Raw genomic sequence first — 56,414 nt, forward strand, 5'->3', positions numbered from 1 at the left:
TCATCTCATCACACCTCCAGTAAGCATATCTAGCATATTAACCTTTCTGATTAGAGAAGAATGTATTAAATGAGTTGCAGCAAATATATTTTCAATTAGATTTACCAAACGGCAATTAAATTAAATAGTAAAAACTTTTGTTTGACAAGATTGTATGGAAGTGTAGTTTAAAGAGTAAAAAAGCCAAAAGTGTCAACAGAATCATCAAAAGCACGTAATTTATCTAAAACATCCAAAGATGTTTTTACATTTCAAAAATAGTTAATTCAACTATTTTCATTTATTTTATTACAATAGTTTATGATAAGCTCTTTGATTGTAGTTAAGGAACTTGTTTAAAGCACTGAAAGATTAGTTGTAGAACACTTACCAGAGGACGAGATGAAACGATGTTTTACTGTTTGTTTTGTGTAGTTGAGGTTACCAATACATAGTAGGGACCTTCAAATGTTCAGAAGAAGCCTTAAGCTGTGATGTGGTTATGATTTGTTTACTATATGACTCTCTGTGGTGCGCATGGACTTGAATGTAGAAGAATTTGAAGTTTCATGTTTAAGAATGTCCGTGTAGTATTTACGGCATAGCACCACCACATTGTTGGCTGCTTTGTCGGCCAGTACAAACACAAACCGCTTTGAAAATTCTTAAAGTTTATTTCGTATTTTGGAAATAGGCGTATTATGAACTATATTAATTTTCAAAATGTGATATTCTATTATCTACAACATTCTTACATTTATTTAGATAAGAATTAAGAGATATTTTTATCAGAATTTTCCCGTTTACACCAATTTTTATAATACAAGGAAGGATCATCTTTGGTGAACTGATGACACTGTTTTCAATCTACTTTAAATGGAGTACGATATTTTGGTCCTTTTTTCAAAAAGTTGTTAACTTCACTTTCCTGAACGACATTGATGTCCTTCGTAATGACATGACCATAAAGAACATATCTTAACTTCGATGTTTCACAGTGTCAAGTAATAGGCGTATTATTTTCTACATTGACTGATGTTACCGATTTTTAATTTAAAATTTAACTTCTGTTTTTTTTTGTATAGGTATAAAATAATAGGTGGTTCTGTGTCAAAATAAGAAGGTATAAAGTTTTGAACGGTAGAGTCCTTAAATATACTAAATAAGTTGATAAAATCAACTTATTTCCTAATATATTTAATTTTCAGAAAATGACAATTATGATCTTCAGTTTTGTTGATACGCGGGGACAGCCTTTGGTGGCAAAAAGCTGTAATTATACACGAATATTCATATAGTTGGCTGAAGAAAAAGATGGTGTCACACTCCTTGAAAATGTCATTTAATTTACTAATTGGTATTTGATCCAGTTTACATAATAATAGATGCGTACTATTGTTTTTAAGTATAGATTTGAGATTACCAAGCGTATAATTTATACGATGTTTATTTCGTTGATTTTGACTGATACGTTTGCAATGAGACCTATTATTTCGAAATCTTTTATCCATAACATTCATGACATCAATAGAATAATTTGTAGATATGTTTCATTGTCCAAGTATCTTGTCATTTAGACCGTATCTTGTCATTTAGACCCAGGGGATAAGCTGTTTGAAGTCGTTTAATAGCAGTTCTATAAAACGGGAAACTTCAAATTGTTTGTGCGATTGGCATTGTTGTTTCTGGATCGTCTGGAGCGGTTGAAAACTAATAAATTAATATTGTGGTTGATAAATTATTCCTTTGAACTTCTTAGGTTTGAGGCAGCGGTATAGTTAATTCAGTTTGTCACAGTCGATAATAAGCAGCATATATAAAGATCTCTAGCTCAGACGACAATATTGATATCAGAGGATTAGACTGCAAGTTTGGTGTTTGATGCGTTTATCATACAAGTGAGAACTTCAGTTAGCTATAAACCAGGTTTAATCAACTATTTTCCACTTAAGAAAATGCCTGTATCAAGTCAGGAATATGACAGTTATTGTACTTTTGCTTAAAGTGTTTAAGCATTTGATTTTGCCATTTAATTTGGGACTTTCTGTTTGAATATTCCTCGGAGTTCAGTATTTTTGTGATTTAATTTTTTACATAAAGTGAAAAACATCCAAACAAGAATGTTTTATATTCATTCCTGACCAGATTATTATTTTCATAAAAATTGAAGTAGTTTTGAAAATCCCAACGATCAGATTTCCTCATACTTGCAAATATCTTGGTAGCTATTTTTACTTGTGAAAATATCATTCGAGTTACATATAAAAGAGGGACGAAAGATACCAAAGGGACAGTCAAACTCATTAATCGAAAACAAACTGACAACGCCATGGCTAAAAAAGAAAAAGTCAAACAAACAACAGCACACACGACACAACATAGAAAACTAAAGAATAAACAACACAAATACCACCAAAAAACTAGGGGTGATATCAGGTGCTCCGGAAGGGTAATCAGATCATGCTCCACATGCGGCACCCGTCGTGTTGCTTATGTGATAACAAATCCGGTAAATAGTCTTATTCGGTAGGTCACATTCATGAAAAGGAAGGGGACTGTAGTTACGACCTAAGGAACATATCCGATATCATTTGTGAAACGGTTATACCATAACGGTCAACAGTTGCGTAATTTTTAATGAGCTTCGTTGTAACACGTATACATGCTTGTTGTAGAATTCCTTTGTAAATCATAACTAACAAATATAATATATACATGTATAAAAAATTTGCTGTGATATCCCTTTGTTGTATTGAAAATTAATAATACAGTGTGGAACCTTAGTGTCATTTTTGTAGCTTTAAGGTGTAATACCACGATTGATTTTCCCCTATTCGTCTTTGTTAAATTTGCACTTTTCAAAAACATGTGCAGAATTTATTTTTGTTTAAAAAAAAGAAATCCTTGACATGAGTAAAGTTTTATCCTGTCCAGTACTATAGAAAAAAATTCACATACATTTCATTACATATAAGACAATAACCATCACCGGAAGTTAACCAATAAAATTTCTCCCCTTATTTAACTTGTGTACAAGATTCAGTAACCATGTAGCCTCAAGTTTACAAAATATTCTATAGAAACCCCAAATAAAAAAAATATGGTGCTTTGAAATACCAAAGACATATGTTTATGACACAGAAATAATTTACTGCAATAAAATGTAGGATTAATTACCTACAACTGTCAAATTCAAGGGAATATTTTTTTTCGACCTATTTTCGTATACAACCGGATATGGCGTACCATGATTTTGGGCATTGTTAACAAGTACTCATTCAGAAAAATATCTGAAGTTTAAAAGAAAAGGGATTCAGAGTTTTGGTTTAGTTTTATTCTAGGAATAACTATACCGATTATGCGGTGTAACAAAGGGTTTTATGGACGAAGAATTTAAATAGATATATTTATTGTTGTCTGATCTATGGTCGAGTTGTTGTCGCCTGGACACATTCCACATTTCCTTTCCCAATTTTATTTTATTTTAGATATATACCAAATTGTGTTCAAGGGGAGCAAATGCCCTTTAATTTGGTATGCAGGTTTCCAAAATAGAGGGAAAATTAGAGGGAAAGTTGAGTCATCTTTTTAGACTTCAGTTAAATAATGACTTATGAAGTTATGTAGACTTACCTTCTAATTCTAAAAAAACACACACACTACTCAGAACTATGTCTAATTTACTTTGACTACTGATATGCAAACCTAAAAACAAACAGAAAAATATATCATAAAATAGTGATTGAAAGATTCATAACACTTTGAAAGGATAATTCACACGTGTTACACGGGAGCATGTTTGTTTACAAATAATAATGTCACGTGATCGCGCAGACCTCACATGTTGCATCGCCCTTAATATAATCCACTAATACATAACCCATTATCATGCAAACATGCAACGTGAATGTGATTGGTTATCAAATAATACAGAAATAATGCATGTACAGTTTATGAAGAAATTAGTTCATCAAATAGATGCGATTTTCACTTTTGACACGAATAGGTCGGGTTGACATTTCTGTCATCGGGGATAATATTGAGATAAATTGGATAAAACTGACCGTCAAAAAGGTCTCGAGAAGCACATAAGTAGAACCTTAACGTTAATAAGTAAAACTTACCAAAATTTCTTTAATTAATAAACTATATAACTGAAATTTCACAAAGATAACGGTAAAAAATTTTGATGATGGTGATGATGCTGGTTAAATTGGCGCGAAATAATATTCTTACTCCTATTGCTTTACGTAAAAAATGTATAGAATTGAATTTGACTAAAGTTGAGCATAAAAAAACGTGAATATGCAAAAGCCTGGTAATGTATTAATGATAAAGTGTGTATAAATTTCCGTAAACGAATTTACCCGTATACTTCACTAAGAATTACATTTGAGCGCAAGGAGATCTATTTGTGAATCGGTTTATATAACCCCGGTTGAACTCAGGATCGTATTAACGGAATTTTTTGCGTTGCTTTTAAATCATTGAGGCCATCTATTTTTATTACGGGTTTCCACATCTTTAAATCGGAATTATAGAAAAAATGGAATGTTGTTAGCAAAATCAAAACAGAAATGATGAACACTGCAATATTTTCAGCAAAACATAAATAGGATGGAGGATCTGTGTATTCACATTATTTGTAAAACTCTCAATATTCCTGTGAAGCGTGTGCTTTACATCGAGGCTTTCTATGCTTATCATCGACGCCACAGTACTTCAACCAATCAGACAACGTTTATTTGGGGCATTCGACCTATTTTAACTCAGATTTTGGAATTTTTTAATCGAAATTATAGAAAAATGGAACGTTGTAAGTACATATAAAATAGAAAAAGATGAATACTATTAGCTAAAGCAAGTTTGGATGGGGTTCTGTGTATTTACATTGTTTGTACAACTCTCCTTACTGATGCCAGATTTTGGAATTTCCGAGAATATTTTTATATATAGTATAGTAATAACATTTTATAAAAACATATCAAATATTCAAAAGTAGCCACATTAAAAAAAGGCTAACGTCTGGTAATAATGTCGATTAGATGGCCTTAATTTTTTTCACGTTTTGGTGTTTATGGTGCATATTTTCCTACATAAATTATTCATTTCCAACCTTTAATTGGTTCTGTGAGTTACCCTCCCAGTTACATTGGACAGTCGTGTAACAGTACAACTTAAGAACGAAATATAAAAATCATTTAAAAAATGCTTGACTCATTTATGTTTATTAAAAATGAAAGTAATTCACATCAAAAAGGTATATTTCCCTTCATCACAACTCCCATCTGCGACAATTTATTGTAATGGTTTATTTTTCATTCATAATGCTCAGTTTTGTCCAACTATTCAAAATAAAATTGAGAATGGAAATGGGGAATGTGTCAAAGAGACAACCAGACCATAGAACAGACGACAGCAGAAGGTCAACAACAGGTCTGCAATGCAGCGAGAAATTCCCGCAACCGGAGGCGTCATTCAGCTGGCCCCTAAACAAATATATATACTAGTTCAGTGATAATGAACGCCATACTAAACTCAAAATTGTACACAAGAAACTAAAATCAAACGTAATACAAGACTAGCAAAGGCCAGAGGCTCCTGACCTGGGACAGGCGCAAAAATGCGGCGGGATTAAACATGTGTATAAGATTTTAACCCTCCCTTATACCTCTAGCCAATGCATAAAAGTAAACGCATAACAATACGCACATTAAAATTCAGCTCAAGAGAAGCCCGAGTCTGATGTCAGAAGATGTAACCAAAGAAAATAAACAAAATGAAAATAATATATAAATAACATCAGACTACTAGCAGTTAACTGACATGCCAGCTCCAGACTTCAATTAAACTGATTGAAAGATTACGTCTTCATCATATGAATATCAGGCACAATCCTGCCCATGAGGGGTTTAGTATTATACCATCATAACATATATGAAAAGAACATAACCCGTGTCATGCCAACAACTGGTTTTTAAATAAATGTGTTTAGTTCCGATTCAAAAGTCTTCTTTACATTTTTAATATTTCAAATGAAAGATCGTTACTCTACAATTTGAATTTGAACTGACTTCCTTTTTTGTGTATATGCTTTTCAAATTTATTCACAAAATAAAATTATGTTATAAAACCTTTATTCAATATAAAACAATGATAAATCGTGAACACTGAACTAATAAACAATAGTAGGTGATAATTTGTAGATTATATGTTTGCACGAAATTGTTACACTGTAATCATTACCCTTATTTCTACGTGCGCGACTATTTTTTTTTTGTGTGTGCAAATGTTTGAACACCTTATATATATACATGCATTTAATTGCAGTTAAACTTCTTAATATGTTAAGGCTTTGAAAGTTTAAGACTAGTTATCATTAAATATAAGAGCATGTACACTTTGAGGGTATCTCAATATAACTTGTTTCGGTTTTAAAAGTAATTTTACTCTTTAACCACAAAATAACGTGAAAGAACTCGTGATGAATGAACTTGTTAATTTACCGTATCTAGCTATTTCATTTCGAATTAAGTAGTTCTGAATATATTAAATAAACTCATCATAAAAATCTGAATTGAAACTTTTATTTGCGCCAAACGCACGTTTCGTCCTCAAACTGTACTTACGGTGGCACGGTTGTATTTCCTGGTCCATAAGGGATAATGATAGCCTTTTTAGAATTTTCACCACTTTCTAACACTGCCAAAAAATCTACATTCACAATTAACTGAAGTACTTTCATTTTACTATTCAGAAATGAATATGAATGTGTATCATGACCGTTTACTTTTTTTGCTATTTTTAAAAATCTAAGTTCACTAGTGCTTTTAGTTCTTTTATCATGTAGTGAATACACAATTAAAAAAAATTCTCAAAAATTCATTTTCATCTGTTTGTAAAATTATTTCATATTTTTCTACACCTGTTTCATCCCTCAGTTTGGGAAAGTGTGTTCAGTTGATACTGTATTTTTTGTCCAATCACACTGTTCAGATGCATTGACTTAGGTAGGGTACACAAAAGAGCAACCTAAATTCTGGAATGCAAATACTACCGTGCCACCTTAAAAGCCATCTATTTATGATGCTGTTTTAAAAAATTAAACAAAAACCCATTTATCCATTCGTTTATCATTAATAGTTGCCTGAGTGGTCATATACTCAGGTCAATAAATGAGGTCGGCAGTTTGATTCCCGCACTTCATCGAATCATAATTGACGAGGATTGTTAGTTTAACCACAGGTCGTGGATCTCTTAGTGCATTCCCGTCCTCTTACAATAAAACTAGAAGCCACGAAATATAATATTGAAAGTGGCATTAAAAAAATATTAATCAAATGTGAGATATTGTGTAAATCCAGGCAAAAAATTCCAAAATCAAATGAAAACAAATATAGATATTATTTTTATTGATATGAAGACTGTTGTAATAATAATTTGGTTTTCTTATGGATTGAAATCTTATTCACCTCAAGTTTTTGGTGGGGACCGTGTTGCTTAGTCTCTTGATTTTATATGTTGTGGTTTGTATACTTACGTTTGTGTATTGGTCTTTTTCTTTTTTATTCATGACGTTGTTAGTTTATCACCGACTTCCGAGTTTGATTGACCCTTTGAAATCTTTCGCATTTCTTTTACAGCAATAGCATGGCAATGGTAAAACTTACTGAGCGGCAAAACCTTTCGGACCGATTTTTACAACTTAGCTAAAGCAAACATGTCAAACACCGCTTCATGCTAAAACATTTAGGTGACAATATATGAACAAAACCAAACAAAACTTAATGCAATCCCATGGATACAAATAAAGGCAACAGTCGATACCGCTGTTCAAAACTCATAAATCCATGGACAAAAAAAACAAAATCGGGGTAACAAACTAAATCTGAAGGAAACGCATTAAATATAAGAGGAGAACAACGACACAACATTAAAATGTAACACACACACAAACGGACTTAGCATTAGACAAAATCCTATGAGAATATAACAAATATGACATCAAAACCAAATACACGAATTTGGGATAGATAGGTACCGTGACACGCCTTATAGTAATGTGAATTCACACTCTACAATAAGAGAAAACAAAAGACACAACGGAAACACAACGTTTAAATGTAAAACATATAATATAAAAATGGCCATATTCCTGACTTGGTACAGGACATTTTTAAAGGAAAAATGGTGGGTTGAACCTGGTTTTGTGGCATGCCAAACCTCCTTATTTTATGGCCATGTGAAATATAACATTAAAATGACAACACAACAGTGCAGGACTACAATATAAATAAATAAGAGAACACAATTGACAAGGAAACACACGAATAATACCTAACAAAAGGCAACAAGTTTAAAAATTTTAATACGCCAGAAGTGCATTTTGTCCACACAAGACTTACTAGTGACGCCCAGATACAAAAGTTTGAAAGCCGAAACAAGTACAAAGTTGAACAGCATCGAGGACCAGGAACAGGAACCTTCATCCAGTGGTTGTGATTGGTTGCCATTTTCCAGATTTGTTTTTCGTTCATTGAAGTAGTATTTATCAATCAAATTGTATTCTTATTGGAACTATTCACATTAAACAATATTTGGACCGTCAAAGTTCACTAAACGGTTTGGTTTTGTTTTTTGCTGAAGGCCGTACGAGGATCTATAATTATATGTTTTATGGTCAATTGTTTCATTTGCATTTATATTCCAACTCCTTATTTTTCAATCATTTTGATTGTGACCGAGTTGGCTGAGTTCACACATAGAATACTGCATAAAACGTTTCTTGACAACTGAGTGGTCTAGCTAGCTATAACATCATGTTTAATCCACCATTTTCCTACATAAGGAAATGTCTGTGCCAAGCTAGGAATTAGGAGATAACTGTATTGTTTTTTAAGCTTCTTAAAATGATGTTTTACGAAGGCCAAGCTTAAAATACAATACAGTTATCTCCATTCTTATGCAGCATGTTAAAATAAATTATATTTTATTAATGTTTTGGCTTTAAATAACATTAATAAAAAAAAGTCCGCGAAACTGTTGCATCGGAAGGTACCAAGACCTTGCTGATAAATATTCACTATCAACTTATACAACGCAAATAATACACGATGGTCTTGATGTATAGATTCTGCGTACTAATGTTGTTTATCATCTTAACAACGTGTTTATAGTTCTTTCATTTGTCTTTATTCTATTATTAATATTACTTTTACTGTTGAATGGTTTTATGTGATATCCGTTTGACGTGGCTCGGTACTTGTACATCTCGTCAATGTGTTTGTATTATCTCTCAATTTTTGGTGTCGTGCTTTGTATATGCGACTTTTTGTATTTCTTTGGTTCTTATATCGTGACTCTGTACTTTAAAAGATCCCGTCAGTATGATATTGTTCTAGTTTATGTCATTATGATATATTTCTATTATGAATTACAAAATACGTTGACCCATAAACGTCAAAATCATTCAATCGCGTAGTAGAATTTACTATTTTTGGATTTATATAAATTCTATATATAACTTTGGGACTATTTTCAATCTCGGTCTATTTCTGAAATTTATTCTTACATACTTTTGATTTTTTAACCCTATATGCTAACATTGCCTATGTAAATTTTAGAATTGTTTGTATGTACATTGAACGACAAATTTATGTGACGTATACAATTTTCTGACGTCAGACACTCAAATCAATGAATGTGTTTGTAGATAGATGTTTTTGTTTTCTGTTAAATTGTTCATTTTAAAATTGTTATACGATGATGACTGATAGTGGAATTAACTATTTGTGGATTCTTATAAATTCTATATATATCTTTTGGACTATTTTCAATCTCGGTCTATTTTTTATATTTATTCTTACATACTTTTGATTTTTTAACCCTATATGCTAACATTGTTTGCATGCACATTGGACGACAAATTTATGTGACGTGTAAAATTTTCTGACGTCAGACACACAAATCAATGAGTGTGTTTTTGAAGATAGATGTTTTTGTGTTTTGTTGAATTGCCCCTTTTAAAATTGTTATACGATTATGACTGATGTACCCATATTTTGACTATTTATTTATTGTGTCTGTTTGGTTAACGCATCAATGTAAATATAACGGAATTTGATGAGACTGCCATCAAAGTGAGAAGGTTAGCGCTATAAAACCAGATTTAATACACCATTTTCTACATTTGAAAATGCCTGTACCAAGTCAGAAATATGACAGTACTTGCGCATTCGTTTTTGATCCGTTTTGTTATTTGAAATTGCCATGTGATTATGGACTTTCCAAATTGATTTTCCTGTAAGTTCAGTATTTTTGTGATTCTACTTTTTTTTAGCATCCAAACCATGAGACGTCATTTGTTTTCTCACGATGTTAAACATAAACACTAGGCGTATTTTTGCGTTTTGTACTCTTCAGAATGGTTTCAGTGTTGACAAAAAGAAGATTTAAAGACTCAAAACGTAATTTCTTGTTTATTTTGGGAAAAAATTAAATATTTAAAAAAAATCGTGGCTTCCTTAGGGACCGGTCAAAATTTATCTACACATAGGACCGGTGCAAAGTGCAGTAGGACAGATACTTTTTTTCCGGAATTGCTTTTGTTGGGACATCACTTTTTTCACAGATAATATCCATAGGATAACTTTTTCAAATCAACTTGGATTTTCATCAAACTATGCAGCTATCTTAGATATATATCAAGATATATATCAAGCTTACTGAATCCCATTTCATTTAGTTTTTTGTTGTATTGCTGTAAAATTTAAGAATTAAAGTAATCTTGGTAAAAAAAGCTAGGATTTGCAATTCGGACAAAATAGAGATAGTACACTTTAATTTTTTTAATAACTTTTTCAAATCAACTTGGATTTTCATCAAACTATGCAGCTATCTTAGATATATATTAAGCTTACTAAATCCCAGGTCATTTTGTTTTTTGTTGTATTGCTGTCAAATTCAAGAATTAAATTAATCTAGGTAAAAAAAAGCTAGAATTTGCAGTTCGAACAAAATAGAGATAGTACACTTTAATTTTTTTTTATAACTTTTTAAATTCAACTCAAACTATGCAGCTATCTTAGATATATATCAAGCTTACTGAATCCAATGTCATTTAGTTTTTTGTTGTTTTGCTGTAAAATTTAATTTCACTTATATGGTGAAGTGCAACAAACATACATCATGTACATCATGTACATTATATCATCCAACAAAGTAGCAAAAATTCGGGGGTCACATCAGGTACATTTTCTGTAAGTGGGAAAATGTTAAAGCAATTATTACCATTCCTAATAAAAACACATTCCAAGGCAACCTATGGGTCTTCAGGTTAAAAAATATATAGAGTTCAGCCAAATGCTATTGAGTTTCATGTTTCTCCTGGAGCTTGTTTTTATAATTAATATTTAAAGGTATTGATAAAATTCTATATAAGATACATGCAGCTTCATTAATTTTTCAGTTTAACAAACACCTATTTGTGGTTTGATTGCATTATGCAATGTCTTTGTTTTTTTCAATGCTATATTCATAGTATAATTTATGATAATGCCATGCCTGTAATTGTTTGTGAATCAACAAAATAAAACATGACACTGTTGCTTTTGATCATATTATAAAGACAACATATGTTAAATGCCTCTATTAAGTATACTTTTATTTACAATACATTGGAAAAATAGGATAGGACACCAACTTTTTTATTACTAAGTTGGCATAGGACATCATTTTTTTTTTCAGTCAGAAAGCGATAGGGTTGTAACTTTTATTAAATGTTTTTATTTTTTGCACCGGTCCTATGTGACGATAAATTTTGACCGGTCCCTTAGTTACGGACTGATAGAACGTGAAATCGTCCAATGAAAATTATCGTTACAAACAAATGGCATTAGAATATATGGCAGTTGTCTTCCATTCAATTGATGTGTTTGAGCTTTTGACATTACAAGTGCAAGGGACTTTCCGATTGCAATTTTCCTTTGAGTTCGGTATTTTCGTTATTTTACCTAATTACATATACCAATAAAACAAATTTTCATCACAAACTCTTTAAACTTTGAAAAAATCTTTTATGTGTCTTCATTTAACGGGTTTATTCCTGTAAAAACCAAAGACCTGGTTAAACGGGTTCAAGTATACACTGTTTGGTTGCAATTATGCTTACTCAGAAATAATATATACCACACAATACTTACATTACCTTAATAAAACGAAAGACATTTCCCAATTAATCAATTTGTACAGAAGTAAATTCAAACTTATAGTACACATAATGATATGCCAGATATATCAAGGAGGTGATTACTCATTTAAAAATGATGCATGTTTCATTGAAAAAAATCAAACTTGGCATGTATCTAACAGATTGGCAGTTCCTATATTTTCAACAAAGAATATTTCTCCAAACTGGTAACCACATGCAAAAAAAAAAACATTTTTTTCAGAAAGATGTATTATACATTACTTTACAATTTTAATTAAGTTTTTCTTGAATAACACTTGCGCAAATTGTCATTCAAGTTTGGATAGTACGGACGTTTACTGAAGTAACACATATGAAAGTAAGTATTTTGATTTCGTATCAGAACAAAAAGACAGAAGATACAGGAGAAAAATTAACAACTCATAATTATAATAGAAAAAAAAGAGGTAATAAAACTAACAAAACTCTTTATTGGAAACTACAGATTGGGCAATATGATGTCCACCAATAACTGGGGTTGAGGGCTAACTCAAAAGGGGATGTCTTTAATTTCCCTAGTTGACACTCTTGATGCGATAGATATTTTGTAAGAAATTTTTCAGCAAAGCGCTTTGGACGCATGCAATTTTTCAAAGAATTCATTGTAAGAATTGCAAGCCGTAGAATACTGTATCAACTGGAAACTATAACCTCGAGTGTATCATCAGCGCAGTAGAAACTGCTTGGTCTATATGTCTTTTTGTGAATCTTTCTAACATATGACGTGGCTCTGTACTTAGACATCCCGTTGTTGTGTTTTTGTGCCAAGGTAAAGATTTATAAATATATTTTTTTGTTTTTATAGTGATTAACATTATAACACAATGTCGACTGCTGTATCCCTTTTTGACCTTTTTACCTATAATGTCTGTTAGTTTTGTTCACACATCGTTGTCAATATAATGGAATTTTATGCGAATGTCATACAAGTGAGAAGTTTAGTTAGCTGTATTACAAGGTTCTATCCGTCATTTTCTACATAAGAAAATGCCTGTACCAAGTACAGTACCAGTAGCCTGTGTTTGAGCTTTTAATTTTGCCATTTGATTAAGGACTTTCCCTGCTTAGGATTTTCCTCGAAGTTCGGTATTTTTGAGATTTTACTTATATTATCTATAACGTTTTTTCTTTAATCTTAATATTCAAAAAAATACAAGACAGAACTTTTGATACATGTCAGTTACAAAGAAAAATTGAGAAAGAAAAAAGTGTCTTTTTCATTCATTCTAAATGCGGCAGCTGCTTCATTTTTCCAAACAAAGAAATGAAAAAAAAAGAAAAAAAAATTCCGATTGTGGAAGTGAAATCACCTCCATGTTTTGGGAGTTCAGTTCTCAACTGATCCTAAATACAAATTTCTACATGTAAATTAAGATAAGAAGCAGACTTAACTAAATGCTAGGTATCACTTATTTAAATTTTATTGGACAAGATGCATCAAAATAGTCACTCAGCGTTGAACTTTTCAGGGAGATGGACTCAAAATAGAAAAATATTAAATAGTTATCAAAGGTACCATGATTATAATTTAAACCGCCAGACGTGCATTTCGTCTAAAGAAGACTCATCAGTGACGCTCAGATCAAAACACATAAATACATTGTAAATGTAATAAAGCCAAACAAGTACAAAGTTGAAAAGCATTGTGGACCCAAAACTCCAAAAAGTTTTGCAAAAACGACTTAGGTAAACTTTCCTATTAAAGTCTTTAATCAGTCTGTAAGAAAGATTTTTTATATCGTTTCTGTTTTACAAAAAAATAAAATTTAAAAATTTTGCTCGAAACACAAATTTCCTAAATTAAACATGTTATTTGAAAATGACCATATGGTTTTGCTATTTAAATCACTGAAAACAATTAATCCTTCGCTCGTAGTTTTTGTATTGAAGCATGTAGGATTAACTTTAATGCTGTAACGTGCATAGGTAATGTAAAGGAGTAGCATGTTTAAGCATATTACTGTAGGTGTATTAAGAGGATATTTACAGCTTAACTTACAGAATAAAAAGGTTTTATCTGAATTGTTATTTTTTAAGATTTTTGAATGACCATTTGATTAAACAAGAACATTTTTTTTGATATCATTTGTTTGAAGTGTTTTGGTGCTACAACAATACGAATCAACCAAGTACACGTAACTATCGTTAGACAGTTGGCAAGTCAATTACCGTCATATTTGTCTCTTTCCGATTATGGGAAACCAAGAAATAAATATGGAACATTGGTAGTATGAACTCAAGAAGAGATACAGTTTATTTGATACTATTTAATTTGAAAGGTCGACTATATATATATATATATTATATATACAACTCGTCTAAACATCAACCCAACAATGTTAGATCTGTAAATTTGCGAAATTGTTGGGTTGATGTTTAGACGAGTTGTATATACATTATGTACACAGCCATGTATCACCATCATTGATGGCGATCCGATGGATACATCTGTTGTAGAGTTGTCACTGACTCAGACGTACTTATATATTATATATATATATTTTTGTAATTATCATAAATACATCAAATAACATAATTAGAAAATTAAACCTAATCTTGATTGATATCCAATTTTTTAGATATTTACCTGTGACTTTCTTTTTGTGGCGTCGACACACACTTCGTAATTCTTTTAAGCTGTTTTTGTGTACTTAATTAATTTTAAATATTCGTTGTTATGCTGTTGCTAACATGTCGAAATATTCTACAAATGTATTATATTATTTATTTATGTATTTCTCTGTCTTGTGTGTTCTCCCATTCATTTGAACTGTATTCCTGTCATGTAATGTTGTTATTTTAGCGATATTGTTATCACCACCATCAAGGTCTTAAAATGTCATTTACCAAGTAAGAAATATGGCAGTTATCTAATAGTTTGTGTGTATGTATGCATGTTGCATTGTCGTTTATTTTATTTTTTTTAACGGCATTTGTTAAATTAATACTAAGAAACAATGAATTTGAATTCAATGAACAAATTATCGAATATCATTTGTTCCTACATGACAAATAACGATACTGTCAGTCAGATCTTCATACTGTTGAATATATCCGTCAAGGTCTGCTAATGTGGCGGTTCTTTTAGCGAGACCCTCCAACTGAAAAGATGCTGTCAGCCGCTTGATATCAATAAACTTTGGAATGGAACTATGATGGAAGATAAACTTTTTTTAATAGGGTTTTGTTTGAAAGTGGGACAATCAGTGAATGACACTTCTTTTTCCTGAATTACTGAATCCCTTGATGCTGAACTCTTTGAATTGTGATGCAAATTTTACTGGTGTTGGAATCCAGACGTTTTTGAGCATGAATCATTTTTGGATTGCTCTCCCTTCACTGCTGACCATTGGCCTCCTAATATATCTTCTTTTACTGTTAGAAGCCTATCATGTAATTTTTCAATAGTGGCACCTTTTTTCTGCAGTTTAGCATGTTTTTCATGGAAACAATTTCTAGTTCAGTTTGTTTTTCAGAGAGAACAATTATCTTATTCTGCAGCTTTTCCTCCACTGCCTGAAACACTTCTTTTGTTTGATAACTATTCCCCTCCAATTCCTTTGCTACACTCATGAGTTGACATTTTTCTATCTCAAAGTTTTCAATTATTTTCTTCTTGTCAATATCTGATGCTTGTATTTTCCCACGTAGCATTTTAAGCTCTCTTGCAAGGACTTGTTTTAGTGTTTCTATAGACTCGGGAGATGTTTCAACTTCATTCATCAAATTTAGCACATCTTTCACGATATCATTTCTAAGCCCTTGGAGATTCGTCATGAGTAACGTTTCAAAGTTTTTTGTAATTGAATGTGCATTGAAAATTTCCGATGACATATTAATCGTGCTTTCTTCTAAGATAGATAACCTCTCCCGAATCTGAGAGGATTCTGAATGTGATCATTTGGAACATTTTTCGATGGAGTTTTAAGTTTGATCTGATCTTCTTGTTGTAAAATTTCTGCATTTGTAGATACGATTTCTAAATTTGTAGATACGATTTCTAAATTTGTAGAAAGGATTTCTGAATTTTTAGAATGGATTTCATTGATTTCATTGACAGGTGCATTTTTTCGAATAGTATGGTGATTTGTGGAGGACTCAATATCAGCTTCTTCGTTTTCAAATTGAAGACTTTTTGGAGTGGTCATTTCAGAACTGGATGACAAGTTTTCAACTATTTGTAATGTTTTTTTCAAATTCATTTGAGCACCACTGTTTCAAGGATTTCCCTTGGGTCATTATTTCACCAGTGGCCAGGTACACGATAACTTTGTACATTAATGTATCCCCTTCATAATCCCCAATACTTTCGGAAGAGTGTACTTCAAACTCTGTTCTTTCTCTTATACCTTGTGTAGTGGGGTCATGCCATTCTACTTTTACTGAGTGGTTATTCTTGTTATCTATGATAAGCAATGGTCCTAATGCGTGGAGCCAGAAATGCATTCTTTCACGACATGTTGTAAATAGTGTGCAATATGCACCTTTCCTACATAATGTAAGGTCTATTTTTTCGAATGGTATAAGTGTTTTAATAAGTTGTCTTTTGTGCCTTCTTATAAGGTGCTGATGGTAAGGTATATATATTTTTTTTCAATTCAGATAATTGGTACCGGTTTTCATAATTCATCGCCATTTTCTTGGTTTACAAATTGATATATATATATATATAAATAGCTTGTTGTCTACTGATTAATCCCATCAGTGATGTCGGAATCTTGTGATATTTAAAATGATATTGCATTAAGTTTGTTTCTGTTGATTATCCCTTGTAATGTTTGCTTAATAAACATTATTATATGTAAAGTTTCTGCTTACAAAAATAACGTGTAGCCGATGTTTTCACCGGAAGTCCACTAGAAACCATGGTTTTGGTAGTTTTTGTTACTGATTGTATTATTTGTTGGTACATTGTTGTTCTTTTTTAAAAAGGTCACTTTCCATTTAGCACAAAATGTAAGGACTTTTTCGAATTTCCTGGTTGTTAACACTGTTGCAGCTCTTCAAATGTTCAAGAATTAACTAGTCCCACCATATTTATGTATAACTGACATATATATACAATGATTATATTGTATTGTTTATTGTACTTGTTATATTTGATTTGATTTTATTTTAATTTTTTTGTTTTGTTTTCATTTTTTATCTAGTCAATTGTCTTAAATTTTTCTGGTCATAATTTGTTCTCTCTCGTTTTTGTTTTTGTTTTTTGTTTTTTTTTTCAAAATTCAAAGGATACACATTAAAAAAAAGATAAAATGAATCCCTCATTTAAGTAAATTTTCAACTTGGTCAAGTTATTGTTTCAAAAAAAAATTGTTTTTCAACTCTGAAGGTTTTCTGTTGAATCCCTTATAATTCAAAGAATGTTAAAAAACAATTAGTTGTATGGAATGTTCATGGTTTGTTTTACATGGAAGATGGTAAGAGATATTGCAAACTTAATGACCCTGATTTTTTGTGAAACTATAAATTCTGATATTATATCCCTATTAGAAACAAAGGCTGATAAGGAAGAAAATATATGTCTGAAAGGTTATACCTTATTAAAATAGGTTGCTCGCCCCAGGAAAGGAAAAGCTATTCATGGAGGCATTGCTTTATATGCCAGAACTAATGTTTGTAAAGGAATTACTTTAATCAAAAGTAATTGCTCTGAATTTTTGTGGGCAAAACTAAGTAAAAGACTATCATTATGGGGGATCTAAATACACATATTAATGAAAACGATTTGGATTTTATTTCATGTGATCATGTTAAAAGTTTATAAGATATACTTCTAAATTCATATTTGGCAGATAATGTACATTATCGCTATTTTGTGCATTTTTCCTTTGATCTTTTTTTGTGATAATTTTCATAACATGCTTCTCGCTTAAGATGGAAAAATTATCGCTAGAAACTAAGGAGGCCACGTGGCGTTGCTAACGAAATTGACATGAAATTGACAACGTCGTCATAGGTAAAATAGCGATAAACAGATTATCATTGGTCATCTCAACTCGATTGCTTTTCTCACTTTCGCTGTACCAGCTCAAGCGAGAAAATCAATCTCGTTGAGATGATCAACGATAATCTATAATTATAGGAGATATTATACTAAAAGGAATACTAATACTGATGAATACGGAAAACGTGTATTAGAGCTTTGCATATCATCTAGAAGCCGAATTCTAAATGGAAGAACTTTAGGGGATACATTAGGTAAACCCACTTCCCATCAATATAATTGTAGTGTTGTTGTTGATTATTGTATTGTTAGTAATAATATGTTTAAAAATGTATGTTTTTTTTTTACTGTAAAGGATTTTACCGTCCACTTTATTCACTGTCCTATAAATGTATTTTTATCTTTAAATTATTTTCAAGTACAACAAAAAGTTGGGAGACCAATACCTAGGGGTTAACATTGGACCAATGCGGTTCAAACATGTTATACAGAGATAATGTTATCAAAGGAAGTTGAATCTAATGTACAATCATTCTTAGGTAAAGACAGAGTACCACAAAGAAATGGGGTGGATGAAGCCACCGAGGATTTACAGATATTTTTCACAACATTCTCGATAAGCTAAGAAATTTAAATCTTCCCAAGGGAAACAGGTTTAAATAACAAAAAAATGTAAACGAAAGAAATCTATTTTAGGGTTTGACAGTGAGTGCGAATCAATGTTTCGTATTTAAATCCAATCTTCCCGTTCACTCTCTAAGGGTTATGTAAATGAAGAAAAGTTGAAGAATTACTATGGGCTAAAAAGCAGTTAAAAAACTAGTACGAACAGTATAAAGCAAAGATGCTTAATTCCTTACTGGAATTAGAAGACAAAAACCCCAAAGCTTATTGGGATATTATTAATAAATTTCAATATTCTGACAAGGATATCAGTGATCAGAGTTCCAATATTCCCTCTGATGAATTGTATAATTATTTTAATAAACTATTAAATGTAGATTGTAGTAAAGAACAGGATGATTTTCCTACAAGGTATAATGTTTTTCTTGATTATGACATAAATATGCAGGGAGTATTGAAAGCTATAAAAAGTTTAAAGAATAACACAAATGAAGGTTTTGACTGTATAAGCAATAAGATGAGTGTGAATAAGTTGTACTGGCAAACTTTTTAATATCATTTTGAAATCAACTTTATTTCCTAGTAGTTGGACAGAAAGTATGATTAAACCTCTTTTTAAATCGGGAGACGTTAGATATCCAATTAACTACAGAATTATAGCAATATCTAGCTGTTTAAATAAGTTGTTTGTAAAAATCTTATGCAACAGATTTGATTTTTTTTGTAACTGAGAACAACATACTATGTAAAAATAAAATAGGCTTCAGAAAAGCTAATAGAACAATTGATCATGTTTATTCAATAAAATCTATTATGGATAAAATGTTTAGGGCCAAAAAATACCTATATTGTTGTTTTGTTGATTGTAGCCTTTGACACAGCCCGGGACTTTCCAGGATATCTTGATAAGAAGTGTGATCCAGTAGATATAGGGAATACAAGCTTTAATTGTTTAATGTATGCAGATGACATAATTTTAATGTCTCAAACCAAAGAAGGGCTAAAAACTGTTTATCCTCATTGGAACTTTATTGTCAAAAATGGCAATTATCATTGAATATAGAAAAATCTCAAAAAATAATATTAAATAAATCAGGTAAATTATTGAAAGACTGTATTTTTTTTTATTTTGAGCAAAATCTTATCGTGCTTGCATTTCCTATCATGATTTTCTTGATAGAGGTTTGCTGCTCACAAGGAAGCTATTAAACCAAGAGTTCCAAATGGTGAAGTTGAAATCATCCCTTCGTAAATTTTACGGACGCCATCACGAGTTGGTTGACCGTTATGGAATAACCGTTTCACAAATGATATCGGATATGTTCCTTACGTCGTAACTACAATCCCCTTCCCTTTCATGAATATGTCCTACCGAATAAGACTATTTACCGGATTTGTAATCACTTAAGCTACACGACGGGTGCCACATGTGGAGCAGGATCTGCTTACCCTTCCGGAGCACCTGAGATCACCCCTAGTTTTTGGTGGGGTTCGTGTTGTTTATTCTTTAGTTTTCTATGTTGTGTCGTGTGTACTATTGTTTTTCTGTTTGTCTTTTTTATTTTTAGCCATGGCGTTGTCAGTTTGTTTTAGATTTATGAGTTTGACTGTCCCTTTGGTATCTTTCGTCCCTCTTTTATCAAAAGTGTTCAAGAGTATAAATACCTAGGTATTGTAATGAGAACATTGGTTCTTTCAGTACTGCAGTTGAAGATCTTAGTAAGAAAGCACTTAAAGTAATTTTCATGATTAAACGTAAATTTCATTGTACACATAATAATACACATTTGCTCTTAAAATTTTTTGACTCCTGTGTTAAACCAGTCCTTCTTTTTGGAAATGAATTGTGGGGTCCGTACATTCTTAACCTGGACAAAAGATTCACACAAGGTTCAAATGATGATCTAGAAAAAACTTTTTTTAGTTTTGCACCTGAAAAGGTTTACATTCGATATTGTAAATGTAGATATGCTTCTAATATTGCCAGTATGGCAGAACTTGGTCGTTATCCAATCTCTATATTTGTTATTTTGCAATCTCTTAAATACTGGCTATATTTGTATAAAGACCCTATTTTTAATTTTTCAAAATTAGCATATAAGTCAATCGAAGATGTTGGTTGTAACTTTCCATGTACCTTCAATAAACACATTTTTCAGTTTCTAAAATTCATTCGTTTTGACCATGTTTGGAATAATTAAGGAACTATGTAAGAAGGAAAACGTGTGTCTGCAGTGAAAAAGATAGTACAAGAAAGATATGGAAATTATTTTTTCTCATGTTTGTCAGGTGAAAAGCAAAACAAACTACGCACATATTACAAGTTATAAAATGAATATAAAACTGAGACTTATACAAAGTTAAATATCTCAAAACAATATATAAGACAGTTATGTAAATTAAGAATTTCTTACCACAATTTACAAATTGAAAAAGGCAGATATAATAATACGCCTTTTGGATAAAAAAATATGCAAACATTGTAGCGATAACAAAATTGAAGATGAGTTTCATTTTATATGTGAATGCAACCTCTATCAAGACGAGAGGGAAAAGTTTTATGACGAGATTGTTAATATTATACCATGTTTTTGTAATTCAGATAATTTTGATAAATTCAAATATTTAACGAACTGTTCGGAGATTAATGTTCTCATCAGATTTCTTATATATATAAACGCCTAAAAAGTGTACATAACAACACCAATGATATAAAAAGGAACTATAAATGTAATTATTTATAAATATTTCGGATAACAGATATCCTTCGTCAGTCAGATTCTGATGTTAAATGAATCATCTTTAAGTCTTCTTAGATGAAACTTTTACTAAATCTTGAAATTTATACAATAAAAAAGGCAAACCGAACATCAGTTAAGACGCTTGCACCATTCTAAAAATTTGTTGAATATGACATAGGTTATATGACTAATTACATCAGAGAGTTCACAAATATGCTTTAGATAAAAATAATAATGTGCGATGTGAACTAGCACAATTTTAAAGCTTTAACGGTGTCGATATTATGATGTTACAAGAAAGATTGCGTCAATAAGAATTCCAAATAAACAGCACTGAACGGTCTAAATTTCTAAATATTTCAGATTTGACAACTGTAGTGTAGTTACATTAGAGTCTGCGATGTTTAAAACAAACGGCCGTTAAAATATAATAACAAATTTTGACTAAAGTAAAATAGTTGGACGTGGCTTGGTACTTATACATCCCTCAAAACATTAAGCAATTTAAATTGTTATATTCAACCGATTTATTTTAGAGATGAGTAAGGTAAAGAAATAGAAACGGAGACTGTAATAATAAGTAATATAACCCAGATGTGAAGCACTGCATGGTTTCGAACTACATCTTTTCATTTATCCCATTTGGTGCCAAAGTTGTTAATTTTCTAATCCAAAATCTTTCCCGAGTAAGTCTATCCTCCCTAGACCAAGCAGAGTTGTGGTCAATGATAGTAATGGTCAGTCGATTGAGGTCTGCCTTAGTGTGACCAGGGGATCTCAAATGTCGACTAAGAGGGAGGTCTGGCTTGCATTGGTAGTCGCTACGATGACCGTTCATTCGTTTGTGAAACGGCTGTTCTGACTCGCCTACATACTGTTTACCACATTTACACTGTAGGAGATACACAACATTTGTAGTCTTGCAATTAACATTGCAAAATATGGTGTATTCTGTACCAGTGGAGTGACTGTTAAAAGTCTGGGTATCCAGTATTTGTTTGCAAGTCAGACATCGTTTGTTTCCACAACCCTTACAAGAGCCCACTGACGAAGAGCCTGCTTGAGAGGATAACTCAGCAAGTCTTTAAGGCTTTTGGGCCTGCGGAAAGCCAGTACAGGTGGCTCGGGAAAGATCTTGGATAGTTTAGGATGATTTTCGATATCTTTCCAACTTTCGCGGATAAGGTGAGACAAGTTGTCAAATTTTGGATTGTAAGTCAACACAAAAGGCACCCTCCTGTTGACCTTTTTGACTTTATATTGTAAAAGTTCATCTCGGCTGATGTTGCTAGCACGAGAAAAACCTTTATCAATGTCTTTCCTTTTGTAGCCTCGATGTTTTAGGTGACCGCGAAGTTCTTGTAGTCGTTTTTTGGCAACATCGTTGGTGGAGCAAATCCTTTTTATTCGTATGGCCTGGCTGTAGGGAATGCTCTTGGTGCAATGTTTAGGGTGACAACTTGAAGGAGACAGATATTGATGTTTGTCTGTGGGCTTGCAATACAGATCTGTAAATATGTTTCCATCCCTCACTTGCGTTGTAGTGTCAAGAAATGTTATCTTAGAGTCAGAGATTTCATATGTGAATTTTATTGAGGGATGGGCATCGTTGGCATGTTGAATAAACAAATCTAGTTCTTGTTCAGTATTATCCCACTTCATGTCAATATCGTCAATAAATCGGAACCAAGAGAGGGGTTGATAAAGAAAAGAATTGAGAATTCTCTGTTCTAATTTCCCCATAAAAATATTGGCATAAGACGGGGCCATCTTTGTTCCCATTGCTGTTCCATTAACTTGGAGAAAGTGTTCACCATTGAATGTGAAGTTATTGCATTTTAAAACCAAAATTAGAAGCTGGATGAGACATTCAGTTGGTGGATGTAAGGTGTTACGAGAGTTCCAGACTTCCCTACAGGCTTATATATATATATATATAACTCGTCTAAACATCAACCCAACAATGTTAGATCTGTAAATTTGCTTTCGCAAATTTTTGGTTCTTCCCTCGCCGGGATTCGAACCCATGCTACTGTGATATCGTGACACCAAATCGCCTGCACTGCAGCCGTCCCGCTAGACAACACGACCACCTGGGCTCTCAAAAAAGAGCTTTCGCTGGACATGTGTTACCTTTCCTCGTCAGTTTTAATCTAGCGGCGTACTACAGTACATGATATATAAGGCATGCAGATGTTATTGTTACAGATCAGCTAAATTATCTATAGTAAAGGATCCTACAAATTAATGTAATATACAGTCACAGAAAATAATTATATTTATAAGTACGTCTGAGTCAGTGACAACTCTACAACAGACGTATGCATCGGATCGCCATCAATGATGGTGATACATGGCTGTGTACATAATGTATATACAACTCGTCTAAACATCAACCCAACAATATTAGATCTGTAAATTTGCTTTCGCAAATTTTTGGTTCTTCCCTCGCCGGGATTCGAATCCATGCTACTGTGATATCGTGACACCAAATCGCCTGCACTGCAGCCGTCCCGCTAGACCACACGACCACCTGGGCTATCAAAAAAGAGCTTTCGCTGGACATGTGTTACCTTTCCTCGTCAGTTTTAATCTAGCGGCGTACTACAGTACATGATATATAAGGCATGAAGATGTTATTGTTACAGATCAGCTAAATTATCTATAGTAAAGGATCCTACAAATTAATGTAATATACAGTCACAGAAAATAATTATATTTATAAGTACGTCTGAGTCAGTGACAACTCTACAACAGATGTATCCATCGGATCGCCATCAATGATGGTGATGCATGGCTGTGTACATAATGTATATACAACTCGTCTAAACATCAACCCAACAATGTTAGATCTGTAAATTTGCTTTCGCAAATTTTTGGTTCTTCCCTCGCCGGGATTCGAACCAACTTATATATATATAAGACAAATGTATTTTGATTAGACATTCATCAGTGGGAATAATTGCATAATATTGAAGTGTGAGTTTTGTCTATTGCTTGTTATAAGTGTCACAATTGTTGGCGCCGGTATGTTTTATTGTTGTTTTGTTTTGTATATGTTTTTAAATGTGTTCATGTGTTTCAGCAATGATCCTTTTGTACTGGATTTCATACTGAATAAAATTAGTTAGTTAGTTAGTTACAAACAAATTATAGGAGCGCCTATGGGTGGTATATTTTCTCCGACATTCACAGATTAACATCTGTCTGTACTATTAATTAATATCTTAGATAAGTTCCAATGGAGAGAAAACATCAAATTACACTGTCAATACAGAGATAACGAATTTATGGTCTTCACAGGCAAATTAAAACAGGTTGAAGATTTCTTTAACATAGCGAACAAAATTGACCCTCTACTTAAATTCACATTTGAGGCTTCTAGTTCTAGTATGACATATTTAGATACCAAAGTGTACAAAGGTAAAAGATTCCATAATAACAACATCCTTGATGTTAAATCACATATTAAAAAACTGAAACGTATCAATATTTACCAATCACTGGTGCACATCCGAAACACACATTCACAAGTATTACAGTGTGTGATTCTATACGTCATATTAGAAATAATAGTGACATCAATGAGTTAGATAGACATTTAACTAACTTGCAAGATAAGTTAGTTGAAAGAGGATACTGTAAAAATGAAACAGAGAATGTTATTAGAAACGTTAAAAATACCACAAGCATAAAAAACAACTTTATTGAAGGCCGATAGGACAAAGAATGTTCCACTCACTCTCATTACTAAATATAATCCAATGGTAAAAAAACCTTAGTAAGGTTATAAGAAAAAATTAGAACAATCTACAAAAAGACAAACAATGTAGTGAAATCTTCACCCAAGTGCCTATCATAGCGTATAAACGTAACAAACATATCAAAGAATACCTTGCTAAATCAAGGAAATAGTTGGGAGACTTTTGAAAAGGGACCCATGCTTTAATAGTATAAGCAAAAAATCCCGAAACACTGTTAATTATTATCTCATTTATAGGCAACAATGACATATACATGAAATTAAAAAAAAAACAAGGTAAAGTCTTGAGATTAATTACATATGTTGGTTGAAGAAACCGCATTTAATTATGACTCGACACATATATTATACCCGATACATATAGAAACATTGCGACAAAGTTAGTATGACATTTGGTCCAGTGATTTCAGGAGAAATATTTGTTTCCAAAACATTTACGATACAGACCCTAATTGATGGCAAAAGCGCACTCGAATCTTTGATGGGAAGAATGACTGTGTGGTTTATAGAAATGTCATCATTATATAGAGGACTCATTTCTATTAATATTTATAGTTATCTTTTTCAGAATAGAATCAGCACTGGCACACCTCTTACTTATTGGGATTCCACCATTGATCATGAAATGGAAGATAGTACACAATCAGTTCTATGGACTGCAAAGTATTTTGGTAATAGATTTGGGACGGTGAAAACTGGTTCATTTGCCAATTTTGACACCCCTCTAGGAAAACTTTATCGAAATATTGGTAGTGATGGTTGCTTGTTTAGCAAATCTCGAGTCAATATAATTTTGTCACGATCAAGATTTCAACAAACTTCTAAACTATTTGCTGATATCGGTGCTTCTGTCGAGGGACAACATAACAGTAAACATATTTGGGTTGATGGTGTGATAAATAACTTAAAAGTAAGTCCCCGTGACCCAGTCTTTTTCTGTATTCATAGTATGGTCGACTTTGTCTGGGAATTGTTTAGGAAACAACAAATAATTCAAGGTATTGATCCTACTACCGATTACATTTTAGCACCAACTGATCCAAGAGCTAGTTTTTAAAATACAATCGATGTATCTGTAGGGCTGAGAGGATATTACAACATTGATGGTTATTCTTAACGAAGAGCAGACATGGTTCAGTACCAACCTCATCCACATTGTCCAACATGTGCAGATAGTCAAGAGTTGTATTGTGACCAGAGTAAAGGCCTATGTCTTACCAGACGTAAGGATTCAAACGAGTATGCTGGACAACAGTTAGAGGCTGTGGATATGGCATATAGCAATAGAATAAACAATAATGGACCAAAAAATATATCTTGTCCGATTTACGGGAGAGACATTCGTGTTCGTATGGATTCAGGTACCGTAGATTATAATAACATATCGATAACTGCTAGCTTGGAAGGTCACCATCAATGGACGCTGGTACCGATATAATGGCAAACTCTCCATTGAGTTTAGGTGATGAAAAAAGAATCAACGATAATATTAGACTTGTAAGACCACAGTTTCATCGTTATATCTCGGCTTTTTAAAATCTAGGTCCAAGATTAGCCTTCAAAGATACTGCTACTCGAAGGAAGACCGGTACACTTAAATGTCCATCAACCAATTGGATTGAATAGACACTTTGGTGGAATCAAATTTCCAAACTATTGAATATATAGAAACATATTATTTTGTAGGGTTTCAGTAAACATGAATAAAACACATAATCTTGTATTATCAATTGTTTTATATCGCTATATATAGTTTTTTCTTTCAAAATCGTTAACTCTGGACGATACAAATTTTAAGTGAAATTTGATTTTAAGTACCCATTCACGTCAACATGTAGTTTGTCCATCTGATGAGTTAAGCCTTTTTCAACTGATTTTTTATAGTTCGTTCTTATGTCGTACTGTTATACCACTCTCCCAGGTTAGAAGGGGGGATACCGCAAACATGTCTATTCCCGCCACATTATTTGTAAGTCAGGAGCCTGTAATTCGGTGATTGTCGTTTGTTTATGTGTTAACATACTAGTTTTTCGTTAATTTTTTGTACATAAATGAGACCGTTAGTTTTCTCTTTTAAATTTGTTTTACATTGTCATTTCGGACCTTTTATAGCTGACTATGCGGTATGGGCTTTGCTCATTGTTGAAGGTCGTACGATGACCTATAGTTGATAATTTTTGTGTCATTTTGGTCTCTTGTGGAAAGTTGTCTAATTGGCAATCATACCACATCTTCTTTTTTATATAAGATAATAACAAATGTCAAGTCATTATTCATTCCGACTAAAATGCAACCTAAAATTGTCAAAACATCATATTATTTGATAGTAAGTAAATAAACTCATCATAGATGCGATTTCGTTTACAAAACACTCATCAGTGACGCTCAAATTAAAAAAAAGTTAAAATGCCTAAAACAAGTACGAAGTCAAAGAGCATTGAGGACCAAAACTTCCTAAAAGTTTTGCCAAATACAGCTAATATAATCTATTCATGCGGTAGAAAAACCGATGTATTTCAAAATTAAACGTTTTGTGAACAGTATTGTGTGTTTTTGATAAATTGCGTGTGTTATGCAGTAAAACACCATTCTCCTCTTGTGTTTTAACAATATTTTTTTTCAAATAAATTGAATTGGATTGGGCAACAGGCATAGCCTATGTAATCCCTCTCTACAAAACAAGGTTTAATATATTACATTCAAACAAAGCAACACATACACAAACATAATGACAAAACAGAAATAATTTTTCAAAAATACCTCTTAGTAGATGTAAACACAAGAAAACGCCTTTAACATGTTAAATTTGACAATTTAACTATAGACACAAACAATGTGATGTTCTCTAATGTACCACTACGATAAACGGACTTTATGGGATATCAAATTATTAATGCAAAGAGTTTAAATAACACTTTTCAGTAGGAAGTCAAATGAAAAAGAACACTAGAAAATCATTCTTCTTATGAAAAAGTCGAGAAAATTATAGCAAAATAATACTGATTACGACAAAGATCAATGTTATTTCAAAACACTAAGTGTACATTTTTAAGAAATTGAATTGTTAAGCCCTAATACGGATAGTAGTTATCAAAGGTACCAGGATTATAATTTAGTACGCCAGACGCGCGTTTCGTCTATATAAGACTCATCAGTGACGCTCATATCAAAATATTATAAAGTCAAAAAAGTACAAAGTTGAAGAGCATTGAGGATAAACCAGCATGTTACATACTGAAAACGTTCCACTGTCGATATAAATCAATAGTTAATATTCCTTTCGAACATGGTCAATACGGAAAAAAGCTGTATTGGCCCATGGGCTTATACAGGACATTGACTTCCGGTTTTTAATTTTCTTATAATACTTTAATAAAAGTGTTATGAACTGGCTGTTTCTGTATTGACCCTGATTTGGATTCTCGATCAGCTGTATAAGCCCTCGACCCTTCGAGTCTCGGGTCCAATACAGCTAACCTCATATCTATAAGAGGGCCAATACAGAAACAGCCAGTTGATAACACTATAATATACGATGTTTTATGTTATCAAGATAATCCCATTAGCAGTAGTTTATGAAATCTAAAACAATGTAAATCTTCGATGCATATTGACAAAAACAAAAATTGAAAAAAAAATTATGTACATACAAAACCCAAAGAACGTTCTAGTCATTATTTTTTGGAGTGTGCCACAAAGTCATTTATTTAGCTTGTTACAATTTCCTACAATATACTAGGGTGGATAGTTATTTTTATATTGATTTTCACATCTAAGATTTCGATGACGCCGGTCTGCTCTTGTCACGTGAATATTCAATATACAAATGTTGTCCTTGCCAAGGAATTTCTTTTTGTCCCGGCCGATAAAGCTGCTAACAATATCATTATTGTTTGACGTAAATTTTACATTGAGGTTCTATAAAAAGAAATCACCAATCAACTGACTCCATTTTCAGAAAACGACATCTGTAACAAACATAAACTTTTAGCTACCGCTTTACAAGCAGAACCAAAAACAATGAAAGTCCCAACTATGTATTAGCTTCCCAAACTACACAAAACACCTTACAAATATAGATTTATTTTGTCTTCAAGCCATTGTTTCACTACTAAATTATCTATTCTTCTTACCAGTCCACTTGGTACAATCAAAAACCTGATAATAAATTGTTCAAATAAGGCCTTCGAAAATAGTGGAATTAATTACTTTTGGAGTGTCAAAAACTCGTTGGAAGTTCTTGATAAATTGCATGCTGATATTGGTGATTTTGAATCTGTTCAAAGTTTTGATTTTTCTACCCTCTAAACACATTGCCTCACATTCTCATTAAGAAAAAAATCATACACCTAATTAAATGGGCATTTAAAAAGTCAGAATGTGAATATATATGTTCAAACTCTTTAAGGTCATTTTTTAGTAGCAATAAACAAAAAAAAAATATGTCAATTGGACATGCTTTGATACTATATCTGCCCTTGAATTTTTACTAGATAACATTTTTGTTCGCCTTGGAGATTCCGTATATCGTCAGGTTATCGGAATTCCAATGGGGACTAACTGTGCACCACTTATTGCGGACCTGTTTTTGTATTGCTATGAGTTACAATTTATGACAAAAATCAGAAGAGACCCATCGAAACAACATCTGATACACAAATTTAATAATACTTTTAGATATTTGGATGATATTTTGGCTCTCAATAATGACGACTTCAGTATGTATACTAAAGAAATTTATCCTGTTGAACTTAATTTGAATAAAGCTAACACTAACAATGACCACTGCCCTTTCCTCGATCGTGATATATATATATCATTAACGGAAAGCTTAATGCTAAAATTTATGATAAAAGAGATGATTTCTCATTTCCTGTCGTTAATTATCCATTTTTAGATGGTGACGTTCCATTGTCACCATCTTACGGTGTTTATATATCTCAACTTGTACGATTCGCTCGTGTATGTAACAATGTTTTAGATCTTAACGAGAGAAATTTATGTATTACTGAAAAATTATTACACCAGGGTTTTCGATATCACAAACTAGTCAAGACATTTACTTAATTTTATAATCGGTATAAGGACATCATTCCAAAATATAGCTCAACATGCAGACTTTTTATACGTTCAGGTATTTCACATCCAGTATTTTATAAAAATATTTATAAAGCACAAAAATGTCAGTATTCACCCCAGAAGCTAACAAAATCTTTAAATAGACTTATTAAGGAGGGATATAGGTACGATACTGTTGTCAGGTCATTAAAGATTGCATATTTTGGCTTTAATATTGATTCACTTATAGGGTCTTTGCATCGGAACTAAACACATTTGTTATTTATAAACTAGTTGTTGGCATGGCACGGGTTATGTTCTTCTCATATATGTTATGATGGTATGATACTTAACCCCTGACGGGGATGATTGTGCCTGATATTCATATGATGAAGGCATCAGACTCGGACATCTCTTGAACTGAATTTTAATGTGCGTATTGTTATGCGTTTACTTTTGTGCATTGGCTAGAGGTATAGGGGAGGGTTGAAATCTCACAAACATGTTTAACCCCGCCACATTTTTGCGCCTGTCCCAAGTCAGGAGCCTCTGGCCTTTGTTAGTCTTGTATTATTTTAACTTTTAGTTTCTTGTGTACAATTTGGAGTTTAGTATGGCGTTCATTATCACTGAACTAGTATATATTTGTGTAGGGGCCAGCTGAAGGACGCCTCCGGGTGCGGGAATTTCTCGTTGCATTGAAGACCTGTTAGTGAACTTCTGCTGTTGTCTGCTCTATGGTCGGGTTGTTGTCTCTTTGGCACATTCCCCATTTACATTCTCAATTTTATTTTCGTGAATTTAAAAGTTTGTCTGTGCAGGTCTTTTGTGCACGTATTTGTAGTCAATCTCTGCTAGTATATCAATTGATTCATTTGGATTTACCTCCCGAAACTTTTCTGATCTAGAAGAATTTGAATTTGTGACAGACGCGCTTTTCGTCTACAAAAGACTCATCAGTGACGCTCGAATCCACCCAAGAATCATGCAATATGAAGAAAAAGAGATTTACCTTATGTTACCAATGTGCTTGATATTTGGTTATGTGACACATTAAGTGATAAAAATAACAAATATTCAACCATAATTGTTGATACCTACTATTAATGTAACTTAGGGATTGTGCAATATTTATCTGAGGGTTAGGCTGGTGCAAACATGGACGGGGCACATACGTTTTTCATGCAAATAACGGGACAGACATTTCTATATTGAATATTCACTTGACAAGAGTAGACCGGCGTACTCGAAAACTTAGATGTGCAAATCAATATAAAAATACGGAGATGTAGTATGATTGCCAAAGAGACAAATATCCAACCCTAGGAAATTGTAAAAAGCTAAATGACTTTGTGGGACACTCCAAAAATTGATGACCTGAACGTTCTTTTAATTTTGTATGTACATACTTTTTTAAATCTTGTAGCTTGAAAGACACACATAAAAATAATAGTACACAAGACACATCATAGAAACTAAAGACTAAGCAACACGAACCCCATAAAAAATTGCGGGAGATATCATGTGCTCCGTAAGGTTTAGCACATCCTGCTCCACATGTGACACCCGTCGTGTTGCTCCTGATATTACAAACCCGGTAAATAGTATAATAGTCATTTTTGAGCCTGTCGTAAGTCAGGAGCCTATGACCTTTGTTGGTCTTGTATTTTTTTTAACTTTAGTTTCTTGTGTACAATTTGGAGTTTAGTATGGCGTTCATTATCACTAAACTAGTATATATATATTTGTTTAGGGGCCAGCTGAAGGACACCTCCGGGTGCTGGAATTTCTTGCTGCATTCAAGACCTGTTGGTCACCTTCTGCTGTTTTCTGTTCTATGATCGGGTTGTTGTCTCCTTGACACATTCCCCATTTCCAATGTCAATTTTAATTCGGTAGATCACATTCACGAAAAGGGAAGAGGATTGTAGTTACGACGTAAAGAACATATAAGTTTGAGTTGACGCATATATGACAAATGTTCTCTATCGTACATATTTAATCGTACCAAAACACTATGACAAATGGCGGATATGGTGTATCATGGCATGACACCTTATACATGCAATCAGTATTATCCGGTACCAACACTGATACCGTTTTTGCAATCGTCCGCAATCTTTATTTCGTATATTACATTTTATTTACGTAACACTGGCTGTATGTTGTGCTTTTTATAGTGTTGTTTGAATGTCAACAATGGGGAGCCACCCAATATGAGTTTGTCAACAATGGGGAGCAACAAATATGAGTTTGTCAACAATGCGGAGCAACAAATATGAGTTTGTCAACAATGGGGAGCAACAAATATGAGTTTGTCAACAATGGGGAGCAACAAATATGAGTTTGTCAACTATGCGGAGCATCAAATATGAGTTTGTCATTTTGTTTGCAGTACACATCTGTTGTCATGATTCCATCTCTCAATTGTGTCAATGAATTTTGCCTTGAGTCATGGCGTTGTAAGTTTTTTTTTTTATCAATCTACGATATTGACTGTCCCTCTGGTATCTTTCGCCCCTCTCTTACAGATAGTGACTTTTTTCTTTAGATATATAATCAACTAAATTATTTTCCACTTTTATGATAGATATAGGAAGATGTGGTGTGAGTGCCAATGAGACAACTCTCCATACAAATAACAATTTAAAAAGTAAACCATTATAGGTTAAAGTACGGCCTTCAACACGGAGCCTTGGCTAGTCTGTAATATTAGTAAGGGACATTTTTACAAATAACCCTACCAGCTTTCAGTTTCGCTCCTATAAAATTGAATCGATTTTTTTACGTTTTGTAGTATGCACTTTTTTACAACAATAGTTTGCAATATAAATTTTAATGATTTAAAAGTAAATTTTTGACACCAGAAGAAGTTTATTCAGTAAGGATCATATTTAGCCTAAACATATTAAGTTGGAAATTGATAAAACATGTTGGAACCTTAGTGTCAATGTTGTAGCACCAAGGGAAACCACAAGATAGAGATACAGAGTTTCGTTGAAGTATTGGGTAGTTTTGTTGTAGAAATAGCTTAACCGATTATGTAATGTAACACATGGTTTCATGGATTAAAAATATAGATACAATGTTTGGTATATATAAATTTTTCATAAACATATTAAAAATATTCAAATTTATTTATTAGTTAAAAGAGTTAATTCAAAGCATTGTGGTTTATTTCAATCAAACAGAACTCCGGTCTGCGACTATGACTGGTTAAGATTTTATTTCTTTAAGCATGCTCAACTATTTCCAACATTTCAAAGTCCTTCTGTCGAACTGATTTTAACTGAATGATAGTCTCTTTACGATTTTCATGAAACTGACTTCCTTTTTTTGTACCTGTTTTTTTCAATATTTATTCATAAATTAAAATTATGTTTAATACCTTTGTACAATGTATAACAATGATAAATGGTGTGCACTGAACTGATCAACATAGCAGGTAATAATTTGTAGATTATTATACCGGTATAAATCTTCAAAAGTAAAGTCCCAAAATTACAGAACTCCGAGGAAATCTCAAACGAATAGGTGACAATGGTATTATTCCTGACTTTGTACAGACATTTTCGACTGTAGAAAATGGTGGATTAATTAGATTTAGGACGATGTGGTAAGAGTGCCAATGAGACAACTCTCAATCCAAGTCTCAATTTATAAAAGTAAACCATTTAAGGCCAATGTACGGTCTTCAACACGGAGCTTTGGCTCAAACTGAACTGCAAGCTATACGCCTGGTTTTATAGCTAGCTTAACCTTTCACTTGTTTGACAGTGGCATCATAGATCAATAGACATAATAGGTAAACATGTCAAAATAGAAGTATAGCAGCCAACATAGTGTTATCATCTTAATCACTATTAAAAATATTTATTTTTAAACCAGACCAAAAAAAAACCCAGAGCAAATAAAAACGAAATATGATAATCATTTGCAATGCTATGACGTTAGCTGTAATATTAATTTAGATAAAGATTTTGGTGGGGTTCGTGTCTCTCATTGATTTGTTTGTGTATACTATTGTTTGGGTATTAGTCTTTTGTTTTTTTTTAATTTATTTTCGTTTTTTGGTTTATTATCAACTGTTGAATCTGAATGTAACTCTGGTATCTTTCGAATCTCTTTTATAGCAATAATATGGCAACAGTATATAAAATAAAACATACCGAACAACAAAACCTGTCGAATGGATTATTACAATTGAGCTTAAGCAAACATTGTAAACACGGCTTCATGCTCAAACATTGTGTTGATGATATAAACTTATATTCAAATATCGTAAAATAAAAGTAACAAAAACAAAAACAAAAACAAAACTTAATGGAATTCCATGGACACATACCAGGAACTTCATTCCAGTGTTTGTGATTGTTGCCGTTTTCCATATTTGTTTTTCGTTCCATGTAGTAGTATTAATGCATCGATTTGTTTTCTTATTGGAACGTTATCACATTTTACAATAATTGGACCTTCAAAACTTACTATACGGTATTGATCTTGATCTTTGTTGAAAGCCGTACAAAGATCTATAGTTTATGGTTAGGTGTTTCATTTGCATTTATACTAAAACTCCTTATTTTTCAATCATTCAGATTTTGAACGAGTGGGCTGAGTTCACACATAATGCCTGCGTCAAAGGATTTTCTATAAGTGAAAGGGTTAGCTACAAGTAGCTACGACACCATGTTTAATCCATCATTTTCCTACATACAGAAATGTCGGTACCAAGTCAGGAATAGTACAGTTGTTTCAATTCATTTGATGTATTTCATAGTGTTGTCAAATCGTACAGTTTTGCCTAACCGATTACTCAGATAAGTCTTATACCGATTAACCGGTTAACCGGTAGTTTAAGTTGACATTTGAAGGCCTTATAAAAAATACCCTACACATGTTCGTTTTCATAATACGATGAATTGAAGTTTGTACATTATCATTATAAGGTTGGTGTGTGAGAATTTCTGGCGAGGTTTAAAATTTTATAATCAATTACACCCACAAGGACTCGAAACAAAGAGATATTGATTCCAACGTTTAAAACGTTAATAATGTAAAACAAATAGAAAGGAAATACGAAAAAAATATTGAAAAAACATAGATATTTTTTTTAGATATCTACAATGTCGTTTATAATAACTTCAGCTTAAAAAAAATAATAACGATCTTGATCTCGTCGAAATTAAAAAGGTCTGAAACCGATGATTCTTTCGTTTTCTTTTGCTGTCTCAGAAATTATGTGGGATGTTTCAATTATAAAGGATAAAACCTGTTCCTCGTATCATCAATGAAATTGAGAATGGAAATGGGGGAATGTGTCAAAGAGACAACAACCTGACCAAAGAGCAGAAAACAGCTGTAGGCCACTAATTGGTCTTCAACACAGCGAGAAAATCACGCACTCGTAAGCGTGCTTTAGCTGGTCCCTCAAATAAAAATTTATACTAGATCAGTAATGATGGATGTCATACTTAACTTAGAAATATATATATGAACTAAAATTAAAAATAATTCAAGTATACATTAATTACAATCACGTTGATTTACCTTTCATAATTTTTGAGTTGACATTTAGTTTAAAGTATGACAGAGCCTTGCACGATGGAGGTTGCACTTTCAGATGTAGGTCTACGCAATATTAGATCAAAAATAAGATAATGAAGTGTAATCGGATTACTGATATAAAAAGTAAAATCACAAAAATATTGAACTTCGAGGAAAATTCAATCGGCAAGTCCCCAATCAAATGGAAAAATCAAATGACAAAACAAATCAAACGAATGGACAACTGTCATAATCCTGACTTGGTACAGGCAATTTCAAATGTAGAAGATGGTGGATTGGACCGGGTTTTATAGCTCTAAACCTCTCACCTGTACGACAATTGCATCAAATTCCATTATATTGACAATGATGCATGAACAAAATGTCAAAAATAAAATATAAAAACAACACGGACCCAACCAAAAATTACTGTTTAAAAACATATTTACTAATAAGGTTTACTTGAGAAGTTGTCTAAGTTCTAATTTATTTTATGGATTAACACTATCAATCAATATGCTGGACAATTTATCTGTCAAATCAATTACCACGACAATAATTTTTAAATAAAACAGAATTATTTAATGATTTCAATACACATTGATATCAAATCTTTTCAAATTGAAAAATTGAAAAAAGTCCGCTTAACCGGTGAGTAGTTTTGGTATTCAATATTCGGTCCTTCCGACGTTTAACCGGTTTATCGTTGACATCACTAGTATTTTAAAGCTTTTGATTTTGTAATTTTATAGGGAAGTTCCGATTTCAATTTCCTTGAAGTTCGGTACTTTATTTAATTTTACATACTTATTACTTATTCCAATTTAAAAAAAAATCCAAAACACACACTATCTAAACTTTGAAATAAATCATTTTTGTTACTTTTTGAACGGGTTTATTTCTGTTAAAACTAAGATAATCGTGACATGGTTAAACGGGTTAAAGCATACTCTGTATGGTTGCTATTACGCTCACTCACAAAATAATACATAACACACAATACTTACATTATCTTGATTAAAAGATAGACATTTCCCACTTAATCAATATGTACAGAAGTAAATTCAAACTTATAGTACACATAATGATATACAAAAAATATCAAGGAGGTGATAACTCAGTTTAGAATGATGCATGTTTCATTGAAAAAAAAATCAAACTTGGCATGTCCTTAACCGATTGGCTATTCATATATTTTCAACAAAACATATTTCTCGGAATTGGTAACCACTAGATTAACAAAAACTATCTTTTTTTTTCAGAAAGATGTATTATACATTAATATATTTTTATTTTTTGTTGGGATAAAACCTGCGCAAATTGTCATTCAGGTTTGGATAGTACAGACGTTTACTGAAGTAACACATATGAAAGTAAGTATTTTGATTTCTTTTAAGAATTTAGACACATATACCTGGAGAAAAAAAATAACAATTCTTATTTATAATAGAAAAAAGAGAAAAGGACTGATAAACGTAACAAAACTCTTTGTAGAAAACTGCAGATTAGGCAACATTATGTCATCCAATAGCTAGAGATGAGGGTGAAATAAAAAAGGGATGACTCTAATTTCATAAGATAGCTCTTTTTATTCAATAGCTATCTTATAAGCAGCAATTTTCTGTTAATGTAATCAAGCAAAGCACTTTTGACGCACGAAGTTTACCTTAGAATAGTGTATCAGCTGAGAAATATATGTGCGAGTTTGTCATCAGCGTAGTAGACAATGATTTGTCTATATGTGTTTTTGTTAATCTTTCTTACATATGACGTGGCTCTGTACTTAGACATCCCGTCATTGTGTTATTGTGCCATAGTAAATTTTTGTTGATATGTTTGTTTGTTTCCATAGTGATTAAGATTACAACACAATGTTGACTACTGTATCCCTTTTTTGACATTTTACCTATTATCTCTGTTAGTTTTGTTCACATATCGTTGTCAATATAATGTAATTGTATGCGACTGTCTTACAAGTGAGAGGTTTATTCAGCTGTAAAACCTAGTTCATTCCAGCATTTTATACTTAAGAAAATGCCTGTACCAAGTCAGGAATATGACAGGTGTTGTCCATACGTTCAATGTGTTGGAGCTTTTTATTTTGCCATTTGATTAGGGAATTTTCGTTTTTTTTTTATTTTTCTCAGAATTCAGTATTTTTGTGATTTTACTTATATTATTGAAAATGTTTTTTTTCTTTAATCTAGATATTCAAAAAATACAAGAAAACTGTTTGCATACATGTCATTAAAAAGTAAAATTGAGAAAGGATAAAGTGTTTTTTTCATCTTTTATTTCATTCGAAATGCAACAGCTGCTTGATTTTTCCTGATATAGAAATGAAAAAAAATCCAATTGAAGAATTAGATTTGGGAAGTTCTGTTGTCAATTGATCGTAAATACAAATTTCTGCATGTAAATCAAAATAAGAAGCAGACTGATCTAAATGCTAGGTATCCCTTATTTAAAGTTGATTGGACAAGATGCAGTCAAAATAGTCATCCAGCGTTGAACTATTCAGGGAGAGGACTCAAGCTAGAAAAATATTAATATCTTAAATAAGTCTGAAAGACAGATTTTTTGTATCACAACTGTTTTACAAAAAACTAAATTTCAAATATTTTGCTCGAAACACAATTTCCTGAATTAAAGTCATGTTATTTGAAATTGACCATATCAATTTGCTATTTAAATCACTGAAAATAATGTTCTAAAATCTCGCATGTAGTTTTTGTCATTTTTTTAAGGACTTTGAAATGACTATTTCATTAAACAAGAACATTTTCTTTTTGATAATATTTGTTTGAAGTGTTTTGCCGCTACAACAATACCAACCAACCAAGTACATTTAACTATCGTTAGACAGTTGGCAAGTCAATTACCGTCATATTTGTCTCTTTCCGATTATGGGAAACCAAGGAATAAATATGGAACATTGGTAGTATGAACTCAAGACGAGACAAAGGTTATAGAAATTATTATAAATTATGGAATGTATCTCCCTCATGCAAAGCTCTGATTCCTCTCACGGATTTGGCTATACTTTTTGGACCTTTTGGATTATAGCTCTTCATCTTTTATATAGGTGTAATACCACCAAATCATGGTACGTCACATCCGGTTGTATACGAAAGTAGGTCTAAAAAAATATTCCCTTGAATTTGACAGTTGTAGGTAATTAATCCTACACTTTATTGGTGTCATACCACCAATTAAAAGTCCCTATCTGTTCAACCAAATTTTGCAATTTTCACAGCTTTCTAAATATTTTACCTTAAGTTTAACTTCATAGAAAGTAAGTATATCCTGAATTGTACAGGTGTCACCTTTCTGCAAGCCAATTTTCAACATACATTCAAAATCACATAAGAAAGCAGAGAGCTTCCGAAAGGAGGTACCACTAAAAATAACCCCTGGTTTTCTGGAAATCTTAAATTAGTATACTATGGAGCGCATTAATCCTCAATTTTTAATGCAAACTCATAGACAGGTAAATTTTGGCTCAAAATGGTCTTAATATATTTCTCTTTCAACAAAACTTTCATTTCTGCAAATTTGTTAGTTAGTTTAGGTGAACAATGACATCAAATGCACTTTTTTTTGTCCGAGTAGGCCTACTTTCACATACGTTCTAAATTTGAGGGAGTAATTGGTGGTATGACACCTTTATTGCAGTAAAAACATTTCTGTGTCATAAACATGTCTTGGGTATTTCAAAACACCATTATTTTTTATTTGGGATTTCTATAGAAAATTTTGTAATCTTGAGATTACATGGTGACTAAACCTTGTACACAGATAAAATAAGGGGAGACATTTGATTGGTTAACTTCCAATGATGGTTATTTTCTTATATGCTATGAAATGTTATGTGAATTTTTTTCTATAGTACTGGACAGGATAAAACTCTACTCATGCCAAGTATTTCTTTATTTGAAACAAAGATAAATTCTGCACATGTTTTTGAAAAGTGCAAATTTAAAAAAGACTAATAGGGAAAATCAATAGTGGTATTACACCTATGAGCTTTGGATTTCAAATATTTTGGCCACGATCATCACTGAAGAGACATGTATTGTCGAAATGCGCATCTGGTGCAAGAAAATTGGTACCGTTAATTTTATTATTTAACATGGTTTGAAAGGCCGACATAGTTAGTTACACAATTACTAACACAAGTCTATAACAATAATATTAATATTCTTGTCATTGTTAAAAAGTATAAAAAAAATAATATTATTAGAAAAGTAAACCTAATTTAATTTATTAATTTTTAGATATATACCTTTTACTTTTTGTGGCGTCGATACATTCTAGTGAAAGACACACACTTCGTAATTGTATTAAGCTGTTTTTGTGTACTAAACTAAATTTTTTGTTTTTATTTTGTTGTTAACATTTCGAAATGTTCTATCATATTATTCATTTATGTATTTCTCTGTCTTGTGTGCTCTCGCATTTATTTGTACTGTATTACCGTTATGCAATGTTTTCATTTTAGCGATATTTTAACCCTACCATCAAGTGTGAGGTTTGGCTAGCCACAAAACAAAGTTCAATTGTAATCCGGATTTGTTTTCTCTCAATCGATTTATGACTTTTGAACAGCGGTATACTACTGTTTCCTTTATTTTCATACAAACAACTGATATTAAATTTACTGTGTATGGAACAAAATAGTGGTGAAAGGTTTAATCATCTACTGTTAAAGTCAATTCAAAATGTGTTTTTATTTTGAGTTCCTTTCAAAATATATTTTATGTGATGAAACACTAACTAATCGAAGGACCATATCATATATTTCAAATTCAAGAACTTGCCATTTTACTTTTCCTAAGAAATCATTAATATGCATATCAAAATAAAATAACGAGCATGTATAGTAAAACTCTCCTCAATTTGTTTTCACAGATGTGCATACCTCACGTGTACGCCGTGATCTTTCTTCTTACCTGTGTCGGCTGCAATTCAATTAATGATTTACAGAATACCCATTACGAAAAATTGTCAAAGTTTCCCTTCCCGAAAACCTTTGCAGAATGTACTGACTTTCTTGTAAAACCGAATACTCCAAAGGATATAGTACAAGCCGTACAGAACCATTGCTTAGATGGCTTCATTTCAATCGATCATACTCACAGCTGGACACAGAACTTGACTATTGACGAACAAAACTATATCAAATCCTTGTTCAGGAAAGTCATAAGTGATGCCGATAACTTAGATAAAACAAGACATAAGAGGGACGTTGGAATATTTCCAAGGAGATTGAGACAAGAAGTAAGAGCTGCACCTTACCAACACTGGGCTGATTATGCTAGAAATGTTAGACGGCTTAAGTATGAAACGGTAAGAAATGGATAAATATATCTTCCAAAAATGAAGTAAGAATTTTTTTTTTGATAACTTATCAATGTTTTATACATATTTCTATAGATTTGTAAAAAACACAAACTTTTAGCTACTTCTTTACAAGCAGAACTAAATACAATGAAAGTCCCAACTATGTACTGACTTCCGAAGCAACACAAAATACCTTATAAATATAGATTTAATTCATCTTCAAACCATTGTTCTACTTCTTAATTGTCTATTCTACTTACTAGTACACTTGGTGCAATCAGAAACCTGATAATAAATTTTTCAAATAAGGCCTTTTGGAAGTACTTGATAAATTGCATGCATATATTGGTGATTTTGAATCTGTTAAAAGTTTGGATTTTTCTACCCTATATACCACTTTGCCTCATATTCTTATTAAGAAAAAAATCACATCCCTAATTAATTTGACATTTAAAAAGTCAGAATGCGAATACATATGTTCTAACTCTTTTAAGTCATTTTTTAGTAGCAACAAACAAAATAACTATGTTAATTGGAATGCTTTGATACTTTATATGCGCTTGAATTTTTACTTGATAACATTTTTGTTCGCTTTGGAGATTCCGTATATCGTCAAGTTATTGGAAATCCAATGGAAACTAACTGTGCACCACTTATTGTGGATCTATTTGTTGTATTGTTATAAGTTACAATTTATGACTAAAATTAGCAAAGAATCATTAAACAACATTTGATACAAAAATTTAACAATACTTTTAGATATTTGGATGATATATTTGCTCCCAATAACGGCGACTTCAACATGTATATATACTAAAGAAATTTATCCTGTTGAACTTACTTTAAATAAAGCTAATACTTACAATGACCACTGCCCTTTCCTCGACCTTGATATCTATATCATTAACGGGAAGCTTAATACAAACATTTATGATAAAAGAGATGATTTTTCATTTCCTATTGTTAATTATTTATTTTTAGATGGTGATGTTTCGTTGTCACCATCTTATGGTGTTTATATATCTCAACTTGTACGATTCGCTCGTGTATGTAACAAAGTATTAGATTTTAGCGAGAGAAATTTTTCTATTACTGAAAAATTATTACACCGGGGTTTTCGATTTAACAAACTAGTCAAAACATTTACTAAATTTTATCATCGATATAAGGAAATCATTCGTAAATATAACTCAACATGTAGACATATTATACGTTCAGGTATTTCACATACAATCTTTTATGGTAATATTTTTTACAAAAGCAAAGAAATGTCAATATTCACCTAAAAAGCTAACAAAACCTTTAAACAGACTTACTAATAAGGGATATAGTTACGATACTGTTGTCAGGTCAATAAAGATTGCATATGTTGGCTTTAATATTGATTCACTTATAGGGTCTTTGCATCGGAATTAAACACATTTATTCTTAAACCAGTTGTTGGCATGACACAGGTTATGTTCTCATATATTTCATGATGGTATAATACTAAACCCCTAACAGGAGGGATTGTGCCTGATATTCATATGATGAAGACATAACCTTTCAATCAGTTTAATTGAGATCTGCAGTTGGCATGTCAGTAACTGCTAGTAGTCTGTTGTTATTTATGTATTATTATCATTTTGTTTATTTTCTTTTGTTTCATTTTCTGACATCGGACTCGGACTTCTCTTAAACTGAGTTTTACTGTGTGTATTGTTATGCGTTTGTTTTTCTCCATTGACTAGAGGTATAGGGGGAGGGTTGATATCTCAAAATCATGTTTAACCCGGCCGCAATTTTGCGCCTGTCCCAAGTCAGGAGCCTCTGGTCTTCGTTAGTCTTGTATGATTTTTAATTTCAGTTTCCTGTGTATAATTCAGAGTTTAGTATGACGTCCATTATCACTGAACTAGTATAGATATTTGTTTAGGGACCAGCCGAATGACGCCTCCGGTTGCGGGAGTTTCTCGCTACATTGAAGAACCATTGATGGCCTTCGGCTGTTGTCTGCTCTATGAGCGGAGTTGTTGTCGCTTTGACAAATTCCAAATTTCCATTCTCAATTTTACTTCTTCTTTTTTTACACTTTCTTTCAAACATAAATGTTCTTCAAACATATTTTGGTTTCTGAGAATGAATTTATATTTGTCACCAGCTTGTTGTCTTTCCATGTAAGCATATAATCAGATATAACATTAGTCAGGTAAACACTTACTGTTTGCCAGTACGTGCAGTTTAAACTTTACAACACAGCACAAACCAAGCCAAATCTTTATCAAAGCGATTTTGTTTGGCGGCATGATTTTGGAAGGTCTTATTCTAAATAGATATGTTAAATCTTGAATGGATAAGCAGTCTTTAAAAATGTCTATTGAAGTACTGTTCATATATTGTAGATTGACAAAAATGGAAGAAGTAAATATAATGTCCTTGCAGACATTCACGGAATAGCGGTAGCTAATTCTCATTTCGGACCAAACTTTTTACCATGGCACCGACTTTACTTGATTTTGTAAGTATTTTCGCATATTTCATAGAGTTCATGTGCATCCTCCATTATGGACACTGTCCACCATTGTGAACTAAAACAGAATTCTATATTCCGCTTTCTTCAGGTTTTGCTTAAAATACAAATGGGTAAAAGAATTTCTTTTCAGGGCAACCATTTCAAATGTTGTCATTAAAGATAAAAAAAAATTCCGATAAGTATTCTTCTGACGATTTTGACCATTAGGGGTTAATTTGTATATAATATTGTTCTGGTAGTTATCGCTATTCAAAGTGTGAATCTATATATTCCAAAGATTTGAATCAATTGTCATACATTGAATAAGGTGTCGGACAATTTCTTCCATTTGACTTATTTGAAGATCTTGTCTTGATGATCATATAAGCTATTTATAGTTCTTAAGATAATAGGAAAAACACTAAAAATAAATAAAAATTGTTTTTAAAGAGCATTAGTTCCAATAACGAGTCATCGGTTGATTTTAATTTTAGCTTATTTTAATTTCCAAATCTCTTTTATAGTACCGGTATTTGAGATAGGTCGTATGATAGGTAAATAAGCAATGGGAAGAACTCAACATTCCTAACCTTTATTATTCGTTTCTTTTTCTTTTTGTTAGTTGGACACAACAAGAACAAATGTTAAGCATAACATACTCGAAGAATCAAAAATATATCTGTTGAACATACAATTCTAAATGAAATTAAAGGCAACAGTTGTATATATACCAGTGTTCAAAAGTCATAACCGATTTAGAGAAGATAAATCAGGGTTACAAACAAAAACCGAAGAGAAACGCATATGATTTGCAAAATTTTGTACAGCATATATAATTTATCAATAATCAGCGTGCAAATAACAAAATATATGGAAACACAAGCGTGTATATATGATTTACAGAATACAAAAAAAAACAACAAAAAACTACCTAAACCAAACGAGAAAACTTAAACAACTTACAAACCGTCATTAAATTTAATAGCAAATAACAAAAAACGGCTTTGACATAAGTTACAAAAAATGGTGACAGGAAGAAAGTCATAAGAATCTGAAATCAAAACGAACTAGTAATATTGTTGTCACCACACAGTCTTTTCGATAGGAATTGTAAATATATATGAATATTTCTATTTAAGTATTATTTCTCAGTCGATACGTTATACTCGTGTATGTTCACACTTTACGGACTTCATATACAAGAGTGTGCTCCTTACACAGAAACTGCTCCAACAAAGTTACGAGGAAGACAGATTAAAAATGACACTCCGTAAAATTTATGGACATCATCACGAATTGGTTGATACATACGATGTGTCTGTGTTTTAACTAACTAAGGACATTTTTACCACGTCTTAGATTGTGGTTTACCATTTACGTTGTCTGGTCTTTTAAGTACCGAACATGACCTATTCCAGAATATGAATGTTTTGCTGAGTGTGAATTCGTATTGCTATAAGACGTCGTACGGTATTTGTTTATTATTTACTCATGTATTTAGTTATGATGTTGTATTTCTAATTCTCATCAGATATTGCTTAATGTCTCAGGAGCCTGTAATTCAGTGGTTGTCGTTTTTTTATGTGTTACATATTTGTTTTTCGTTCATTTTTTATATAAATAAGGCCGTTAGTTTTCTGGTTTGAATTGTTTTACATTGTCTTATCGGGGCCTTTTATAGCTGACTATGCGTATGGGCTTTGCTCATTGTTGAAGGCCGTACGGTGATCTATAGTTGTTAATGTCTGTGTCATTTTGGTCTCTTGTAGACAGTTGTCTCATTGGCAATCATACCACATCTTCTTTTTTATATTATCGTTTGTAGTTTTTATTTGATTTTTTGTATTTGATTTTTCCGTATGTTAAAGTACAGATAATTGATCACCAAGGTTTGGCTAGCCACAGAACCAGGTTCAACCTACCATTTTCCCTTAAAATGTCCTGTACCAAGTGAGAAAAAAATGGAAATTGTTATCCTATAATTCGTTTCATAGTGTGTAGCATTGTCGTTTGTTTTTGATTCACTTCAGGGTTTCTGTTGTTTCGTTGTTTTCTTCTAACCTCGGTCACACCTTCCCGGATAGCCCAAACAGACGCCTAACGGATGAAAATAAAAGTTGTCCGTTGACAAAATTGTTATCCGTTGGGAGTCCGTTGATGTACTGACCGAATAAAACGGACGTGTTACAGATGCATAACGGACACACACCGGATATACAACGTACGAGAAATGGAGACGTACAAGACAGAACGGATGACGAAACATACATCCAACGGACGAGTATCGCATAAAACGGACACCTAACGGAAGCGTACCGGATAAAACGGATGAACAAGATATACGGAAAACTCAAAGGCGACAATAATAAAACATGTATATCGCATAAATATTCAAAATATTTCTGTGTTACAGGTTTTAGTTTGTTCTTCAAAATTCGCCAAAGGACAGTGTCTGCCCTGAATATGAACTGCTTGATTGTGAAGACGTGCCTATACTCTAAGATCGATTATAAATAATAAGAATCATGAACCTTAAGAAATCTGACATGACAATAATTGGCATTTATGATGCAAAATTTTCAATTGGCATTTATCCGTTTCAGATCCGTTCATCATCCGTTATACGTCCGGTAGAAATCCGTTCGTGAACTTATCTTCCAGACCTCCAACGGATGTATAACGGACAAGTAACGGATACAAAACGGAAACGAAACGGACGAGTACCGTACAAAACGGACGCCTAACGGACGTTCAACGGACATTTATCCGTTGGACGTCCGTTCAAAGTTTTGAACATACCTAATATTTTCCACCGGACAGAACGGACGTCGACGGATAAAACGTACGCTTAACGGACATGCAACGGATATGGACGGACGTCTTACGGATAAGAACGGATTGAAAAAAAGTTATCCGTTCGGCGTCCGTTCGAGCTATCCGGTAAGGTGTGACCGAGGCTTCTTATAGTTGATGTGTTAGTTTGTGACCCTTATTTTTTTTTTCAATCGATTTATGACTTTCGAACAGCGGTATACTTCTGTTGCCTTATTTTGTGTAAATTTGAAAAAAAAATACTAGAAACAAGAATATTTTTTAAATATGCAGCCTTTTTAATGTAAATGAAACCAAGTTCAAGAAATCATGTGTCTTCGTAAGTGTCATGATCACTTATCTAACTTTGAAATCAGGATAAGGAAATTATTTACTATTTTTTTCATTCAACATTCCCCATCATAACAAATTGCCGTTCTATATCAAACTATCAAAGGAATATAAAAAAAAAATATCGTTTTGCCTGAATGTGACATTTAACTGTAACCAATCTTCTCTATCAATATTTCTCAAGATATTATCCCAAATCGCTAAAGTTGTTGAAAAAAATCATTAATCAAGGATAATAATTCATGTTAGTTTCAATTGATGGTTGAAATCATAATGATATTATTAGAGATCCTTGATATAGGCTGTATTACCTGTTTCCTGTTTACAATATCGGTTCATGTGTTAAAGTTCTCAAAATGATTTGCATAATTCCAGTTAATTGTTATTTTGTCAATCTTGTAATATAACTTACAGTTTTTGTCTATCTGTTATAGTTTTCTGTAAAGGAATCACAGACATTGGCAAAAAAAGTATTTAATGGCAACATCTATCCGTCAGGACTTGTCTGATAATGTTGTTAGAAATAAAAAGTTGGTTGACTTTCTAAGCTTTCGGCTTACACAAGTCATTTTTAACTATCGTTTAGTTTTGTTTTAAGAAATATGACAATTGTCTGTATTTTACCGTAACCATGATGATCATGTTTTGCCGGGAAATCGACACACACCTTATACCCGATACACATAGAAACATTGCCACAAAGTTAGTATTACATTTGGTCCAGTGGTTTCATGGGAAATATGTTTTTTTTTCAAAATCATTTACGATACAGACACTTATTGAGGACAAAAGCGCACTCGAATCTTTGATGGGAAGAATGTCTGTGTGGTTTATATAAATGTCATCATTATATAGAGGACTCATTTCTATTAAGATTTATAATTATCTTTTTCAGAATGGAATCAGCACTTGGTACACCTCTTACTTATTGGGATTCCACCATTGATCATGAAATTGAAGATGGTACACAATCAATTCTATGGACTGCAAAGTATTTTGGTAATGGATTTGGGAGGGTGAAAACTGGCCCATTTGCCAATTTTGACACCCCTCTAGGAAAACTTTATCGAAATATTGGTAGCGATGGTTGCTTGTTTAGCAAATCTCGAGTCAATATAATTTTGTCACGATCAAGATTTCAACAAATTTCTGAACCATTTGCTGATACCGGTGCTTCTGTCGAGGGACAACATAACAGTAAACATATTTGGGTTGATGGTGTGCTTAATATGTTAGGAGAAAGTCCACATGATCCAGTCTTTTTCTGTCTTCATACTTTTGTCGACTATATCTGGGAATTGTTTAGAAAACAACAAATAATGCAAGGTATTGATCCTACTACCGATTACGTTTTAGCACCAAATGATCCAGAAATAAGTTTTCAAAATACAACCGACGTATCTGTAGGGCTGAGAGGATATTACAACATTGATGGTTACACTAAACGAATAGCAGACATGGTTCAGTACCAACCTCATCCAGAATGTCCAACATGTGCAGGTAGTCAAGATTTGTATTGTGACCAGAGTAAAGGCCTATGTCTTACCAGACGTAGGGATCCAAACGAGTATGCTGGACAACAGGTAGAGGCTGTGGATATGGCAAATAGCAATAAAATGAACAATAATGGACCGAATAATGGACCATTTCCGATCTACGGGAGAGACATTCGTGTTCGTATGGATTCAGTTACCGTAGATTATAGTAACATATCGATAACTGCTAGCTTGGAAAGGTCACCATCAATGAACGCTGGTACCGATGTAATGGCAAACTCTCCATTGAGTTTAGCTGATGAACAAAGAATCAACGATAATATCAGACTTGTAAGACCACAATTTCACCGTTTTATCTCTGCTTCTACCAATATAAAACTTGAAAGAAGACCGGTACACTTAAATGCCCATCAACCAATTGGATTCAATAGACACTTTGGAGGAATCAAATATCAGAGCTATTGAATATATAGAAACATGTTATTTCTGAAGGGTTTCAGTAAACATGAATAAAACACATAATCTTGTATTATTATTTTTTTTTATATCCCTATATATAGTTAAATGTTTCAAAATGGTAGACCTGTCTTTGAGAAATCCCACTCTGGACGATAAGAATTTTAAGTGAAGTTTTATTCAAGGCATAAGATAACAACACATGTCAAGTCATTATTTATCCCGATTAAAATGCAACCTAAAAATTGTCAAAACACCAAATTATTTGATTGTAAATAAACTCATCATATATGCGATTTCGTTTACAAAAGACTCACGAAAGACGTTCGAATAAAAAAAAAATGCCTAAAAAAGTATGGAGTTGAAAAGCATTAAGGACCAAAAAATCCAAAATACCTAAAACTTTGCAAATACGACTTTTTTAGTTCTTTTTTGTACATAAATACGGCTGTTAGTTTTCTCGTTTGAATTGTTTTACATTGTAATTTCGGGCCTTTTATAGCTGACCATGCGGTATGGGCATTTGCTCATTGCTGACGGCCGTACGGTGACCTATAGATGTTAATGTGTGTGTCATTTTGGTCTCTTGTGGAGAGTTGTCTCATTTGAAATCATACCACATCTTCCTTTTTTATATGTAATCTATTCCTGAGGTAGAAAAGCCTTAGTATTTCAAAATTCAAAGTTTTGTAAACAGCAGCGTATGTTTTTGCTAGAGTGTGTTTCGTCTACAAAAGACTCATCAGTGACGCTCGAATCCAAAAAAAATTTAAAGGCCAAATAAAGACGAAGTCAAAGAGCGTTGAGGATCAAAAATTGCTAAATGTTTTGCCAAATACATCTTTACCTGAGGAAACAAGTCTAAGTATTTGAAAAATTCAAAACTTTGTAAACAGTTAAACTGGAGGTAATGGTTTTCATCCGTTAATTACCTAATGCTCCAACACTATTTAGGTTGATTCAATATTTAATATGTACTTAATGCAACCAGTTCTTTCGGTGCAGATGATTAATATGATTGAGAAAAAAGATAGCATAGTAAACACAAAAGGACATTTCGACATGCAACATGGCTACTAAGATTGTTTCAAAGGTTAGTTCACGCTCGATGTAAGTAACACTCATGGAACAAATGCTTTTACTGAAGTTCACCATCAGATGTAATATGACTGTGTAATTAAAAATCAGCAAAATATCAAATATTGACACTGATGTAATTTTACCTTGTGTTGACAGTTTATCTTTTCTGAGGAGAACGAATATGCATTCCTACCTCCGACGTGGACCTTTTGTTTGCTGTTTCAGCTTTCAACATATCATTGCGTCTATAAAAACCAGTAGGATTGTATCACAATTAAGCTGATCTAATGACAGTGATGTGTAGAAACTCATCAAAGATATCCGGTTGATGATTTGATACGTCAGACTTTCGTGTTGTCGGTATAACACGCCTTAGTGGCGACTGGACTTTGTGGTCTTTTTCCAGTTTGTTGATCTTATCTCGCTGTTTATTTTTTTGGCTATTCAAAACTTTTCCCTATTTATGAAATATTCAGAACAAAATGCACAGAAAAAAAAACAATAAATCGGTAGATTATAACCTGTAGTTATATTTGCATCATAGGATAACATATTTGTTAACAATTAACGGACGATGGACGCCAAGTGATGCAATAGGTTAAATTGTCTCCCTTTATCTAGATGAGATAAAAGGTAAACAAAAGAGAAAACCTTCGTCCTTATCTTCATCATTTGATTTGAACATTTTGTCTATATAAAAAGAACAATCGTAAATATCATGTTAATAGAAAAAAGCTTATACTTGAGATATTTGTTTTCGAAATGTTCAAAGTTTTCTAAAAAAAGATGGGCAAAAGATACCATAAGATTGAAAAATAAATGACAGAACCATGGCTAAAAAATAAAAAGACAAACAGACAAATAATAGTACACAGGACACTACATAGAAAACTAAAGACTAAGCATCACGAACAACATCACACACTGGGGGAGATCTCAGGTGCCCCGGAAGGGTAAGCAGATCCTGCTCCACATGCTGCACCCGTCGTGTTGCTTATGTTATTACAAATCCGGTAAATAGTCTAATTCGGTAGGTCACATTCGTGAAACGGGAAGGGAATTGTAGTTAAGACATAAGGAACATATCCGATATCATCTGTGAAACGGTTATTCCATAATAGTCAACCAACTCGTGATGGCGTCATATTGTGTTTACAGGGAGTTTACAATAACTGATATACTGCGGAATATATCTTAAATAACTTTTTGTATTTGAATCATCGGCCCTTTCTCTAGAATGTTGGGGATATACCTAAATTTTATTTCGTACAATAATTGATGAAAGTAATAAAACTTGTCATATTAACATTAATCAGGTCATTCCTTTTATTGTGTATAGACATTTGTTTCCTGAAGGTAAAAAAAGATATCAGTCTTAAAATAATTTACAACTACAAATTATCTACATCTATCAAGCATCAAAACATAGACATCAAACATCTCGTCAAACTGACTTATTTTATTTTCTTGCCAGACCACAAAGGACAATAACGTGGAAACTACAGCGAGTGGAACACATGTAGTACACAAGGGTTGGGTGTATCATAACTTAACATTCAGTGTGTTTTGTTATGATTAAAACGTAGAAATTACAGATTCTCAACTGATAAATATTGAACATTTTGAAAGATACTACTCAATTAGGCAAAACAGATTTCAACAAATGACGTTTCTTTTTATGACTGTTTTTGTTATAAAATTGAGATGGAAATGGGGATTGTGTAAAAGAGACTGTCACAACAACTAGAACAAAGAGCAGACAACAGCAGTGGGTCTGGAACACAGCGAGAAAATCCCACATCTGGAGGAGAGCGTCAGCTGACCCCTTTTAACTATAATGTTTGTTTTGATTTCTTTTTTGACTGACTTGACTTAGCTTTTCATTTACTAGTGATAAACTATATAGTTATCAAAGGTACCAGGATTATAATTTAGTACACTAGACGCGCGCTTCGCCTACATAAGACTCATCATCATATGTTAGGAAATATACCTTGATATCGATCTTTAAAAATTGACCCCACTATTCTGTACCAAGTCAGACATCTAATCAATGCATTTTTATTTGTAACATTTTATAATTTTATGTATTTTAAATAGAATACACCGCTGTTCAAAAAAATGTTTAAAAATGTTTTAAAATGTTCCTGGCAAATCTTAGAAAAGCGTCTGTTTAATTCCACAGCTTGTTTGGACTCCAGATATATGTTGGCATATAAAATAGATACATATTAATGACAACTGTCTGTTTTAATCGTTATGCTTCTGTCTCTTTATCGTATGCATCAGTTGTCTTATTTCGAACAGTACCAGACCGGTAAAATTAACTTGGAATAGTTATCATAACATTAGCCAACTTTCTTCGTACAGTTGAAGTTGTCCATATGTCTTCCCTTTAGGAGAAGAACAAGCTTAGCATTGTCTACTTATGAGGGTGATCTCGCAGATGCAGTGATACTGTACTTAAAATGAGACATACTTTGGCCCATAAAAGTGCAAAAACAGATATATTTTTAATAGAAATTTAACCGACATTAGTATGTTTTTATAATGTTACTTAATGTGACGTTTAATGGATGTGTAGACAAGCTGTTTTACTTAAAAGTCTAGTAAAAAGGTGTATAAAAACAACAAGCCCATAAAATATGTGACAGTGAGCAGTTAAAAGTTAATTTTATTTCTTCCTGTTTTTTATCTCTTTTTTTCTTGAATCCTATAAAATATAAAATAAAACTTTATTATGTCACTATATCAAACGTTTTATTCTTCAAAATACTAACAGATAAAAACATGTAACAATACGTTTTAAGTTTCATGTTTGCTTGCTTTATCGTCATCAGAAACGCTTAAAGTCTAATGATGTAACAGAACCGAAATCATTAAAGCTATGTAACCAAAAAGGAGCTAATAAAAAGAAGATGTGGTATGATTGACAATGAGACAACTGTCCAAAAGAGACCAAAATGACACAGACATTAACAACTATATGTCACCATACGGCCTTCAACAATGAGCAAAGCCCATACCTCATAGTCAGCTATAAGAGGTCCGATATGACAATGTAAAACAATTCAAACAAAAAAACTAACGGCCTTTTTTATATAAAAAAAAAAAAAAAATGAACGAAAAACAAATATGTAACACATAAACAAACGACAACCAGGCTCCTGAAACAATATTAGATTAACAAGTCCTTTAAATTACAAAAGACTTTCAACAATTTTCTGAAATATTTTCTATTTAAAAATTTGAAAGCTGCTTTCCAAAGAAGAAGATTTGATAGCGATTTATAAACTTAATTTTTGGTTCAGTTTAAAAGATCGCATTCGTCAGACTTCAGCAGATCGAACAATCTTATGTTAGATGCATAGGGTAGCAAAATAGGGTGCCGATGCAGTGGCGGATCCAGAATTTTTTATAAGGGGGATGGGGGGGGGGGCGCTGACTTACCTAAAGGGGGAGGCACTCCAGTCACGCTTCAGTGATTCCCAATATAATCAACCATTTTAGTTCCACTAAAAAAGGGGGGCGGATCCCCTAGGCCTCCCCCTGGATCTGCCTATGCGATGTTTGCCAATAAAAATGTATCTTCAAATGAAATGATATCATTTATTGTAAAAGTGGTTTCATTATGTGCATGTATTACAATGTTACCAAAGCATCGAAGAAACGAATTGGGTATTTATACACTAGAATTACCAGGTACAATATATTCTGATCATATTAAGGTATTTATACACTAGAATTACCAAGTACCATATATTCTGATCACATTTAGGTATTTATACACTAGAATTACCAAGTACCATATATTCTGATCACATTAAGGTATTTATACACTAGAATTACCAAGTACCATATATTCTGATCACATTAAGGTATTTATACACTAGAATTACCAAGTACCATATATTCTGATCACATTAAGGTATTTATACACTAGAATTACCAAATACCATATATTCTGATCACATTTAAGACAAAAGGGAAGGATCCAACACTGTACATTGATTGACAGAAAAAGAAATTATTCTTAGCATCCGTTGTCTAATAATTACCTTTCAATCAGAATTACACTGAATTGCATATAGACAACACATATGAATTCATTGACTTAACTAATACACAGACAAATTCTAATAACGTTTTACCTGAATCTTCTTTGACATTCACGTGATATTCGTCTCTAATGAGCTTAAACGTGAAATTCACGTAACAAAAAGTAAAATCACAAAAATACTGAACTCAGAAGAAAATCAATTCGGAAAGTCTATAATCACATAGCAAAATCAAATAACAAAAAGCATCAAAACGAATGGACAAGAACTGTCATATTCCTGACTTGGTACAGGCATTTTTAAATGTAGAAAATGGTGGATTGAACCTGGTTTTATAGCTAGCTAAACATCTCACTTGTATGACAGTCGCATCAAATTCCATTATATTGTCACCGATGAGTGAACAAAACAAACAGACACAATAGACACAAAAGGTCAAAAATAGGGGTACAGCAGTCAACATTTTGTTATCATCTAAATCACTATAAAAACAACAAATGTAACGAAGAAGCACAAAAAGGCATACATCAAATTTAACATCCTCATTTTGTTTATATTATACGATTTAATTTATCTATGTAAAATGCACCCATAATTTTCAATTTTAACATGAATTTTGCGTGAACATATATTTTTTCACAATTAACACGAATTTTAGTAAACAAATACAGATAAGTTTCAAATCAAATTCAGGGGAGATCATGGATGCTTCAAAAGGAAAGCAATTCTTGCTCCACTAGTATTGATAAAAAGATATATATCAAGGGTTAATCAAGGTGCATTGGTTATAACAAAAGATGTAAAATGAATACTGTCTGGTTATGTCTGGATGTTTTCTGTGATCAACCATGATTGTTGTAGATTTTAAGAACATACATCAGCAAAATATTTAGTAGTATTATTGTCTTATCTATTTTTCAACTTTGTATCTTTGTATCTGATGTAATTATATTCCAAACCTTACAAATGTCGGGGGTTCAAATAGTTTGTAATGTTACCCAATGCCATTGGAATGCTTTAATAATTAAAGAGTTTAAGACAAGTATGAATCTTTAAACATTTGTAAAATATACACGAGTTGTATAAAAAAAGTAAAGTAGCAAAATATACACAACGGAAAGGAAAATCATTAATCAATTGGCAAAACCAAAGCTAAAAACTCACCAAACAAATCATATTCCTGACTTGGTATAGACATTTCCTTATGCAGAAAAATGGTGGATTAAACCTGGTTCTATAGCTAGAAACATGTTTAAGTTGCATGGTAGTTGCAGTCTTTCATAATATTGACAACAATGCCTGAATAAAACAAACAAACTTTGTGATGTCTTCAACACACACGTTTGCTACCTTTGTATTTTTTTTTATTCTTTAACCATAGCATTGTCAGTTTATTTTCAATCTATGACTTTCACTGTCCCTCTGGTATCTTTCGCTCCTCTTTTGTATCAATGAACAACAATTATATCAAATTAATAGATAATAAATCGTACAGCATCTTAATGGACGATATTATGTTGGATATTTTGCTAAGTTTATTTTAGGGTACTAAATGATTATTACAATTTTAAAATCATATACACAAAATATTGAATCCATTTATGTAACCTTACATATGCAATCAAAAACCATATAATTATTTTAGATATGTTCAAGAAAACAGTGGTGCTATAGATTTATTCAAATCAAAGAATTTGTGATATGACCAGCGCAGATACTCTGTTGGCAAATGGGAAGGTGTGTACAGTCTTCATATAGATGTCGCTTCTAAAAATATTTATAGTATAACTAATCGCCGTATTTGAATATCAAAAATAAGACAACGCGTGACCGAACGACGCATGGATTAAACGAGTGCGCAGCACGAGTTTAATCCATAGCGGCGTTCGGTCACAAGTTGTCTTATTTTTGATATTCAAATACGGCGATTAGTTATTCTTTTTATTACATTGGTAAATGGCTTTTTTTCATGAAATTAATGTAGAAAATGTAAGGAACTATATCTTTTTCCTACGCATTGACAATTTGTTTTGATCCGACGTTATCGACGTCTTGACAACGCCTATTGTTGTATGACGTCAGAGAGTGAAATAACCACGTTTATTTCCCATGTGAAATTATCGGTTTTTATTTAACTGGGAAATCAATGTATTCATTGCAACCAATGTAATAATCTACAATCTGATTTAACGAGTTATACTAAATTGTACTGGATTACATCTTCCATTGATACATGTTGAATTTTTCAACTTCAGAGGAGAGGGGATACTCTTATTTATTACATTGGTTGCAATGAATTACATTGATTTCCCAGTTAAATAAAAACCGATAATTTCACATGTGAAATAAACGTGGTTATTTCACTCTCTGACGTCATACAACAATAGGCGTTGTCAAGACGTCGATAACGTCGGATCAAAAC

General features: G+C 32.4%; 1 protein-coding gene and 1 pseudogene across 1 annotated transcript; both read left to right on the forward strand.

Moving 5' to 3' along the window:
• The first annotated feature begins 12,510 nt into the window (after positions 1-12,510).
• LOC143063411 (tyrosinase-like protein) lies at positions 12,511-48,925 on the forward strand. The gene is made up of 4 exons (XM_076235550.1): positions 12,511-12,545; positions 40,818-41,255; positions 43,631-43,746; positions 47,798-48,925. The coding sequence occupies exons 1-4, from the start codon at positions 12,540-12,542 to the stop codon at positions 48,861-48,863; spliced, it is 1,626 nt and encodes a 541-aa protein (XP_076091665.1). The 5' UTR covers positions 12,511-12,539; the 3' UTR covers positions 48,864-48,925.
• Positions 25,795-26,979, forward strand: LOC143061934 (tyrosinase-like protein 2; annotated as a pseudogene).
• Positions 48,926-56,414: the final 7,489 nt, after the last annotated feature.

The sequence above is a fragment of the Mytilus galloprovincialis genome, chromosome 2 (assembly GCF_965363235.1).
Source record: "Mytilus galloprovincialis chromosome 2, xbMytGall1.hap1.1, whole genome shotgun sequence".
NCBI lineage: Eukaryota > Metazoa > Mollusca > Bivalvia > Mytilida > Mytilidae > Mytilus > Mytilus galloprovincialis.

Excerpts from the sequence above, each read along its gene's own strand:
- LOC143063411 (XM_076235550.1), top strand. Across the intron at positions 41,256-43,630 it reads GACGGCTTAAGTATGAAACG|ATTGACAAAAATGGAAGAAG; the intron begins GTAAGAAATGGA and ends CATATATTGTAG. Across the intron at positions 43,747-47,797 it reads CACCGACTTTACTTGATTTT|AATGGAATCAGCACTTGGTA; the intron begins GTAAGTATTTTC and ends TATCTTTTTCAG.